At 44.9% G+C, this 72,089-nt stretch overlaps 1 pseudogene; it reads left to right on the forward strand.

The window, feature by feature from the left end:
- The first annotated feature begins 3,181 nt into the window (after positions 1 to 3,181).
- LOC147708884 (transmembrane protein 201-like) lies at positions 3,182 to 53,346 on the forward strand (annotated as a pseudogene).
- The last annotated feature ends 18,743 nt before the right edge of the window (positions 53,347 to 72,089 follow it).

Consider the following 72,089-nt stretch of genomic DNA (forward strand, 5'->3'; position numbering starts at 1 on the left):
AGACTTGTCCTCAGACAAAATAGAATGGGCAACACTTAGCTCCACATTCTGAAAGCATCACAGTAGGATTCCCACAGATCTGTATTCATTTTGATGAGATCTTTCTCCAACCAAAGCAGTGCTCTTGCATCATTGCTCAATTCTTGGAAGCTAGATTGTAACTGTTAGAAATGGGATTTCTGTTTGGCTAAGGTTTGCACCAAAGCCAGGCAGAAACCACCACTCTAGTCAAGATAAGGAAGTTACACTCATAAAATAACCCCTGCTCACCCCCTTGGTAGCTTGGCACGAGCAGTCAGGCTTATCTCAGAGGCAGTGTGTAAAGCATTTGCACATAACCAACAGTAATACAGTGTAAGCACTACAAAGGATACCACACCAGTTTAGAAAAATATCCAACATTTTTATATACTCAAGACAAGACCAAATACGATAAAAATCCACAATACAGTACTTTAAAAAAATAGTTAATTCACCATATGAGACCGGACTGAGGTCACACTGGCTCCAGTATCTCTGAGAGCCTCTACCCTTTTCCCATTGATTGTCACCCAGGTGCTGTATTTATTTATGTTAGGGGCACCCGGATTCCTAGGACCATCTCACTATCCCCTAGTGAGACAAGGGTCATTTCTGCAGGATCCCCACCCTCTTTTGGGTAGCCCTCCTCCCCAAGCGCTACACTAGCCAACACCTTGGACTGCCCACCGGTGGGTGGCTGTGTCCTCTTTGGGCACCTGGGGTCCCCCCTCAAGTGGCCCACCTGGTCACATGCAAAACACTTGCGGGGGCCGGTCTCAGCAGGCTTTCTTGTAGAGACCCCTTTCTTCGTATCACTTGGGGGCTGAGAACCTTTACCCTGGGTACTAGTTTGTGACCCTTTAGAGAACTCCTGTGCTTTATCCTTGTCCCCCCCCCCCACTTTTCTGCTGGGGACCCTGCCCACTTTTGGCTGAGTCTCCCCCAAACACTTTTTTGTGGACTCCTGTACTCACCCAGCAGTCCGCCTCCATAGCAAGCTTCCTATGGTCAGTCAGCTTACTATCAACTAGGTGCTGGCGCAGATCTGCAAAACATAGTCTAGACAAGTGCTCCCATGCAATCAAATTATAAAGCCCCTGAAAATCTTTTACATTACTGCCCTTCACCCAGCCATCCAGTGACCTACAAAGCATATATACACATTCCAACCAAGTGTTGGCCTCAGACTTTTTACTGGACCTAAACTGATCCCTGTACTTTTCAGGAGTGAGTCCATACCTAGTGAGGAGACCGTCCTTCATGTCAGGATAGGTGAGGTCCTGCCCCTTACCCAAAGCTATCAGAGTGTCCCGAGCTTCTTCGGTAAAGAGAGGCCACAACCCTGCCCCCCAGTTCCTCTCAGGGACCCCATTCATATGAACAGACGACTCGTACCCTTGAAACCACCTTTGTATGTCAACCCCCTTCTTGTACTCCTTACCCACATTCTTGGGGATGTGTACAATCCTGTCTGTGTGTGCTGAAGAGTTGCTACCACCATCTGAGCCGGTTCCACTCTTTAGCTCCAGCTCCTTGATAATTTTCTCATGATCCAATATCATCTTCCTTTCCTCCATGGCTATTCTTTTGTCTTCCCTCTCACTTTCTATTCTGAGATTCTCCAACTCAAACTTCTTTGCTTCACGCCTGTCCTCCAGCTACTCTGGGGACAAGCCACTGCTGCCTTGCCTGGAGGGATCCCCCCTCCCAAAAGCACATCCACCCAGGCACAGGCTCATCTGCCTCTCCACTGAGATCACCAGATTGCCCACTGGCATGTCTGGCTGCTACCCTGGCCCTCAGCGTCTTTTGTAGCTCCTCCTTCCTGGTGAGGCCTCTGACCTGGACTTTCAGGTTCTTGCAAATGGTTTTCAATTCCTTTACATTGTAGGATTCCAACCTACCCTCCTCAAAGGCAATTTCCATTGATGCAATTGATGATGCTCTAGATTCAGGCATGTTCAATTAGCAAGTTCAAACTGGCAATATAAAAAAATAGGCCAAAAAGAAAAGAGAACAGTATGTGGTACATAATGGTCTGTGATATGGTAGTAGTGCACACCAATCACTATAAGTCAAGGGCAAACACAAGTCCTATCCCACCGCTGACAACCAATGTTAGAAATGGGATTTCTGGTTGGCTACGGTTTACACCAAAACCAGGCAGAAACCACCACTCTAGTCAGGATAAGGGAGTTTGACTCCTAAAATAATCTTTGCTCACCCCTTTGGTAGCTTAACTCGAGCAGTCATGCTTATCTCAGAGGCAGTGTGCAAAGTATTTGCACATGACCAACAGTAATACAGTGTAAGCACTACAAAAGGACACCACACCAGTTTAGAAAAATATCCAATATTTTTATATACTCAAGACAAGACCAAATACGATAAAAATTCACAATACAGTACTTTAAAAATTGTTAATTCACCAGATGTCTTTAAACGGCAAAAATACGCTGGAAACACAGTTCGTACAAGTGGGTAGCCTGGTACGAGCCTACCGCAATGCTGAAAAAAATAGAGTCTCGCAGTTCCAGCTGACTGCGTCGGTACGGGCCTGCATTAGCGTGAACCGACTCGTTAACAGTGCCTTTCTTAGTGCGGCTCATACGGCATGCAAGTCGATCTTGGCATCTGTTGCGGTTGCAAAGTGGAAGCGGTGCACGGTGTGCTGTCCGCTCGATGCGGTGTGAGCAGCGGCTCGGTGACAATCGACCAGACAGTGTTGGTGAGACCAAGGCTTGCGGTGCAGGGCAATACGGTGCTCGGTGCAGTGCTGCAGGTTGCGGTGCAAGTGACAGAACCGTGACGCCCGTTGAGGTTACGGTGCAAACTGGAAGCGGTGCAGGGTGTGGTGTCCTATCGATGCGGTGCAGGCAGCGGCTCGGTGACGTTCGTGCAGACGGTGTCGGTGAGACCAAGGCATGCGGTGCAGGGCGAGACGGTACTCGATGTGGGGCTGGCAGGCTGCGATGCAATCGACAGAGTCGGTTGGCAGGAATTGGTGCTGGCTGAGCCGGACAGCTGTGCGTGACGAGGCGGTCACAGGTATAGAGCCAACGGCTACCATGTTGGTGAGACCAGGCCAGCGAAGCGAGGCAGTGCGGCTTGCAGTACCTCTCGATGCGGTGCAGGCAGTGGCTCAGTGACGATCGTGCAGATGGCGTCGGTGACAACAAGGCTGGCAGTGCAGGGCGAGACAGTGCGGTGCGGCCTGCAGTGCCTTCAGGACACAAGGCCAGTGGCGGATTCGGATGACAGAGTCGGTCCCAGTTCCCTCTTCTCTGTGGCATCTGAAACAGCAGTACCAGGAGCAGTACCTAGAGGCTGGTGAAGTCTTTGCAGTCCCTGAGACTTCTTAACAGGAGGCCAGCTCAATTTCAGGCCCTTGGAGATACTCAGCACAAGTAGGGAAAGTTCAGTCCAGTCCTTTCACTGCCCAAGGCAGAATCAGCAGCTGCAGGCCAACCCAAAAAAGCAACAACACAACAAATGGCCAGTACTCCTCCTGGCAGCTCATCCACCTCTTCTTCTTGCCAGGTTCCTTGATTCCAGTGAGTTCTAAAGTTTTGGGGCCTGGTCCCCAATATTTATACCAGCAATTCCTTTGTCCTCTGAAGGCAGAGGGGCCTAGACCTAAGTCAAACCAGTTTGGGGTGCATTCTGCCAGTGTGCGCCTTCTTCTTTTGTCAGTGTGGGCCAGGGTCCTCAAACGCACCCCAGGAGGTGGAGCCAGGATTGTGGAAGGCAAGCCCAGCCCTATTCAGACCCAGGTGCTACTCCTCCCACCCATCCATGTGTAGAGATGCCTATTCAGCCTGTGCTGAGTCACCCTGTCTCCTGGAGTCTCCCCAGCCCCTGTCACTTACAGACCAGACAGACAATACAGAAAATAGCAGAGGCAGGCAGGATGATTAGGTCAGAAAATACCCATTTTCTAAAAGGAGTATTTTCAAACACAAAATGTTAAAACCAACTTCACCGAAAAATGCATTTTATCATTCTGAGTTCAGGCATACTAAACTCTAATTTCTACCATGTTCCCTGAGTCAGTTAGGATTCTAGGATGTTATAATCAAACTGCCCACTCTGGCCTATGGGGAACAGGTAGCCTTGCAATAGTGAAAAACAAAGTAGGCTGTAATTCGCTATCAATACATGCCACACACACCATGGCATGTCCTACCTTTCACATGCAATGCACCCTGCCCGTGGGGTTACCTTGGCCCTACCTTAGGGGTGACTCACATGTAAAAAAGGGAAGGTTTAGGGACTTGCAAGTGTGTGAACTTGTCAAGTCGACATGGCAGCCGCAGGCTGCACAGGCTCTGCAATGGCAGGTCACAGTTACACTTTAAGGGCTGTTTGCGTGGGTGATACAATCCAGTGCTGCAGGCCACCAACAGCAGTTGATTGATAGGCCCTGGCACTCACAGTGTACTTTACTAGGGACTGACACATAAATCTAATAAGCCAATCATGGAAATACCAATCCATAACACATTTTATACAGGACCACTTGCACTTTACCACTGATCAGCAGTGAGGAAAGTGCGCAGAATCATCACACCAGCAAAAACAGAGTCAAAACCGTGAGGCCAGAAAGCAAAAACTCAGGGGAAACACGCCAAAAGAAGCCAAGTAAACACACTAAAAGACGCCAAGTCCAACAGTAACGCACTGCCATAAAGAGCCTGTGCGCATTTCTACAGTTATGAAATCCACAGAACCAGGTTGAGCAGAGCTTTCACCTCAGTGGGGATAATTGAAGGGCACTCAGCACTCTCTTCCTACAAGGTATAGTAGTGGCTGAAGCCTTTGCACAGTTGGCCATGTGTAAATGCAAGAGATCTGTTCCAGTATTTGTTTTCCTCAGCCACATGCAGGAGATAAAAAAGTCAGAAGAGAAGGTATACTTGGGATTGTGCTGTGCAAGCTATTTCTTTGTGGGCAGCAGCCACTACCACCGTGCCCTCACTATTTCACGAAACCAACACTTACAATCAGTTAAGGGTAATCGTAATATCAGTAGAACAAAAGGTGTCTGTGCAATATCTTTTGTGTGCCATGTTTTAATATAATATCACTAGTGCAGCAAACAGGTACATACAAATTACACATTTTAATAATATAAAAATAAATACAAAGATTCCTAATTAGACATCGGTCCTGTGTCCAGCTACTGCACCTCCAAGACACTCTATTGCTGCCATCATCCAGGTCTGGACAAATGGGTTCATGGGAGAACATTCCCTTGGGAACAAATTAGTGAGTCCATTGGTTGATCACTCCATTCTCTGGAAACATCCTGGTTGTCTGTGAGGAGCAACATGTCTGCATTTTGAGGTGTCCACCAGGACCATAAAAAGTGCCAAAGTGGGAATTATTCAGGGGAGCATTACAACAGCTCATTACTGTCAACATGCCTTTGTACAAACCCCCTGCCATCCGAAGGACTCAAGAGGCATCACCGTCTCAACCTCTCACTAGAGGCCAGAAGGTAGCTGAAAGATGCACCACAAGTGATCACAAGAACTCCAGAGTTCTGTCTGGTAAGCACACTCACTACCTGTGATAACTTTTAATGGCTTTCTCTGTCCTAACATTTTCTTTGCTTGAGGCTGCTAGGCTCCCAGCTGATCTGCATGCTGGTCTGCTCAAGAATGTCCTGAGTGATACCTCTGGATGCATTTCTCATGTGTGCTCACACACAGTTTGTCCCCATATGTCATGTAATGGTCTGCCCCATTAATTAACAGTGCTGGTCTCCAGCAAAGTTGATGCATTGAGACTGAATCTGTAGGATGTCAGGTGTGAGATATTAAGATATTTAAGCATAGGCCATGACTTACCCTAAACCAGAAGATAAGTATATATTTTGGTTCACCTAATTTCTCTTCCCGAACTCTGATACATTTTCTGTTCAATTTGCAGAGAGTCTTTAGTGCTGAATCATTTCTTGACATGTATTTTTGTAAAGTAGATTTCCATGTGAATTCCAGCAAAGATTCTTCAAGAGTCATTATAAAAAGACACCTATAAGGGTATATACATGCTCACTATTCTTTACTAAATTATGGATTTTCACAAAGGGAATACCTTTGGTGACTATCCACAAACTGCATTTGAGAGAACATTTAGTCATATTACAATAGTGCTACTAATGTACTATAAAATACCATTCACTAACCAACTTCCATAGTTCTATGCCTTCGCCTTGACTGTTTTTTTATGTGTGCAGATCTCGGATACAAATGCAGAGATCTCCGCACACCTATGTATACGTTTTATTATACATTGTGGGAAAAATAGAGGGAAGTAGCTGGATAATGAAGAGTACTCTTGACTATAAGGGAGTAAGGAGGAGTTTAGGGGAAGGTAAGGAGGTGTTTAGGGAGGACCATGTGAACATCCACAGAATATTAACCCCACTGCTATTCACAAACTGCACTGCTATAGTTACTACTGCCAAAAAGGGCCCAAAACAGCAGTAAATGTTCTCCTGTTCAGAGCTGAAGCACCTCCAGCACCACACATGACCCTCCATTGGTACTACAACATCCTCCCTTAGAAATGGACTAAAAATAAAATTCCATAGGAACTGATGCTAAAAGAAATTACATTATTAAAACTATTTAAATATATAAATATATGTTATTTCCTGTTAAAACATTTCCTATATTTGAAAACAAAATTATTAATCGATATTAAAATACTGTATTAACCTTTTCGAAAATGTAATAAATAACACAACATCAATATTTAATAAAAAAAATTAATTACTTTCAATTAATTCCATGCATAACTTTTAATTATGTAATGCATAATAAAAAAAGTATATTTTTGACATTAGGTGTTTTTTTTAAATGTATACTTCAGAAATATCATTTTACTTTACTTGAATATATACAAAATAATTGCATTTTCATTTAAAATTAAGGTCAACTGCATTGCTCCTCATAAATGAAGTGTGGAAAAAAAGGAGAACAAGATGGTACTGTATTAAAAACTCACTGGTGTCTTGATGAGCTGACAAAAGTATTTATAAAACTCAAAATAAATCCAGAAATTTGGACTCTGAAGCCCTCTAGAGCAACGAACATCCACACCAGTCCTTCTAGGATCCTACTCTTCTAACTCTTTCTGCCAGTGCTGGAGTTTGAATAAGTGGTAGATGTCTCAGATTCCAGAGAGGACTCTACCAATGACACCGGCTCTACAAACAGAAATCAACAGGTGGCAATTCCCACTAAGACTATGAGAATCAGATAAGTGGCAGCTGCAGTGGTACTCATTCTCAAAGAGCAAATGCTTATGTTTTCAAAGGGAATATGGCGCATTATTCTATCACTGTGCAAGGGGGCCTGCTTTGTAAGGAGGATTGCTTTTGTGCAGGAAGGAGCACCTCTCTGCACAAAAACAATACAACTAAGGCTTTTTCCTCTTTCTGCAGCGCACAGAGAAAGATGAAAACTCTTGGAGAAATAAACATATTTCTCCTCATTATGCCTCACCTGGCGAGGCATATGTTTTTAGCACATTCCCAGGTCTATCACTCGCTGTAAATCTGGTAATGCATCAAAATCCATTGATGTTGCTTAATGAACATCCACGCAATGCCCATGGACAAGCTTTCTTGATGCAGAGTAATTCTACACAGTGATTTGTGCTGAGTTGTATTACTTGAGATTTATAAAACCACTCAGGGCCATGCAGGGTGGCCTAGCGTGGCTTCAAAAAATCTCATTTTGAAATTGTGTTGCTCTTGCACCATGCTGCTTGCCATCTCTTGAACACCTTGTGCTCCTGAGATCTAGGAGGAGCAGGTACAATAAATACATTACGAGCGCTAAAGCGATCTTCTTCAGAAGTCAATTGATAAAGCCAGAAACAGTCTAAAAAAGCTTTTTGAAATAATTGAACTCCAATCCAACAATCTTCCCATTCTTTTGCCAACGGCCTCCGTTATACAGCCAAATTGTGATGATTTCTGTTACTTTTTCCTTGGAAAGATGGATAAGATTAAAACTGACCTCCAGATATCAATGAACCAGCTGACAGACCCTTTCCCTCCCTCCCCCCAGTCACCCCCTGCTCTGAGGTACACTCCCAAAAATAGAGCCTCCTTGAGCCTTTTCACACCCTTTGACGAAATCTCTATAAATAGCACACTTACTACACTTAAACCCTCTAACCACTTCAATGACCCGCTACCACCCAGGTTCTTCAATGAAATGAAGAGGTCTCTAGGTCCATTCTTGACCAAGATTGTAAATGCCTCCTTACAGCAAGTTGTGATTCCTGACTGTCTAAAGGCTGGCCATGTTATGCCCATTCTTAAAATACTCTCTGCTGAGCAAGACAACCGTAATAACTTCAACCCAATCACTACCATTCCTACGCTATCGAAGCTGCAAGAGAATTGTGTCCATGTCCAACTCTGTAGCCACATTAATCAATACCAGCTTCTTGATCAATTCCAATCGGGCTTTTGCAAGGGTCATTGTACCGAAATGGCCATTACCCACATAATTGCTGATGCTCTAAAAATGCTGGACCGAAATGAAGCTTGCTTTCTAATCCTCCTTGACCTCTCGTCGGCTTTTGATACTGTCAAACATGACAACCTCCTGGAAATACTGGAACGGAGGATGGGTCTCTCAGGATCAGTTCTGAATTAGTTTACCTCATTTCTTCATAACAGATGGCAAAGAATTAAAGTCAATCACTCCCTCTCCAGTTCTTCTCCGATCACTCTCGGGGTCCCTCAAGGGTCCTCACTCTCACCCACGCTCTTCAACTTGTTCATGGAGCCCTTAGTGCGAATGCTCAAATCATCCAATATACTGTATCACATGTACGCGGACGATACTCAATTGTACTTGAAAATCTCCTCCCCCAAAGACATCAATTCACTCGATTCGACCCTACTCAAAACCCAACACTGGTTGACTTCCAATCATCTCAATCCATTAAAACGGAATTCCTCCATATTTCTCCTCCCAAAGAGACCTTGACTATTACTGAATATATGAGGCAGCTTACGGCTCTCAACTGTGTTCCACACATCATTGACTCTACCAAATTTCTTGGAATAATACTTGATGAGGCCCTGAGCATGCAGGAACACATCAGCGCTGCCACCAAAGGAGCGAACTTCCAAATGAGCATACTTTGATGAGAAAGTTAAAACCCTTCCTTCCTCCGGAAGACTTGAAGTCTGCTGTGCAAGCATTAGTCATCTCCAGATTGGAGTATGGGAGCTCAACTCTCTCTGGGCTTCCACGCTACAAGTTGGCTCAGCTGAGGGCCTCTCTGAACTCAGCGGCTAGGCTCATCTCTGGATCCAAAAGAAATAGCCACATCACGCCGGATTTGAAATCTCTAAACTGGCTTCCTATTGAGGCTAGGATTCATCTTAAAATTGCTTGCATGGCTCAGAAAGCCCTTCACCTTAACACTCCTCTGTACCTCGCCTAGAAACTGAAACTTTCGTGAGGTTGCAGATCTTTGAGGAGCTCTAGAACTTTACTGCTGAAACCACAAAATGTGCAAAGAAAGAAAACCTAAACCGAGCCTTTTCCCGTATCGCCCCAAAAATCTGGAACGCCCAACCTCCGGAAATCAGACTGAATCCCTCAACGTCCTCCTTCAAAAAAGAAGTCAAAGCACTTCTTATGCATACGTTCTGAACCTGTATTGTAACTACTCCCCCGGAAACAACGCGCTGAGACCACCTCCTCACACATCTGCTAATTTACTGTATTTACTGTATTTATGTCTTGTTCTATTATCGCAGAACTCTTGTTTACCCAATTACCCTGCTCTGTCAGATTTTTTTTCCGTAATTATGTGAAGCGTTCTGATACCCACTTGGGTCACGTTTGCGCTATAAAAAACATTATAAATAAAAAAATAAAGAGTGATGCAAAGGGGATTGTAAATATGACCTTAAGTTTTTTTAGGGAAAGACAGAAGTTTTTCTATTATTCCCCAATCCAACAGTAGGAAATAGGTAGGATGTGCTTGCAGTGCTGCATTTGTTTGGGCTCAAAAAGCCAGACATTAATTTTCCTCAGCCTTCCTTGAGACCCAATGCAGTTCCATCCATTCGGAAAAATATTGCTTCAGAGTGATGCTTGCAAGAGGAACACAGTTGTATTTTTTCACCCATGTGTAGAATGCTTTGGGCCTCACTCACAAAGGGAGCAGTAAATCTGAAGATGTCAGTCTACGACTTGGCAAGGGTGCAGATGCTTGACTTTCAGAAATTCATAACGCTTTCCCGAAGGTATGTGGCAAGGGTGATAGTCACTTACCTCGAGACCAAAATCTGCAAAATCTTTGTGAACTCTTGTGTGGGACAATGTGGAGTCATTTCCACTAGCACAATTATACATGTTGTACAATAATGCATGGTGAAATACCATTGCCTTTGCACAAGGACACAATTATACATGTTGTACAATACTGCATGGTGAAATAAAATTGCCTATGCGCAAGGTCACAATTTTAAAATAATTTCCCTCCAAATCAATCCCTTTCCATTCATTAACACACATGTTACAGGTGCTTGGAAAGAGATTTACTCCTTGCCTACAGGAGTAGCCCCTGTCCATGTTCACGGTCGAAGAGGTGAGAACATCTGCAACTCTTAACTTTGTATCTATTCCCATAGTTTTCCAGGGAAATCTAACTCCATACACCCATTGTCCATTTACTAGGATTTACTCACGCACAATATAATTCGGTATGAGTAAAATATTTTCAGCTGGAAGATCACCTTTTGAAAATACTTTGGAGCCATTTTCTTTTGTATGTTTGAATATCTTTATTCGGCAATTTATCACCATAAAAGAATACATATACATGACATTTCAAATACCAATAAAAGATTATAAAATACAGTAGAAGCATGGACACCTCATTCGTCAATTTCCTGGCAATAAAATCGTCCTCAACTAATGGAACCTCCAAATTGTAGTTTCAGTAAGCGGGAACGTGTCATCCACGCACTTCCCAAAAATGTAGCCACCCCACAGATCATGCTGGCAGATGAAGAATCTGTAGAGAGGACACGTAGTGCCTGGCTATGGCACCTCAGCCCTAATTCCCTACAGACGGGTTTCAACCAGAATTTCCGCGCCCCTTTATAAGCTGGGCAGGCGTATGTCCGTATTGCACGTGAAAAAGGCTCTGTGAATGTGGCTCTTCGTGCTGTGTTCATGTGGTAACACATAAAATACGTGTTTTCGATTTTGCTTTGATGCATTCTAGCAAAGGGTAAACAGAGATACAAATAGAGTGAGGGTGAGAGGGATTTTGGGCTGCGCGCCGTGTTGCCTTGTAATCTATTGGTAGTTGCAAGGCAAAACACTAAAGGTCTCGAATCTTCCACAAACTCATTTTTACAAAGGGCGCATCCCTTTCTTTCCCAGAGCAAGTCAATTATATATTTTGTTCAAGGCACATGAGTAATTTTCCTCTGTGTTCCTGGATGTCTCAATTGCTTGAGGGCAAATGCCATTTTCAATTCAGTGTATTTCTTACTTTCTTTATGTCTGGCAAACTCCTGGGGAACCATTAGACATGATTAACTTCTTCTGTTTCAGTAATATTGCACATGAGTTGATTGTTAAGATTTCTGCCCAGAGTGCCCAAGGATCCAATCTGCCCTCATAGAATGTGCAATGTATTTTAATTTACTGTCACAGATTATTTATGAGATGACTGACAATGTAAAATGCAGTTCCAGGCTCTGCCGTACGTGCAGCTCATACTTCGCTTAGCAGCTTCATGTCTTTCACTCCACCTGCACACCAGAAGTGCGGCACGCTAACATAAACTAATTAACCTCTATAAACACAGGCACTGGCAAAACCGATAGGACTGGCTTTAATATGCTAACCCATCAAGCATAGCCATTCACACATCTGTTTACATGCGCTGCGGGCACAAATGATGGGTGGCACTTTAAAGCCAACCCTATCGGCATTGTCAGTGATGGGGAAAAAGTAAAGTAACCAAAAGCATCTTGCATTTGCATTGATTATTTTTTTAATGCGATTTAATATAGCGCAAACTTTACCCGAAGGTGTCAGAGCGCTTTATATGAGAACCAGTTGCAAAACATAAGGATTTAGGATTACATGCGTTACATAAAAGATACACACAAAAAAAAAATCAAATGTACAAGATGTAAAGTCACACAAAAAAGAGACTGGTGATTATAGTTATCTCTATATACATAGGGAAGGGATATGAATGGATATACTCTAAGCGTCACATAGGAATGGTAGACAGTACAAGGGTCTACTGCATATACTAGTGATTATCTCTATATACATAGGGAAGGGATACAAATGGATATACTCTAAGAGTCACAAAGGAATGGTAGAGAGTACAAAGGTCTACTACATATACTAGTGATTAGAGTTATCTCTATATACATAGAGAAGAGATACAAATAGATATACTCTAAGAGGCCCTCCAGAATCTTGCCCGTAAGTGGTTGTGTTGCCAAATGTCCCTGGTTTGGCCCCCAGAGCTACAGAGTCTATGTCTGAATTGAAGAACAAGGTGACACAATGGATCCATTATAATGCTAAGTGTGGAACTAATTTGTTCAAGGATGTTCTTTTTGATAGGAGGGTTAGAGGAGTAGGCCTTCCTCCTGCCCCAGGGTCTGCAAAATTGTAAGGTTTTGTCACCCTAAAGTTGATGGAGAAATCTTGGCTCAAGCGAGAGAAGGTAACATTCAGGCCGGGGCACTAAGGATGCTGCCTCTGGATGTAATCTATAAACATTTGAACCAGTAAATTCAAGTCTTGGGAACAGACAACTCTCTCTTCAGCCTTTGTATCCCGCAGATCAATTCCTGTCTATTAATAGATTCTTAGCTTTATCCGGTTTCAAGGACAATGATTGACAAAAGGTTGCGGGCAGCATGTTACCTTTGGCCCTGGGCCTTCTGAGTCTTCTTCCTTTGAGACCTCTAGTTTGTGTCCTAAAAATGTATTACCCCAACAATGTAGGCCTCCCAACTGGGCAGAGCTGCATAGGCCGGCAACTTGACCTCCCCATTGTCTTCCCTGGTCCGATAGGTGTGCAGATACTTCATGGGGGACTAAAAAGCTCTGTTGAGGTAAAATATAAAGCGGTCCAAGGCAATGGGGTCCCCGGGGCCAAAATTGGTCTGAGGAGGGGGCCACACGGCCCCCTCCCATTAAAAAAAATATATATACATGCCTGGCCCCGGGGGGTGGGGTCCGGGGCTGTATTTAGCCATTGAGGGAGGTCACGGGCCCCTCCTGTTTTTTTAATAAAAAATAAGGGTCACACCCCAGGGGATGGGGTGCCTGGGGGCCAAAATGGTCCAGGAAAGTGTGTTCATGAAGCCCCCCTCCCTAAAAACAAAACAAAAGAAAAAAAAAACAGCAACTCGCAGGAGGCCCGCCCCTTTCTTCACTACTCTGCAAATGCGCCTCCTGGTGTGTTCTTGGTTTGATTATGTAGTCCCCTTGGCTGTTGAGGGTCTGTAGGGGCCAAAAAGGTATTCTGTTACCTCCAGTAAGCCCTACACAATGGGATTGCTGAGAGGTGGTCTTAAGCCATGCCCCATTTCTTCACCACTAAGCAAATGCACCTTTCGGAGCACTGCTGGTGTGGGATGAGGTCACCTTGTCTCCCGAGGTCCTCAGGACTAAAGTAGACTTCTCCCCCCAACAAGTAGTGTGCCACCAAAAAACTCTTAGTAAACCCATTATGTGGGACTCGCTGGAGGTAACCAAAGAGTTAGTTGACCCCCAAGGACCCTCAATTGCCAAGTGGATTTTATCCCCTACTAGTAGTGTGTCAGGAGATGAGTTTGCAGAGTGGTGGAGAAAGGGGGCGAGGCCTGCTTTCAGGTCTCAGCAGTCCTGCTGATTGGGACTCACTGGAGGTAATACGAAGGGTAGTTGCCCCCCAAGGACAACCTTTAGAGTCTCATTATACTTATGTCCAGCTGGAATACTCACAGCAGCGGCAGCATGGACAAATTAAATTCATGCGTCTGGTTTAAAAAAAGTTTCTCAATCAATGCTTGGATCCCACGGCTCCACTGCTCAGCCTAAGCCTTCTTTGCGGTGCCCGTCTCCAAGTCTGAGTAGTATTCCTAGGGTGGGAGCCCGGCTGATAGTGGACGATCCAAAGTCCCCACCAAAGGAATCACTGCTCCTAGAGCTGAACTTTACTCCACCGTTGCCTCTCTCTCGTCTCCATCGTCTTGCTCCAAACTTTGGGGCACACCTGCCTTATACTTCAAAGAAAAATGCGGCAATGCTGGTGTGATACCTAATCACTGGTGGTGCTCAGAAGCAGCGCTGCAGCCAGCACAAAAATTTCAAAAGCATATTCCAAACTCCATTATGAGAATGAAAACCAACACTCGTGCTCAAGGTAAACAAGCCTGTTTATTGGGTCAAGTTACCCCAGATGCAGGAACACAGAGATACGCTTTTCAGCAGTGAAACTGCCTTTTTCAATCTGCAATCCACCCGCTTGATGCTCCATTTAAAGTTAAAAACGAATAGACATAGACCATATACTAAACCAATAGTAGCAGCTTTAAAAGGAATGTGTGTTGGTGTGCGACCTTTATAGTTTCTATAGCACATTCCATTTGCTTCTCAGAATACTACTGAACTGAACATAGAACTCGTAAATGAGTCATTTCAAAAGAAAACAATTACAACGTTCAATTGTTGTTACTGAGAGCAGTTCCCATGGTGAGTATTGGTGTACCGTCACAAAGCATAATATTGCATTAAAAATCTGGACTGGAATTTATTTCAAGTCCTCTTCTACTCTGCAAATTGAGCATTCAAAACATATTCTGTTCAACCAGAAATGCTGTGTTGTATTTGTTAAGAGATTCATTATTATACACTAATAGGAGTAATGCCCCTCCTGTCCAGATGACCTATATATATATATATTAAGATAATCAGTCATATCATGACATAGTTACTTACACATTCAGTGGCACTCTCAGAGACAGTCTGATATAGTTATTTAGATATCTACTCAAGTACCGAAACTCTAAGTCACCTATACAAACAAGTAGCCATTTAAGCATGTTTTGGGCCTTCTACTGCACAGGCTGTGTGTACAGTTTTAATGCCAGGTTGAGTAGCCATTTAAGATTGCTTGCCAAGTCTTAAACTACCTTTTTTATACATAAAAGTCACTGATAGTGTAGGTTGTAGGTAGACATACACTGACGCGCACACTGACACACCCATGCACACTCAAATGTAAACAGAATCCACCCAGGAAAACACTGATGCATACACTAACATACTCAAGCACACACTTATGTGTACACTAACACACCCAGGCATAGAATCATGCTTACAGGAAGATAACCAGACATACACTGATGCATCCACTGAAACATCCAGGCACATACTAAATCATACATTTACACACCCAGGCACACACTCACGCATACACTAATACACCCAGATACACACTTGCATGCACTGACACACCCGAGCACACACTGATGCATGCATGGACACACCCAGGCAAATACTCATTAATACCCTCACATATCCATATACTCACTTATGCATGCACTAACACTTTTGTATTTGTTTATTAACCGATCAATTAATTAAAATTATTACAGTAAAAAAAGGATGACATATAAAAACTAAAAACATAATACTAAAAGCAACTGTTTATCTTACGTAAAATTGAGGCAGCACCCCTGTGCCAGCATGATTGTCCCTCCACGGGGGTTATAGTCAATGCCAGGTTCCCTTGCACAATTTCATGAAGTCCTCTTTTTAAGCCTCACTGGGTAAACAGCTGTATGGAATAAAGGACATCAACTCTTACAATCCTTTTGGCCCTCGCTAATGTTGACGTGGTCATGGACTGGCAGGCTAGGGGTGTTTTAGGTCCACTGAGCCTGCTTCTTCCAGGTTTGTAGTACCCTTCACCAGATTTTTGTAGCTTTCATTAGCTGCTTTTAGAGCGATCCTGATTTGATGAGTACATTTTGCCAATCTTGCTAGTGTTGTGTTGGTAATGGAAAGGCACAAGGCTGACGCTCCACTGCAAGACTTTATTCCATTCGCAATACAGATTGGACGCAGGAATCACCAATGATCTTAGTTAAAATTCGGGCAGCAACATAGGAGATGCAGCCAGGATTCCCTCGTGTAGGGGCATAGTCTGCAGTTTGTAGATTCCCCCTTACGGGCCCATACGGCTTTGAAGTCAGCAATTCCTAGTATTGTTAGCCTCATATAGAGTATTTTACTTTGGGCAGTAGAGTGAGAGCCACACTTAGGTAAGGTTGTGCTTTGCCTACTTTGTAGGAGTTATTCAGAGGGTCTAGGTGGGCTCTTGAGTGGAGATATTTGATATCCAGATCAAAGGAGGTTTTTCGGACTTGCTGGTTTATGGATCTTTTCCAAGCATTTAGAGGATGTCCGTCTGTGGAATGCTGTCTTCCTTGATCCTCAGTGTTGTAAGTGCTTTTCATAGGCTGATGCGCCAGGCGGTGCCTGACCCTTCGAAGATTGTTCTCAGGTGGTGTTTAAAAGAGTGGATCGGGGCCTTTAGTATCCTTAAGTATAACTTTATAATCTCCCCCTGGCATGTCATGTGTGGCCTAGCTAAGCCTAGCTCCAGTCTTAGCCTTGCGTTCCTGGCTGACCTTGGGATGTAGAGCACAGTTTTGTATGCCTTTACTTGGGCTGAGTATAGGGCAGCATCCAGTAGATCGGGAACGGCCTGTTGGCCGTAGCTAATAGCTGGAGATAGTTTGGCTTTTAGGACAGTTAATATTGGGCCAGCAGACGGCCAGTCAAGTGGTGGCTTAATTGTTTTAATAGGTGTGTGACCTTGCTGGCCTTTGAGCTCAATTGTTTCAGATGGGCCTTCTCCTTGGCCCGCTCTGTCAGCCAAACTCCTAAGTAATTGTATGAATCCACCGTGTTGATTTGTAGATTGCCCATTAGCCATTGTGTGTTCATCTTCCGATGGTATGTCCCGAAAATGACTACCTTGGTCTTTCCTTGGTTGACAGTCAGGTTGTTGGTGTTGTTAAAGCTGCTTAAAGCATTTAGGGCTCTTTGTAGGCCCACCCTTGTATGATCCAGTATAGCTGTATCGTCAGCGTATTGTAGCACCGGCAACCTCATGCTTACTTGTTTTGGAGCTACAAGACTAGCTACTTTTAGGCCTCCCCCAGATCTGCTGTGTAGAGGTTGAAGAGGATGGGGGCCAGCACGCATTCTTGCCTCAACCCATTCACCGTGTATATTTTGGGGGACACTGTGCGGCCGCTCGTTTTGAGGTAAATTCATAGAGAGATCTGATTGCCTTCAATAAGTTTGGTGGGATGCCCCAGTTTTCTAACTAACACCATAGTCATTTCCGGACCACTTTATCGAAGGCTGTACTATAGTCCACAAAACAGCAGAAAAGCGGTGGGTGATTCTTCAGGGTTGCCTGGGATCATAAGTAAGTCAATGCCAATATGTTGTCCGAAGTTGATGACTGTGACCTGAAGCTGGTCTGGTAGTAGGGTATTATGCTTTTTTCTTCGGCCCACTTCTCCAAGTCCTTCAGTTGTAGTTGAGCATATGCCTTTGCTTCCAGGTCAAGCAAGGCTATTAGCCTGTAGTTTGATGGCTTGAGTCAATCCCCTTTTTTGAAAATCGGTATCAAAATTGAACCCTTCCAAGAATCAGGAGTTATGGCTGTCAAGAAGGTGTTATTATAGAGCAGAGTTAGGATTTCTGCCCAGATGTCGGAGGCCATTTAAAGACCGGTGCTGGGTCCTTAATAGTCTTGATGACCATTTGCAGGTTTGTCCATTCGGCTCGAATGCCTTGCGCTGCCGCCTGGGTACCAATAACCATTGGCAATTTGCCTGGGCTGTGGGTCGTGTCACCTGGGTTAGCATTTGCTGGCCCAGGTCGTCCTTCTCTGCTGCTGGACCCCTCTCTGCTGGCTGTGTTAGTTGGTGTGAGTACGTATAGCTGCTTCACGTATGTCATCCAATCTTTTTTGGCTATGCTATTTTCTCTCTGGGCCCCTTGATTGCTCAGCTGGTTTATGTGTCTCCATAATCCTGCGAGGATCTTTTCCTTGAGCAGGGAAAAGACTCTGAGCAATTCCCTTTCTGTATGAGCATTTTTATGTACCCATATCTTTTTCCTTAGGGCTGCCCTCAATGACGCCACGGATGGGCCCTCTGATTGATTGCCCTGTCTTTTCTTTGTTGCGAGTGCCTTACGGAGTAGCCATTTACTTTCTTGTATGCCTTTATTTGACCAGCTGCAGCCTGATCTTGTTTGCCCATTAGCCCTGGTGCAGTGGGGCTGGGGGTTCCTGAACTTTGCTAGTAATTCCTTAACAATGTTCTCCCAGTTTTTTATGGGAGAACATGTAGGGGACAGGCGTTCTTCATGTTTTTGTTCCATCCATGTTTGGAGAGTATGCTCTGGGAGGTTGATGGCTGACGGGACTTCCAACTAAAACACTGCTCTCAGTGGCCTGTGATCTCTGTCCATTTGATCTTCAACTACAAAGTCTTTCAATTTGGCCGCTAGCCCTTCACTGGCCATGATGTAGTCGATCCTTTAAAAATTCTGAAAAGTGGGCAAGGGTTCCCAGGTGTTTAAACAGGCTTTTTTCCATGTCTAAGTTGAGATCAGTTTGTGATTATTGAGAAGGTATTGGAGGGCTGCTGCCCTGCCTTGGCCTTGAGGAGGGGAGCCAGCTTTGTCGAGGTCCCTCGGATAGAAGTCCCCAGCTAGGATAACCTGATTTGATGGATGCTTGAATAGTAGGTCATCTATTTTCCATGTTAATATTCCCAGCTGATGCTTCATGGTGGTCTGTGTGGGATCGATATAACAATAAATTATCAACAAGTGCGTTGGGTGTGAACTCTGGACCAGGCCTTAAATCTGTAGAGTTTGCAGCCCTGATGAGTACAGGTTAATATCTGTAGCTTCAAGGGCGCATTCGTGTTTAATGAAAACAGAAAGGTCGCCCGCCGGTCTGCCGAAGAGGTTTCTTTTTATAGCTGGTACAAAGTGCACTAACACACCCAGGGCCACAGTGATGCACAGAGGAACACATGTCATGTAGTTACACATTGATCCAAGAGTGAGGGCCCGATTATGTCTTTGGTGGTGCAGCGCCAGGTCTGCCCTGCCGCTGCACCCCCAACGCTGTGGACAGATTAGGAGTATCCTCCTGTCTGGCAGCCAGACTTTTGGCCTTCCCACAGCAGTGCTTCAGAAAATGGGCACAGCAGTGGGAATGCCAAAAACAGTTCCTGCACAGCATGGACTCTAAAGTCCATGCCATGCAGGAACTGGGTTGCATGCACACAGGGGGCCCCCTTTATTTCTTCTCTGCCACAGTGTTCATGGAGAAGGAACCACAATGACACCTCTGGAAGAGAGGAAACTCGCAATATGCTTGGCGAGACTGCAACAATCTCACCAAGCATATTATGGCCTCCTGACTGCCGCAACAGCACCTGGAATTGGTGGTTCCCTGACGGTTGCGGTGGTGCAATGGCAGCCCAACCACCCTAAATATAATAGGGCAGTCGAGAGACCGCCACCGTGCCTCCAAAAGTCTGGCGGTCTATGGACTGCCAAACTCATAATCGGTCTCTAAGAGACCCAGGCACATACTAATCCATACTCTGACACACCCAGGCAGACAGGAATGCATGCGCTGACATACCCATACACAGTGAGACACATACAGTAGCACACCCAGGCACACACACTGATATATATTCACTAACACATCCAAGCAGACACTGACGGATACATTGACACACCCAGGTGCACACTCATATATAGTATAACATACCTAATGACACACTTATGCCTACACTGACACACCAAGTCACACACTGATCAATGCACTAACATACCCATACAGATACTGATACATAGTGTGTTACAACCAGGCATACACTGATCCATATGTTGACACACCCAGACACACATTGATTTAAGCCTGAAAAGTAACAGACTAATGCCCAGATGCATCAACCTTTTTAGGAAGTGCAAACGGTGCGATTCGCATAAATCGGCCTTTTGCACTTCCTAAATTGGTTACTGGGATGCATCAAGCATTTTTTGGAAATCGCTTTTTTTTGCGAGTTCCAAAAAATGCGATTGCTGTTAAGGAATCGCAAATTTGCGATTCCTTAACAGCAATGCATCATCCTCAAAACATTTGCGATTTTAAAAATTGCAAATGCAAATTACCACGAAGTTGAACTTCGTGGTAATTTGCAAAAATGTTTAAAAACGCATAAAAATGCATTTTTTAAACGTGTACGTTACAGGCACACATGTCCTTAGGACATGTGTGTATGTAACTCACATGTAAAAGTGCATTTCATGGGTGCAGGGGGGGTCCTTTGGACCCCCCTCTCCACCCTTGAAAGGCTTTGATGCATTCCGATTTGAAATTGCGAATTCGCAATTCCCATTCATTCCTATGGGCATTTCAGCCCATAGGAATGAATGGGAATATCGGAATCGCTATTTGGAACTCGCAATTTTATTGGAATTCGGTAAAAATTGCGATTTTTACCGAATTTCAATAAAATAGCGAAATTAATGATGCATTACCATTTGCGATTCCTTAATTGCGATTCCTTATTTTTCGCAATTAAGGAATCGCAAATGACAACGTTGATGCATCTAGGGGTTAAAGTGGCTATAGCAACATAACATACCTGTTTATGTAGGTACTTAAATGGTCAAATTATGTATTGTAATAGTATATAATGAAAAGCATAATTGTATTTATTTCTTTTTTTCTCACCAGCCATCTAGGTATACTTAAAAAAGATAGTTATAATGCTAAAAAAACAGACAAAAGGAAGAAGCAGATGAAAGGATACAATCTCCTTACAACTAAGAGTGAAAGGGGACATAATGCAGAGAATGTGTTTAATGAGAAAAAAGTTGCTGTAAGAAAACTAAAGTTTATTAAAATAGTATGTGGAAAAATGCAAAGTGAGCAAAACCAGACAAATAAAAAGTAAAGTTATAAATCAGCTAAGAAAGGAGAAAAACTAAGTGACAGCAACATTAATAAATCATATAAGAAAGGATATAGTTTACCAAGAAGACAACAGCAATTTGAAGAAATAGGAATCAGGGTCATATTATGAAGATGCAGCGATAATTATTGCTGAACGCGCTTAGCGTTTTTTTTGCTATCACTGGATTATATCGCCATGATAGCATTGTATTAACAACGCTTAGCACATTGGTGATATAAAATCCAGCGATAGTGGGAAAAGATTGTCGGTAGAACTGTGAAAATCAATGCAAAACAGAGAAAAGCTTGTTGATACGACCATGTGGCCTTAACCATATAATCCACCTCCCATGTTAAATATGCCTTAGTCAGGAATTTAGCAGACATTAGATTCCTGCGTTAATGGTGAGATAGTGCAATTATTTTAATCGCTACGATGGTCTGGCCTTGTTATAAATATCGCGAAGCTGCGTTAGTGCTATTTTCCCGTGAAGTTTTGTGAGACACGTCTACTTTGCATCTCATTAACGATGCGATGCGAGGCATGAGTAAAACGGGTGCGAAAACAGGGAAACACGCGCTAGCTTGTCCTTGATAACAATGCGATGAAATTATTGCCGCTTTTCGTCCGAAAACGGATGCTAAAGTAGCAATAATTTTATCGCCCCCTCTTGATAATATGCCCCAGAATGTTTCTTAGTAGGATAATTCAGAATTTGGTACAAACCATGAGGCAGTTTAAAAGGAGAAGAGAAGGAGTCAAACAAACATAACATGTTGAGGCTATAGTTAGTAAAGCATTTGCCCTGAAGAGGAAGCTGTTTGTTTTGATTATGAACAAGATGAGAACACTGGATAAAACAGGGTTGTCTATGAAGAGAAAAAGCCCCAAAAAACCTTGTAAATTGAACACATTTTTATAAAATTTTCGAAGGTGATTGGAAGCATACTTCCAGTACTGAGCGTTTCTTTAATGAAGAAAGCTACTTGCAAGAGAACACATTACCACATGCAGTTGAAACAAGTGATCAATATTATGAAGTGAAAGATGGTACTCCCATTCTAAAACAGGAGATAGTTCCTAGGAATGTAGAGGAAGTGATAGCTGAAGAGGCACAATGAAGGTATAGACAGACTCCTGTTTATAAATGGAACTTTAGTATGTGCACAGTTCATCAGGAATCATTGATATCTATTTTGAGAAGTTTCCTACTAACTTTACGTGTAAAAAGTCCAAAATAGAAAGTTGGCATTTTGCAAGGATTAGATCCACGCAAAGTAAAGAAGTATACTAATGTACAGTGACATTCACTGGCATATCTCTCAAAGAAAATGTGCAGTAGCATCTTTCACCACTTCAGAATATTAGCTGTTAATAATTCTAAAATGCAAGCTTTTGGTATGAGGCTTTACTATGTGAAAAGCCCTGCCTTCTGTTTAAAAGCTCTATTGCATGGTAGAGTAGCAGAGTAGAGGTAGAAACAGTTTGTGAAGAAGTTTAGTTTTGTTTCTTTGGTCCTGAACAGGATTCTATGGGAAGAGTTGGTTACTGGAGGTGTAGAGGAACAAGACACATGAATTAGTACTGATAACTTTACACAAGAGATTGAAAAGATTGATACAGTTTCTTCAGAGAAACTACACTGTGTTTGCATATGTTTTAGACATACTCCCTATAAAAGCCAAACTCGCACTGTAGTTGTATTCTCAAAAACTGAAGAGAAGAACAGAGATACTTGGCAAGAATTTGCTGTTTACTTACTCATAGTGCAATGCTTTGAGTTGTCCACACCGCAGATTATACATAAGAACTGCTATGATAAGTTAGAGGATAGCAAAATGCCACCCAGAGCAGTACAAGTTACAAATTAGTAACAATTGCAGAAGATCTTTGAGAATTAAATGTTTATGAATCAGTTCTTGTACAGTATACACACCCATTTCATGCCACCAACTGAGCTTCAGAAGGAATTTCCTACTTACCTTTAGATTTAAAAAAAAATATTCAAACTGTTGATGTACATAGAGATGTTAATAAACCATGATTTCCATATCAAGAACAAAAAAATCTGGCACGAGTTAGTGGATGTTAATAATGTAAAAAAAGCAACATTATACCAATACAAAATAATATTTATTATAAAAATGTTGATGTTGTTTAACATATAACATATAAACAGGATGAAACATTACTATCAAGTGGCAGAATAAAAAGGTGCATTGATCCAGATCAGAAGAAATGTAGCAACACTACAGCATCCATCCCCTGCATTCTAAAGAAGTAACCGGTGAGCCTATTTATCTTTTTCAAATGAAACAAGTAAAAGGAACCCCATGAGTGTGTGGGAGAAAATTTTAGAGGCTTGCTGTTTTCCACAACTGTTTCCAACTGGAGCAGGTGGCCACTATGATGACCACCCTGTACAGATGCCAGCAGCTGAATACCAGTCAACCAGATTTTATTCAGAGGATCCAAGATTTCGTCAGTGCATTCCATACATTCCCCATCTTATGTTTGAGAGTGACTTGTTTCAACTTTCTTATGCTGAAAGCCACATACTAAAGAAAGGAGCCAATCTTCAAAGTCTCTCTGCCCAGAAATTCATTGACAAAGTTCATAGAACAGATGAAAAGTTAGAATACAACTTGATTAATTTGATGGCGTGCCAACGTTGCCCCAATGAGTATTGGTATTGTTGCCATGAAAAACTCAAATGTTTGTGGAGAAACCTGGGTGCACCTACTTGGTTTCTGACACTCTGTTGGGCTGAGCACCCGTGGGATGACCTGTTTGAATTTATGAGAGAAGTGAACTCAAACTTTAAGGGCATCAATGTCAAGACAGCAGGAGAACTTTGCTCATTGGATCCTGCTAATATTTCTAGATATTTTAATCACAGGTTCCAAGCCATGCTGTATTTCATCTGCAACAAAACACATCCTCCTCTTTATGAGGTAGCTGCTTTTTTTGGTCTTTTGGCATAAATAGCACCAAGTAAGAGGTGGTCATCATATTCACATGCTGTTATGGATAAAAGATGCACTGATATTTGGAGCCGACAACAATGAGTTTGTACTCTCTTTCATAGAACAGTATGTGACATGTGCCATCCCGAAAGAGAAAGACAGTAGTGAAAAAGGTCTAGGACAACAAGTTCTACTTTTTCAAGCACATAGATGAAGTACTGCTATTGGAAATACAAATGCAAAGGAACATTTTACAAATGATGTCAATTTGGATTCCCATGACCTGTCACTTCCCAAGGTTGAACAGCTTTTTTTCTGCAGTCAGACATACACTGGCATGAAAATCACTTAAAAGCACATTGAAGCAGAGAAGAACTGAGGCCTTCAAGTATATTAATGACTATAACCCTGTGATTGTCAAAAAGAAGAATGCAAATATTGATATACAATTTGTTGAATCGGAGACCAGATAAGGGAGATGTGGGAGGAGATTGCTGAAGAAAAGACTAACTAAAAAATTGTACAGTTTCAGTTTGAAAATGCTTTCCATTGACAGATGGGGTTTTATGAGTGCTATGACCGGTTGAGCTCGGGCAGTTTGTTCTCGAAGTCAAGCGGAATTGTTTTGGTAAGTAAGTATAGGCCTAGCATTTAAGAGAAATAGAGTACTAAAGTCTTTCCCAGAAATTCAGTATCTTGCAGGGTTCAACCCGGAAGGTACAGATATTGTAAAATCAAACTTGTTGGATATGTACTGTCTAAGGAGTCGATATCTAGAAAACATCTGCCTTTAATAAGTACTAGCAGCCCGTCCCGACGTATGAATTGCTGCCGGCCAGTAGTATATTGTTTTGTAGGATTTCATTTTGATAGCATTTCTTATCTGTGACAGGCCTGTGAAACGCTCCGATTCACAGTGCACTGCTGATGCACTTAAGAGTGCGCGTCCAGTAGTGTTTGAATTTGAGTTTCCCTACTTTATTTTTCCTTGCAATATTATATAGCGCAAACTCGACAACATGGCATGAGCACAATTTGCATTACAGAAGAACACATTCATTTGTGGTCGGCACGGGGAGACAAAGCAATATGCCTGGAATCACAGGATGTTGAGCCGATGCCGAAATTCGAACGTAGCTCCCCAGCTCTAAAGTTCGCAATTCTAGAACTTGTGGCGGGAGGTGTGTCTAAAAGTGTATGTCGGTGCTGGCCATCAATGAGAGAGACCTGTGCATTTTTCCAATATGAGTATGTTGCTGGAGATGTGGGCCGCTGTGCCACCAATGTACTTACCGGGGAAGGATAAACACCCATTATTCCGCAACTTTCTTTCCGCATACCATCACTCCGCATGCTTTCATTGCGAAAGTACCATGACTCCGCAATGCGATTATAACTCATGGCATTACATTTTATATGCTTTTACCACGCATACATTTACAACGAAATTCATTTTAAATGCATGAATGTTAAAAGCATGGTTTTTTAGGGCTCGGCCTACATCCCACGAAGTGGGTGTGGCTTCAGAGCCGTCTTGAGAGAGACTTCGGCAAGCTAACCCAGACATTCCAGAGAAGCGCGTGAATTGTGTTCGTTATTTATGGGAGCTGCATGGGAATTGGCCATCGCATGGCTGTCTTTTTACAAGGCAGCAAGCAATAGGCCATAGTTTGTGGAGTTTCTCCACTTCCTGCATATTCTGTTCGGAGACGCGCACCAGAAGGCTATAAATTATCAATTACCAGCTGTCAAGGGCCCGTAATTGAATCCAGATGCTGGGCGCGCGTGCACCATTCTTTGCTGTCTGCTCTCGGAAGCCTTGGAACTGTATTTGGCATTCCTAGAGCGTGTGCATTTAGTGTCAGGACTGGATGATGCTGGGCGCGCGTGCACTCCAGCCTCTCCTCCTGGGCCTCGGCTCGGCAGAGGTGCGTGCTTCGAAGGCTGCTCGGGAGTCTGCCGGGACAGGCACAATATGTTTTTTGTTGAAATCTGCAAGTTATGCAACAGGTTGCGGTTTGCGCGCAAGTACATTAACGGAAAGCGCCACTGGCGTGGAAGCAGAAAACAATGATGTGTCCATGAACATAAGTGAAAACAGAGCGGTAAATAATGAGGCCGTGACGTGGTTGCTAGAAAGCTAAATCACTTGTTAGCAGTGTTTAATTTGTGCCATAATAAGTGCCAGGGCCCAAGATATTTCCGAGGAGGCCACTGCTGTTGCCCTACTTCAGGCCACTGCCAGTGATGACAAATACGAGAACCAAAGGCACCTACTATCAAGTGTAGGACTTAAAAAAACAAGTGTGTATACCCAGTTATGCATCTGCTCGGAGTGTGAGTGCAGAGTAGTGAGTGCAGAGTGTGAGTGCAGAGTAGTGAGTGCAGAGTAGTGAGTGCAGAGTAGTGAGTGCAGAGTAGTGTGTGCAGAGTCGTGAGTGCAGAGTAGTGAGTGCAGAGTGTGAGTGCAGAGTAGTGAGTGCAGAGTATTGAGTGCAGAGTAGTGAGTGCAGAGTGTGAGTGCAGAGTAGTGAGTGCAGAGTATTGAGTGCAGAGTAGTGAGTGCAGAGTGCAGAGTAGTGAATGCAGAGTAGTGAGTGCAGAGTAGTGAGTGCAGAGTGCAGAGTAGTGAGTGCAGAGTAGTGAGTGCAGAGTAGTGAGTACAGAGAGCAGAGTAGTGAGTGCAGAGTAGTGAGTGCAGAGTAGTGACTGCAGAGTGCACAAGTGTGTATACCGAGTCATGCATCTGCTCAGAGTGTGAGTGCAGAGTAGTGAGTGCAGAGTAGTGAGTGCAGAGTGTGAGTGCAGAGTAGTGAGTGCAGAGTCTTGAGTGCAGAGTCATGAGTGCAGAGTAGTGAGTGCAGAGTGTGAGTGCAGAGTAGTGAGTGCAGAGTAGTGAGTGCAGAGTAGTGAGCGCAGAGTAGTGAGTGCAGAGTAGTGAGTGCAGAGTGCAGAGTAGTGAGTTCAGAGTAGTGAGTGCAGAGTGCAGAGTAGTGAGTGCAGAGTAGTGAGTGCAGAGTGCAGAGTAGTGAGTGTAGAGTGCGGAGTAGTGAGTGCAGAGTAGTGAGTGCAGAGTGCAGAGTAGTGAGTGCAGAGTGCAGAGTAGTGAGTGCGGAGTGCGGAGTGCAGAGTAGTGAGTGCAGAGTAGTGAGTGCAGAGTAGTGAGTGCAGAGTGCAGAGTATTGAGTGCAGAGTAGTGAGTGCAGAGTGCAGAGTAGTGAGTGCAAAGTAGTGAGTGCAGAGTGCAGAGTAGTGAGTCCAGAGTAGTGAGTGCAGAGTAGTGAGTGCAGAGTGCAGAGTTGTGAGTGCAGAGTAGTGAGTGCAGAGTAGTGAGTGCAGAGTAGTGAGTGCAGAGTAGTGAGTGCAGAGCAGTGAGTGCAGAGAGTGTGTGCAGAGTAGTGAGTGCAGAGTAGTGAGTGCAGAGTAGTGAATGCAGAGTAGTGAGTGCAGAGTAGTGAGTGCAGAGTGTGAGTGCAGAGTAGTGAGTGCAGAGTAGTGAGTGCTGAGTAGTGAGTGCAGAGTGTGAGTGCATAGTAGTGAGTGCAGAGTAGTGAGTGCAGAGTAGTGAGTGCAGATTTGTGAGTGCAGAGTGTGAGTGCAGAGTGTGAGTGCAGAGTGTGAGTGCAGAGAGTGAGTGCAGAGTAGTGAGTGCAGAGTTGTGAGTGCAGAGTAGTGAGTGCAGAGGAGTGAGTGCAGAGTAGTGAGTGCAGAGTAGTGAGTGCAGAGTGTGAGTGCAGAGTAGTGAGTGCAGAGTACTGAGTAGTGAGTGCAGAGTAGTGAGTGCAGAGTAGTGAGTGCAGAGCAGTGAGTACAGAGTAGTGAGTGCAGAGTAGTGGGTGCGAAGTGCAGAGCAGTGAGTGCAGAGTAGTGAGTGCAGAGTGCAGAGTAGTAAGTGCAGAGTAGTGAGTGCAGAGTAGTGAGAGCAGAGTGCAGAGTAGTGAGCGCAGAGTGCAGAGTGCAGAGTAGTGAGTGCAGAGTAGTGAGTGCAGAGTGAAGAGTAGTGAGTGCAGAGTAGTGAGTGCAGAGTGCAGAGTAGTGAGTGCAGAGTGCAGAGTAGTGAGTGCAGAGTAGTGAGTGCAGAGTAGTGAGTGCAGAGTGCAGAGTAGTGAGTGCAGAGTGCAGAGTAGTGAGTGCAGAGTAGTGAGTGCAGAGTAGTGAGTGCAGAGTAGTGAGTGCAGAGTAGTGAGTGAAGAGTAGTGAGTGCAGAGAGTGAGTGCAGAGTAGTGAGTGCAGAGTAGTGAGTGCAGACTAGTGAGTGCAGAGTAGTGAATGCAGAGTAGTGAGTGCAGAGTAGTGAGTGCAGAGTGTGAGTGCAGAGTAGTGAGTGCAGAGTAGTGAGTGCAGAGTAGTGAGTGCAGAGTGTGAGTGCATAGTAGTGAGTGCAGAGTAGTGAGTGCAGAGTAGTGAGTGCAGATTTGTGAGTGCAGAGTGTGAGTGCAGAGTGTGAGTGCAGAGTGTGAGTGCAGAGTGTGAGTGCAGAGAGTGAGTGCAGAGTAGTGAGTGCAGAGTTGTGAGTGCAGAGGAGTGAGTGCAGTGGAGTGAGTGCAGAGTAGTGAGTGCAGAGTAGTGAGTGCAGAGTGTGAGTGCAGAGTAGTGAGTGCAGAGTACTGAGTAGTGAGTGCAGAGTAGTGAGTGCAGAGTAGTGAGTGCAGAGCAGTGAGTGCAGAGTAGTGAGTGCAGAGTAGTGAGTGCAGAGTGCAGAGTAGTGAGTGCAGAGTAGTGAGTGCAGAGTGCAGAGTAGTGAGTGCAGAGTGCAGAGTAGTGAGTGCAGAGTAGTGAGTGCAGAGTGCAGAGTAGTGAGTGCAGAGTAGTGAGTGCAGATTAGTGAGTGCAGAGTGTGAGTGCAGAGTGCAGAGTAGTGAGTGCAGAGTAGTGAGTGCAGAGTGCAGAGTAGTGAGTGCAGAGTGCAGAGTAGTGAGTGCAGAGTAGTGAGTGCAGAGTGCAGAGTAGTGAGTGCAGAGTAGTGAGTGCAGAGTGCAGAGTAGTGAGTGCAGAGTGCAGAGTGTGAGTGCAGAGTGCAGAGTGCAGAGTAGTGAGTGCAGAGTGCAGAGTAGTGAGTGCAGAGTGCAGAGTAGTGAGTGCAGAGTAGTGAGTGCAGAGTGCAGAGTAGTGAGTGCAGAGTAGTGAGTGCAGAGTAGTGAATGCAGAGTAGTGAGTGCAGAGTAGTGAGGGCAGAGTGTGAGTGCAGAGTAGTGAGTGCAGAGTAGTAAGTGCAGAGTAATGAGTGCAGAGTGTGAGTGCAGAGTAGTGAGTGCAGAGTAGTGAGTGCAGAGTAGTGAGTGCAGATTTGTGAGTGCAGAGTGTGAGTGCAGAGAGTGAGTGCAGAGTAGTGAGTGCAGAGTTGTGAGTGCAGAGTTGTGAGTGCAGAGGAGTGAGTGCAGAGTAGTGAGTGCAGAGTAGTGAGTGCAGAGTGTGAGTGCAGAGTAGTGAATGCAGAGTACTGAGTGCAGAGTATTGAGTGCAGAGTAGTGAGTGCAGAGTAGTGAGTGCAGAGCAGTGAGTGCAGAGTAGTGAGTGCAGAGTAGTGGGTGCGAAGTGCAGAGCAGTGAGTGCAGAGTAGTGAGTGCAGAGTGCAGAGTAGTAAGTGCAGAGTAGTGAGTGCAGAGTGCAGAGTAGTGAGTGCAGAGTAGTGAGTGCAGAGCAGTGAGTGCAGAGTAGTGGGTGCGAAGTGCAGAGCAGTGAGTGCAGAGTAGTGAGTGCAGAGTGCAGAGTAGTGAGTGCAGAGTAGTGAGTGCAGAGTGCAGAGTAGTGAGTGCAGAGTAGTGGGTGCGAAGTGCAGAGCAGTGAGTGCAGAGTAGTGAGTGCAGAGTGCAGAGTAGTAAGTGCAGAGTAGTGAGTGCAGAGTTGTGAGTGCAGAGGAGTAAGTGCAGAGTAGTGAGTGCAGAGTAGTGAGTGCAGAGTGTGAGTGCAGAGTAGTGAGTGCAGAGTACTGAGTAGTGAGTGCAGAGTATTGAGTGCAGAGTAGTGAGTGCAGAGTACTGAGTGCAGAGCAGTGAGTGCAGAGTAGTGAGTGCAGAGTAGTGGGTGTGAAGTGCAGAGCAGTGAGTGCAGAGTAGTGAGTGCCGAGTGCAGAGTAGTAAGTGCAGAGTAGTGAGTGCAGAGTAGTGAGAGCAGAGTGCAGAGTAGTGAGCGCAGAGTGCAGAGTGCAGAGTAGTGAGTGCAGAGTAGTGAGTGCAGAGTGCAGAGTAGTGAGTGCAGAGTAGTGAGTGCAGAGTGCAGAGTAGTGAGTGCAGAGTGCAGCCTAGTGAGTGCAGAGTAGTGAGTGCAGAGTGCAGAGTAGTGAGTGCAGAGTAGTGAGTGCAGAGTAGTGAGTGCAGAGTGTGAGTGCAGAGTGCAGAGTGCAGAGTAGTGAGTGCAGAGTAGTGAGTGCAGAGTGCAGAGTAGTGAGTGCAGAGTAGTGAGTGCAGAGTGCAGAGTGTGAGTGCAGAGTAGTGAGTGCAGAGTAGTGAGTGCAGAGTAATGAGTGCAGAGTGTGAGTGCAGAGTAGTGAGTGCAGAGTAGTGAGTGCAGAGTAGTGAATGCAGAGTGCAGAGTAGTGAGTGCAGAGTAGTGAGTGCAGAGTAGTGAGTGCAGAGTGTGAGTGCAGAGTGCAGAGTGCAGAGTAGTGAGTGCAGAGTGCAGAGTAGTGAGTGCAGAGTGCAGAGTAGTGAGTGCAGAGTAGTGAGTGCAGAGTGCAGAGTAGTGAGTGCAGAGTAGTGAGTGCAGAGTAGTGAATGCAGAGTAGTGAGTGCAGAGTAGTGAGTGCAGAGTGTGAGTGCAGAGTAGTGAGTGCAGAGTAGTGAGTGCAGAGTAATGAGTGCAGAGTGTGAGTGCAGAGTAGTGAGTGCAGAGTAGTGAGTGCAGAGGAGTGAGTGCAGAGTAGTGAGTGCAGAGTAGTGAGTGCAGAGTGTGAGTGCAGAGTAGTGAATGCAGAGTACTGAGTAGTGAGTGCAGAGTATTGAGTGCAGAGTAGTGAGTGCAGAGTAGTGAGTGCAGAGCAGTGAGTGCAGAGTAGTGAGTGCAGAGTAGTGGGTGCGAAGTGCAGAGCAGTGAGTGCAGAGTAGTGAGTGCAGAGTGCAGAGTAGTAAGTGCAGAGTAGTGAGTGCAGAGTAGTGAGTGCAGAGTGCAGAGTAGTGAGTGCAGAGTAGTGAGTGCAGAGTAGTGAGTGCAGAGCAGTGAGTGCAGAGTAGTGGGTGCGAAGTGCAGAGCAGTGAGTGCAGAGTAGTGAGTGCAGAGTGCAGAGTAGTAAGTGCAGAGTAGTGAGTGCAGAGTAGTGAGTGCAGAGTGCAGAGTAGTGAGTGCAGAGTAGTGGGTGCGAAGTGCAGAGCAGTGAGTGCAGAGTAGTGAGTGCAGAGTGCAGAGTAGTAAGTGCAGAGTAGTGAGTGCAGAGTTGTGAGTGCAGAGGAGTGAGTGCAGAGGAGTGAGTGCAGAGTAGTGAGTGCAGAGTAGTGAGTGCAGAGTGTGAGTGCAGAGTAGTGAGTGCAGAGTACTGAGTAGTGAGTGCAGAGTATTGAGTGCAGAGTAGTGAGTGCAGAGTACTGAGTGCAGAGCAGTGAGTGCAGAGTAGTGAGTGCAGAGTAGTGGGTGTGAAGTGCAGAGCAGTGAGTGCAGAGTAGTGAGTGCAGAGTGCAGAGTAGTAAGTGCAGAGTAGTGAGTGCAGAGTAGTGAGAGCAGAGTGCAGAGTAGTGAGCGCAGAGTGCAGAGTGCAGAGTAGTGAGTGCAGAGTAGTGAGTGCAGAGTGCAGAGTAGTGAGTGCAGAGTAGTGAGTGCAGAGTGCAGAGTAGTGAGTAATGAGTGCAGAGTGTGAGTGCAGAGTAGTGAGTGCAGAGTAGTGAGTGCAGAGTAGTGAGTGCAGATTTGTGAGTGCAGAGTGTGAGTGCAGAGAGTGAGTGCAGAGTAGTGAGTGCAGAGTTGTGAGTGCAGAGTTGTGAGTGCAGAGGAGTGAGTGCAGAGTAGTGAGTGCAGAGTAGTGAGTGCAGAGTGTGAGTGCAGAGTAGTGAATGCAGAGTACTGAGTAGTGAGTGCAGAGTATTGAGTGCAGAGTAGTGAGTGCAGAGTAGTGAGTGCAGAGCAGTGAGTGCAGAGTAGTGAGTGCAGAGTAGTGGGTGCGAAGTGCAGAGCAGTGAGTGCAGAGTAGTGAGTGCAGAGTGCAGAGTAGTAAGTGCAGAGTAGTGAGTGCAGAGTAGTGAGTGCAGAGTGCAGAGTAGTGAGCGCAGAGTGCAGAGTAGTGAGTGCAGAGTAGTGAGTGCAGAGTAGTGAGTGCAGAGTGCAGAGTAGTGAGTGCAGAGTGTGAGTGCAGAGTGTGAGTGCAGAGTGTGAGTGCAGAGTAGTGAGTGCAGAGTACTGAGTAGTGAGTGCAGAGTAGTGAGTGCAGAGTAGTGAGTGCAGAGCAGTGAGTGCAGAGTAGTGAGTGCAGAGTAGTGGGTGCGAAGTGCAGAGCAGTGAGTGCAGAGTAGTGAGTGCAGAGTGCAGAGTAGTAAGTGCAGAGTAGTGAGTGCAGAGTAGTGAGAGCGGAGTGCAGAGTAGTGAGCGCAGAGTGCAGAGTGCAGAGTAGTGAGTGCAGAGTAGTGAGTGCAGAGTGCAGAGTAGTGAGTGCAGAGTAGTGAGTGCAGAGTGCAGAGTAGTGAGTGCAGAGTGCAGAGTAGTGAGTGCAGAGTGCAGAGTAGTGAGTGCAGAGTAGTGAGTGCAGAGTAGTGAGTGCAGAGTGTGAGTGCAGAGTGCAGAGTGCAGAGTAGTGAGTGCAGAGTGCAGAGTAGTGAGTGCAGAGTGCAGAGTAGTGAGTGCAGAGTAGTGAGTGCAGAGTGCAGAGTAGTGAGTGCAGAGTAGTGAGTGCAGAGTAGTGAATGCAGAGTAGTGAGTGCAGAGTAGTGAGTGCAGAGTGTGAGTGCAGAGTAGTGAGTGCAGAGTAGTGAGTGCAGAGTAATGAGTGCAGAGTGTGAGTGCAGAGTAGTGAGTGCAGAGTAGTGAGTGCAGAGTAGTGAGTGCAGATTTGTGAGTGCAGAGTGTGAGTGCAGAGAGTGAGTGCAGAGTAGTGAGTGCAGAGTTGTGAGTGCAGAGTTGTGAGTGCAGAGGAGTGAGTGCAGAGTAGTGAGTGCAGAGTAGTGAGTGCAGAGTGTGAGTGCAGAGTAGTGAATGCAGAGTACTGAGTAGTGAGTGCAGAGTATTGAGTGCAGAGTAGTGAGTGCAGAGTAGTGAGTGCAGAGCAGTGAGTGCAGAGTAGTGAGTGCAGAGTAGTGGGTGCAAAGTGCAGAGCAGTGAGTGCAGAGTAGTGAGTGCAGAGTGCAGAGTAGTAAGTGCAGAGTAGTGAGTGCAGAGTAGTGAGTGCAGAGTGCAGAGTAGTGAGTGCAGAGTAGTGAGTGCAGAGTAGTGAGTGCAGAGCAGTGAGTGCAGAGTAGTGGGTGCGAAGTGCAGAGCAGTGAGTGCAGAGTAGTGAGTGCAGAGTGCAGAGTAGTAAGTGCAGAGTAGTGAGTGCAGAGTAGTGAGTGCAGAGTAGTGAGTGCAGAGTAGTGGGTGCGAAGTGCAGAGCAGTGAGTGCAGAGTAGTGAGTGCAGAGTGCAGAGTAGTAAGTGCAGAGTAGTGAGTGCAGAGTTGTGAGTGCAGAGGAGTGAGTGCAGAGGAGTGAGTGCAGAGTAGTGAGTGCAGAGTAGTGAGTGCAGAGTGTGAGTGCAGAGTAGTGAGTGCAGAGTACTGAGTAGTGAGTGCAGAGTATTGAGTGCAGAGTAGTGAGTGCAGAGTACTGAGTGCAGAGCAGTGAGTGCAGAGTAGTGAGTGCAGAGTAGTGGGTGTGAAGTGCAGAGCAGTGAGTGCAGAGTAGTGAGTGCAGAGTGCAGAATAGTAAGTGCAGAGTAGTGAGTGCAGAGTAGTGAGAGCAGAGTGCAGAGTAGTGAGCGCAGAGTGCAGAGTGCAGAGTAGTGAGTGCAGAGTAGTGAGTGCAGAGTGCAGAGTAGTGAGTGCAGAGTAGTGAGTGCAGAGTGCAGAGTAGTGAGTGCAGAGTGCAGCGTAGTGAGTGCAGAGTAGTGAGTGCAGAGTGCAGAGTAGTGAGTGCAGAGTAGTGAGTGCAGAGTAGTGAGTGCAGAGTGTGAGTGCAGAGTGCAGAGTGCAGAGTAGTGAGTGCAGAGTAGTGAGTGCAGAGTGCAGAGTAGTGAGTGCAGAGTAGTGAGTGCAGAGTGCAGAGTGTGAGTGCAGAGTAGTGAGTGCAGAGTAGTGAGTGCAGAGTAATGAGTGCAGAGTGTGAGTGCAGAGTAGTGAGTGCAGAGTAGTGAGTGCAGAGTAGTGAGTGCAGATTTGTGAGTGCAGAGTGTGAGTGCAGAGAGTGAGTGCAGAGTAGTGAGTGCAGAGTTGTGAGTGCAGAGTTGTGAGTGCAGAGGAGTGAGTGCAGAGTAGTGAGTGCAGAGTAGTGAGTGCAGAGTGTGAGTGCAGAGTAGTGAATGCAGAGTACTGAGTAGTGAGTGCAGAGTAGTGAGTGCAGAGTAGTGAGTGCAGAGCAGTGAGTGCAGAGTAGTGAGTGCAGAGTAGTGGGTGCGAAGTGCAGAGCAGTGAGTGCAGAGTAGTGAGTGCAGAGTGCAGAGTAGTAAGTGCAGAGTAGTGAGTGCAGAGTAGTGAGTGCAGAGTGCAGAGTAGTGAGTGCAGAGTAGTGAGTGCAGAGTAGTGAGTGCAGAGTGCAGAGTAGTGAGTGCAGAGTAGTGAGTGCAGAGTGCAGAGTAGTGAGTGCAGAGTGCAGAGTAGTGAGTGCAGAGTAGTGAGTGCAGAGTAGTGAGTGCAAAGTGTGAGTGCAGTGTAGTGAGTGCAGAGTTGTGAGTGCTGAGTGTGAGTGCAGAGTAGTGAGTGCAGAGTGCAGAGTAGTGAGTGCAGAGTAGTGAGTGCAGAGTAGTGAGTGCAGAGTGTGAGTGCAGAGTGCAGAGTGCAGAGTAGTGAGTGCAGAGTGCAGAGTAGTGAGCGCAGAGTGCAGAGTAGTGAGTGCAGAGTAGTGAGTGCAGAGTAGTGAGTGCAGAGTGCAGAGTAGTGAGTGCAGAGTGTGAGTGCAGAGTGTGAGTGCAGAGTGTCAGTGCAGAGTGTGAGTGCAGAGAGTGAGTGCAGAGTAGTGAGTGCAGAGTTGTGAGTGCAGAGGAGTGAGTGCAGAGGAGTGAGTGCAGAGTAGTGAGTGCAGAGTGTGAGTGCAGAGTAGTGAGTGCAGAGTACTGAGTAGTGAGTGCAGAGTAGTGAGTGCAGAGTAGTGAGTGCAGAGCAGTGAGTGCAGAGTAGTGAGTGCAGAGTAGTGGGTGCGAAGTGCAGAGCAGTGAGTGCAGAGTAGTGAGTGCAGAGTGCAGAGTAGTGAGTGCAGAGTAGTGAGTGCAGAGTGCAGAGTAGTGAGTGCAGAGTGCAGCGTAGTGAGTGCAGAGTAGTGAGTGCAGAGTGCAGAGTAGTGAGTGCAGAGTAGTGAGTGCAGAGTAGTGAGTGCAGAGTGTGAGTGCAGAGTGCAGAGTGCAGAGTAGTGAGTGCAGAGTAGTGAGTGCAGAGTGCAGAGTAGTGAGTGCAGAGTAGTGAGTGCAGAGTGCAGAGTGTGAGTGCAGAGTAGTGAGTGCAGAGTAGTGAGTGCAGAGTAATGAGTGCAGAGTGTGAGTGCAGAGTAGTGAGTGCAGAGTAGTGAGTGCAGAGTAGTGAGTGCAGATTTGTGAGTGCAGAGTGTGAGTGCAGAGAGTGAGTGCAGAGTAGTGAGTGCAGAGTTGTGAGTGCAGAGTTGTGAGTGCAGAGGAGTGAGTGCAGAGTAGTGAGTGCAGAGTAGTGAGTGCAGAGTGTGAGTGCAGAGTAGTGAATGCAGAGTACTGAGTAGTGAGTGCAGAGTAGTGAGTGCAGAGTAGTGAGTGCAGAGCAGTGAGTGCAGAGTAGTGAGTGCAGAGTAGTGGGTGCGAAGTGCAGAGCAGTGAGTGCAGAGTAGTGAGTGCAGAGTGCAGAGTAGTAAGTGCAGAGTAGTGAGTGCAGAGTAGTGAGTGCAGAGTGCAGAGTAGTGAGTGCAGAGTAGTGAGTGCAGAGTAGTGAGTGCAGAGTGCAGAGTAGTGAGTGCAGAGTAGTGAGTGCAGAGTGCAGAGTAGTGAGTGCAGAGTGCAGAGTAGTGAGTGCAGAGTAGTGAGTGCAGAGTAGTGAGTGCAAAGTGTGAGTGCAGTGTAGTGAGTGCAGAGTTGTGAGTGCTGAGTGTGAGTGCAGAGTAGTGAGTGCAGAGTAGTGAGTGCAGAGTAGTGAGTGCAGAGTAGTGAGTGCAGAGTGGTGAGTGCAGAGTGGTGAGTGCCGAGTGCCTGTTCCAGAGAGAGCAGGGTATGCTTGTGCGCTTACATGGTGCACTGACACACAGGAGCTAAAACAAAGAACAGCTGAACACGTGGGAGCTTCATTGAGGCAGCCGGCCCTCTGTGAAGGGAGCAGCAAGGAGGGAATGCCTCAACCAATCAAGCGCAGCTACTCACATCCTACTGTACGATTACAACACAGGCCGAAGGGCAGAGCTAGGTCTTTTCGAATAACGCAGGGTGAGCAGTGTGTGAGTGTGTAAGGTGAGCAGTGTGTGAGCGTGCAGGGTGCACCTCCACAAAACTCACGCGATATACGGCTGAAAAATTGCACTAGACGATGATAATTAAATTCAACAGTACTGCGAAAGCATGGCTTACATTACAAACAAAGTCTTGCAGTTGCCCATTGTAAATGACAATGACATTTATTTATGATTTAAAGAAATGTCATGAGCAATGCCAATAGCTCTACCTTTAATGATGCCGAGACCATTGCATTGTAAATGCTTGTTTATAATGTTTGGATAAGGTAAGTATGGTTATAGGAGTATATGTTTTCGGGTACTGATGTATATGTTTTGGGGTGTTTGGGTATTTTAAGGGTTCAGATATAGTTTTGGGATATGGGGTACATGGGTACTTTTAGGGTTTAGGGATAGGTATGGGTTTTGGGGTACAGGGGTATTTTTAGGGTTCAGGGCTAGGTTTGGGTTTTGGGGTATTGGGGTATTTTTAGGGTTCAGGGGTAGGTTTGGGTTTTGGGGTACAGGGGTGTTTTAAGGGTTCAGGGCTAGGTTTGGGTTTTGGGGTACAGGGGTATTTTTAGGGTTCAGGGCTAGGTTTGGGTTTTGGGGTATATGGGTATTTTAGGGTTCTGGGGTAGGTTTGGGTTTTGGGGTACAGTTCTATTTTTAGGGTTCTGGGCTAGGTTTGGGTTTTGGGGTACAGGGGTATTTTTAGGGTTCAGGGGTAGGTTTGGGTTTTGGGGTACAGGGGTATTTTAAGGGTTCAGGGCTAGGTTTGGGATTTGGGGTACAGGGGTATTTTTAGGGTTCAGGGGTAGGTTTGGGTTTTGAGGTACAGGGGTATTTATAGGGTTTCAGGGCTAGGTTTGGGTTTTGGGGTACAGGGGTATTTTTATGGTTTAGGGATAGGTTTGGGTTTTGGGGTACAGAGTATATTTATAGGGTTAAGATGGGTTAGTGTTTAAGGGTGTTGGGGTATTTTAAGGAGTAAGGGTGGGTTATGATTATGGGGTGCAGGGGTATATAAAGGGAGCAGGGTGGGATTAGCACACAATATGAGACATGGCATGAAGGGCAGAATGAAAGCACTAAAGTACCTCTAGTCAGACCTATATTTTTTTTTTCAGTGATAATCTTCACAACATATTTCACAAAGGATGCTGTATATATGAAAAAGACATTTAATTTATTCAAACATATTATTTTTATTTTTTCATTTTTTCATTTGTTCTGTTTTTCTTATAATAAATACATAACAATTTATTTGCATACAGAGAATTAAGCAACACTTTCTATAAATCAATCTAAGTAATACATAGTTAAACAAAGAAAAGAAGAACCCCATAAACTCATCATAAACTCATACCATTCATTCCATCATGCATACTACTACATTCACTACCCAATCTAAAAAGGACTGAATTAACATATGAAACAAAAATCAGTAGACATACAAAAAGAATTTTTGTACAAGAAGTTGTTATTGAGAAACCCCTATAGGTTTACTTAAGACACAAGTTCTGAGATTTTTTCACTTTCTAGTTTATACATTTTCTATTTTCTACGAGTCTTTTCTTCTTTCTCTTTATATATAAGTGGTGACTTTCAAAATAGGGGTCTCAGATGCGTACGGCCTATGTACGTTTCGGTGATTGCTGGTATTTGATTCACCTTCTTCAGGGCCAAAAGAAACTAAACAACAAACAAATACATACACTCTATGCTAAAACCAGGGGGTTCTTGGGTCTCTGAAAAGAGAACATATCATAGTCAAAATTAATTATATTCCTTTTAGTGCACCCATGAAACAGATCATACTATTTAATAGACATGGGGCATATTACCAAGCAATAGCGATAATTATCGCTATTGCTTGGTTAGAGACAAAAATGTACCGCTGAGCTGCAGCGATTTTTATCGCAAATTATCGCAAATGCGATAAAAATCGTCCGCAATGCATGAATATCGCTGAAAAGTCAGCGATATTCATGCATTACCGAGCTAATGCTCCTAGCCATGTTATCCACCTCCCATTGGATAACAGGGCTAAGAACTGCTCAGGGCAGGTGTTAGCTTTTGGAGATATTCGCGCTAAGAGTGAATATCTCCAAAAGTTGGTAATAGGAGATAGCGATCTTAGCGACTGTTTCCAGTCGCTAACATCTTGGCACGCCCACTTTGCATGTCATTAGTGATAAATATCACTGACATGCAAAGTGGGGCCCAAGATGGTCGCTATCTCCTACTAGCTGTCGCTAACTGGTGTTAGCGATAGCTAGGTAATAGGGAGATAATTTTATCTCCGCTTTCTTGGCTTTTAAAGCCAAAAAAGCAGAGATAAACCCCCTTGATAATATGCCCCATCATTTTTTGTTATTTTGCATGCTATAGTATTGAAAATGGGTTAAAACCTATTCCTAGGACTTATTCTAATAGCTAGCCAGTGGTGAGAATTAAGAACACCCAGTGTCTGCTAAGATGTTATAAGTGTAATGTGAAAGAAAAGAAAGAAAATGAAGTAAAGCTTTAAATTTTTTTAATTTTCATCCAGAATGGTGAAATTGGAGGCATAGTAGTTTGAAACATCCCCTCACCATGTGTTTAACATTCGTGTAGCATTTAAGTTTGGATTTGCTGATCCTATTGCTGTTTTTTAAGACGTTAACAACTTGATTTTGGGAAAGTACCTTTGATTCAAATCAGAGAAAGAAACAATCCACAGCTACTTTGTGTGTTGATGGGCTTGATTGCACAATGACCATATAGATTCTGCGGCAAAAAAACAATGACAGACGTAAGAAATTGTGTTTGCCACCAGCAGTGCAAATATATATAGCCTATAGGGGTATTACCTGTTTAAAAGGTAGATCCTGCATATAGCTGGTTTTCTTACTGCAATGGGAAAGCCTGTTCCTTATGAGTGTTTCATGTTTTTTCAGATGATCCGTATGGGTCAACCTAAGGACATGCAACAGAGCATATATCTTAAAAGCTCATATTTAGAGGGACTACAATCCTAGTCGGCCAAAATTTATAATTTTGGCATTACCTGATGCTTCTTTCTCGTTTTGAAGATGTATAGATTTAGGTTGATTCAAGCTGCAGTTTCTTGTCTTGTTTTATTAAATACCAGGATCGGTGTCTCACATCACGATCTTTAAAGATAAACCCAGGTTTTCTTTGTGTTATCAAAAATAGCTTTTTTTGACAGTAGCACTAGCATATTATCAGGACTTCTAGGGACAAAGCTCCCTTTTGAGATAGATTGTGTATATTTATATATTCAACTCACTATTGTAATTAAATGTAATCCAGAGAACTGATATATTCCTTTAACTATCTGTTTCCATTTGTGACTGTCCACAGGTATACCATATGCCTATTCGAAATCTACACGTTGTGCCATATAAACAGGTAGTCTATTCTGCTAAGATTTTTTAACTTTATAATCAACGGGAACCTCTCTCTCATCCGTAAATAATACCGCTTAGATGTTCCTGCTCATGTGTACTTGAGCCGCTAGTTGTTAATTAAATTCTGTTTCCGGGAAAGTAAGACGGAAAACTAAGGGTGAGTTTAAATTCTATTTCCGGGAAAGTAAGACGGAAAACTAAGGGCGAGTTTAAAAACAAGGAGAGACGCTTGTCTCACGGAATCAGAAGCTTGTTCTATCGTTTATCGCCAAACTTCCTGACTAGTTTGTTTGTTTAAGGCTTAATACAATGCTTCTAAATGGGAACACAGGTTCGTATGGCGTAGCTAAAAATAACCATCTATTTAGATGTCTTACCTTGTCTGGCATGTAGCTACACGTCTATGGGGAAGGGCGGAATGTACCACACGCCCCCAGCGTTTGTCACACCCCAAGCACACGCCCACAGCACAACGCAGACACGCCCACAAGGGACTACTTTGCTGGCACGGTTCTTTTACCTTTTAAATGTATATTGTGGGCGTCTGCATAGACTATGCCCTTCTGCTGCAACTGCCCTTTCCAACGCTGTATTGGGTGTTGTGATTGGTGCTGTGGTTCCTGAGATTACCCGCCTCAAAGGCTTGGGCGCTCTCTTTAATATATTAGTATGGATTTCAACATTACAGATACAGAAACAATGTAACTGAAAAAATAGAAGAATGGAAATATGCAGAAGTTGGATGTGACAGTTGTTTGGTCAGACATGCAAAAGGAAATCTAATTAACTACAGAAATCTTAGAGGCTCAGAAAACACACCCTCAGATACAGATCTCTCCCAGTACTTTTCCACAATTCAAAAACACATTAATCCCCAACTGGATTTAACATCACTGGAATCTGACCTCACACAAACAGAATTATTTAATGCTTTAAAAACCCTTAAAAAAGACAAAGCCACTGGCCCTGATGGTTTTACAGTGGAATTTTATTTACACTTTGCTCATTTACTATTCTCACACTTATATACTCTTGTTTCTTCCTTTATCACCTCCTGTAAATCTATTGGATCTTTTTCCGAAGCTCTGATCTGTCTAATACCGAAAGCCGATAAGGACCCACTCTTTTGTAAAAACTATAGACCCATCTCCTTAGTTAACGTGGATTATAAAATCTTCTCCAAAGCTTTAGCTCTAAGACTGGAACCACATCTTCCCCTATTATTAGGTAAGGAACAATCAGGTTTTGTCAAAGGTCGTAATATCACAGATAACACACGTTTATTTTTTGATATTATCTCCAAATCATCACACTATTCCGATTCCCTAGCAGCAATTGCGTTAGACGCAGAAAAAGCCTTTGATCGGGTTTACTGGCCATTTATATTCCACGCTCTTAAGTGGTTTGGTTTTGGACCAAAAATCACGTCCTTAATTGCCTTACTTTACTCAGAACCCAAAGCTGCAATCTCTGCTAACTGTCTTATTTCTCCTTACTGTAATCTCAAACGAGGAGTTTGTCAAGGTTGTCCCTTATCACCTTTTCTTTTTAATTTAGCTTTAGAACCATTCCTGTCAAAAATGTGTCAAAATCAATCTATCATAGGCTTTGTCTCAGGCCCTCAACAAATAGCTAGCCCTAGTGCTACATGTGCCTCTCTACATTCCTTGTTAAACCAATGTCCGGCTTTCTGGTTTATAGCCTTTTTAATCTTGCCCTGCTTAATAAAGTAAGTACGCAAAAGTGCAAAACATGTGTTATGGACATAGATGGAATGCTCGGGAGCCAATATATTTGCTGCACTGGCCTCAAGCTCAGTTATGACACAATCCATATCCTCATTGATACTAGCTAGGAGTTCAGGCATCTCTAGAATTTTCACCCATTTTAAGTGCCTCATATCATTAGTGGGGACAATATCACATGAGGACACTTCATTTCCTAACTGAGCCTTATGTCTTGTTATTTCCAAGTTCACACACAGGGGGTTATGATCACTTTCAAGCCGGTCGCTGACAATCATGTCTCTAAAGGTGTCACATAGTTTCAAGCTAATTAGTATATAATATATTCGACTGGCACTATGCCCATTGTCTAATGTGTTAGCCCAGAGTCTATCTCAAGGAGATCTTTCATTTGCTTATTTCTCAAAAAAGAGGGACAGTAGGGCTTTTTAAAGAGGTCCAGCAAAAGTGCCCTGTCCGATCCTTCAAGCAAAAGTGAATGCTGTTACTCTAATTGTGGTGCCTAGTAAACCTAGGTAAGTGGGTCAACCACCAGCAAGTAGGTGGTGCTGGTGGAAAAGTATAGGAGGAGGGATATGGGGATCCCGCTCTTGCAGAACTAGAGTCCTCACACAACCAATGGGCACCCGCTAAAGAGCTCTTTAGCAGAGATCTTTAGTTCCTTAGCCGTATGATGAAGTGGGGGTGCGTGGCCCGTGAAGGTGTAGATCCAGTGAAGTGCAGTGAGTGCGTTAAAACGGTTAGATATTCCAAATAATATTTTTATTCCAGTTAGTAATCACCCTCATTAACAACGTGTAAAGTGGCAGCTCCCCTGACGTGGGGGTTTAGTTGAAACTATGCTCATCTCTTGGGGTCAGCATGTTTCTTGTCTAATGGTTGCTTAATACCGTGGCAATTCTTCAGGTCCTACTATGTGAAAGTTGAATAGATCTACACTAAATGGTGTAGCTAATTGCTAACTACCAGAGGAAAACACTACATCCAGTCGCTCCAGAATGTGCTATTTAAAGACCTCCCTGTTGCGGGATAATTGCTTCTGCGGGTACAGTGAGTAAATCGGACACCTCCGAGTATGGTGTTGTGCCCAGTGGGGAGACCACAGTGGATCACCTACCCTCTTCACCCATACCATCAAGCTTCACATCAGAGTAAGACTTAGCATGTAAGCACTTAGAAGGGTAGGGCAGTACAAGACGCTTAAGATCAGAATGTTCTGCACAGCCAGACCCTCAGAATAGGGAGCGATTAATACGGTCAGTTAATCAGTACCTTAAAGTCCGGAGTCCGGAAAGGGTCCATGTAACAGATTGACTGCAAGGCAGCGGGCGAAAGAGGGGTGGCCCTGCCCTGCCTCTTCCTGACAAGGACTAGCAAGGACGGGCACGCCCTTGACCTGGGCTTCGCCCACACAGTGGGAAGCCCGTGCTGATTATAAGCCCTCTGTGCACTTGAAGAGTGATGCAGGCGCCTCCCTGGCGTGGTGCTTCCTGGGGGATGGAGCCCCCCTGGTGGTGTCAGGCAAGTGTGTGGTGGCAAGTTGCGGGCTCCCACGCAGCATGAAGCCCATGCTGATTATAAGAGCCCCGGGAACTTGAAGAGTGACGCGGGCGCCTCCCTGTTGCAGTGCTTCCTGGGGGTTGGAGTGCCCCCCGGTGGTGTCAGGCAAGTCTGTGCTGGCAAGTTGCGGGCTGCCACTGTACATCTTCCACAGAGCCGCCATCACCACTGCACCCCAGCTACGATGCACCATCAATGCCACCTTTAAATCCGGCACTTTCCCTGATGACTGGAAATGTGCAGAAGTCAAGCCCCTCCTCGAGAAACCCTCCGAAGACTCAACGGACCTGAAGAACTACTGACCCATCTCTCTCCTTCCCTTCACAGCCAAAGTCACCGAAAGGTTCGTCAATGCCCAGCTAACAAACTTCATCAAAGAGAACTCCATCCTCGACCCCTCCCAATCCTGATTCTGCAGCAGCCACAGCACTGATACTACCCTCCTCGCCGCCACAGATGACATTTGCACGCTCCTCGACCAAGGCTACACTGCAGCCGTCATCCTACTCAACCTCTCTGCAGCCTTCGACACCGTCTCCCACCGCACCTTCGCAGCCACACTCCATGATGCCAGAATACAAGGAACCACGCTCGACTGGCTCCGCTCCTTGATCGCTGGCTGATCCCAAAGGATCAGACTCCTGCCTTTCCTCTCCAAAACCACCGAGATCAGCTGCCGAGTACCACAAGGATCATTGCTCAGTCCCACAATCTTCAACATCTACATGCCCCCTCATCGCCATAATCAGACAACATGGATTCAGCATTGTATCCTACACCGACGACACCCAGCTCATCCTTTCCCTCCTGAAGGACCCCAAAACCACCTTACTCAGCTTCCAAGAAGGAATGAAAAACATTGCAGCTTGGAAGAGCAGCAGCTGTCTGAAACTCAATGCAGAGAAGACAGAAGTCCTAGTCCTCGGACTCTCCCCCTCTGCATGGGACAACTCCTGGTGGCCCTCTTCCCTCTGCACCCCACCCACCCCCACGCCCAGAACCTCAGCATCATACTCAACGCCTCCCTCACCAGGAACCAACAGATCAACACTGTTGCCTCCACCTGTTTCAACACCCTCCACATCGTCCGCAAGACCTTCCAGTGGATCCCTCCTGAAGCCAGACCTTCACCCATGCACTCATAACTAGCAGACTGGACTATGGAAACACGCTCTACGCTGGAATCAACAAATGGCTGCTACACAAACTCCAGACCAATCAGAACACTACGGTCAGACTTGTCCTCTGCATCCCACAACATGAGCACATCACCCAATACCTGTGAGACCTCCACTGGCTCCCCTTCGTGAAGTGAGTACCCTTCAAGCGACTCACTCACGCCTACATTTCCCTCACGTCAGACCCAAATACCTCAACAAAAGAGTCTCCTTCCACGAACCCAAAAGGAACCTCGGCTCAGCTGACCTCGCCCTGGCAGAAACCCTGTGCATCTGCAGAACCAGAGCAGGTAGGAGAGCCTTCTCCTACACCGTGGCAAAAGACTGGAAAGAGCTCCCAGTCAACATCAGACGCTTCCCTACCCTGCACATCTTCAGGAAGAGCCTCAAGACCTGGCTCTTTGGCTGAACCGGAGCTGCACCCCCCCAGTGCCTTGAGACCCTCACGGGTGAGTAGCACTCTTTAAACCCCCTGATTGATTGATTGATATGATTTTTCCTGTATACTCTTCAGATGTTTCCAAATCGAGGATATCCCATGGCTGTATCTCTTGTTTGCCACCTTCTTTTCGCCAGAAGGAATAACAAAGAACTTCGATACCTCCCTTTCTTTCACGGGAGGTAGTGCATCATGTTCATGTTGTCAACTTTAGACTAAACCCTGACTTAATGGAGTCTCATAATGCATATCTTTCAGACCACTCGACTGTCGTCGTAACACCCTTCTTGTATTTTCAAGCGCGAAACCATTGATTACATCTTTTCCCGTTTTTCTATAACGCAACCCAGCATGTAATTAGACATCTCTTGCAGAATTATAATAAAAGACACCCTTTCATTTTAGGCTCAAAATTAGTCCTTCGAGGCTCCCTCTCCACCAGTTTGGGTATATACCAAGGAACGCCCTATGCTCCTAGTAACTCGGGTAAGCTGATTGCGGAGGCTGGTGTAGTAGTGCAATGTAGTGTTCTTGCTGTGTCTTTTGGTTTTATTTATTTTTCCCAACACTTCCTCTGTAACATTGCTTTTTGTATATTTTTCATTTTTTCTCACAGATATGTCGAGGCCCTGAGGAGAATCCCTCATGAATGATATGGGATTTGAAACCCGTAGGCCCATTCCTAGCTGGTCTGCTTGAGTATCTGGGTGTTTAAATAATTTAACCTGGAGCTCCATGTTGTACATTACCTTATTGTGACTCATTGTATTGGTTGTCATCAAACATGATAGATACATAGGAATTTACTATTTTAAAGTGACTTTTCACTTTTTAGTTTGAAAACAGAAGGAGACCAAGGTCCTTTTTACTGTGGCTTAGTAGTCTCTCCAACGTGTGTGAATATTTCTGTACGAGTGTGTTGATTTGTTTGACTGTGATATGCCTGAGTTTTTGAATGGATGTTTTTAAGTGATGGTATTGTGCTGTGTCCTATAAATTTTTCAATGTCCCTTGTTTACTATGTAATGAATTTAGAAATGAGTGTTTTGTATTAACATTGAAATAAACTGCTATTAAATAGCGATTCCCATTCTTGAATTGCTTTTCCTGATTTGGACGACCAGTTGTGATTTGAATTATTGATATCAGTATTGGCAACTTGTTCTTGTTATTCGATAATCCGGCTCAGCCTTACTGATTAGAGCCAGCCCTTGTTTGTTTTGCAGTTCAGTCAATGGTAGAAAAGTATAAACGACCTTCCTGGATTTCAGCGCTGCCAGGGTTGTTTTCTTCTGGGTCAGGTTGCTGCTGTGAAGTGGGGGACCCTGATGAAAGGATCCACGTGGGAGATTTAAGGGAAAAAAGGAAATGGGTGAGTTTGCACGTAATGTCTTTCAATTCTGCCGGCTCGAAGCTGGTGGTCTTCCTGCCCTGGTCGAATCAGCGGTAAGGCACTTGGTAATCCTTGTCTGTACCACCCCTGACAACTGCTCTTCCCCCTGCTGCCATTGAGGCAGTCTGTAAATATCTGGAGGGGACGGCGGGACTTCAGCAGTCTTTTCCCATCAAACTTTCAACATCATAATACAAAATAGGGTATACTGGAAAGGATTTGTGACAATACAAATTTTCTGGTGTTATCTCTTTCGCAGGCTGGCTGAAGCCCTGTTTATCATTTTTCTAGTCCTTTACTTTGTGACTAGGTTTTACTCTTACTATATTACTATACTATATTAGACATTTTGGACTTGGTGAATTAGCCATGCATGTAGCCTCTGATAATGTTGATAAATGGACCTCAGCTGATTCTTATTCTGTGTGATCAACCGAGCACAGCAGTTGGAGATTGTACCCCTCATGCAAGGTCAGGGCCGGACTGGGAACTGAAAGCAGCCCTGGCAAATTTATCCAGACCAGCCCTTGTCCGGCCCGTAGCAAGTGAGCGCAGTGAGCGAGCCCGACTGCTACTAGGGGGGTTTTGGGGGGTTCTCCTCCCAATAAAATTTTGGAAAAAGACAGACCAAAATGGTGAATTTTGCAGCACATTTTTCATTACATATTCAATTGTATCCACTTTCAAAGGAAAGTAAATAGTAGATAATGACCTTAAAGAGCACCAGGTTACCCAACAAGTCATATGTACCCATAGACCTTCTTTCAGAGAGCACCAAAAATAGACACAAGTAGTGAATCAGAGAGAACAAAGTAAAAGTGAGACCAGCCCCAACATGGTGTGTCGCGAGCAAGCGCAGTGAGCAACCACTTTTAGGGGGAGTTTGGGGGGTTGTCCCCCAAGAAAATTTGAGACAGAAAGGCCAAAGAAAGCATGTTTCAATACATTTTTCATTACATATTAGATTGTATTAACTTTTAAAGCACAGTAAATGATTATCTTATGGAGCACCAGGATACCCAGTGATTAATCACAGACATTCCTACAGAGAACACTAAAAAATGAAATGTCGAGCACGAAACATGAATTTAAATATAACCAATTTATTCTTCATATAAAATAGGATAAAGTCATTTAAAAACGCACTTAGCTTTAAACAATTGTGCAAAGGTTTGTAGAAAAAAGTGTGCAAGGCAATTTGTACTTCAACCCTTGTGGTGCCAACACTTTTGCAAAGAGCTTCTACTCTTTATTGTGACCGCAAGTAACACTTCTAAAGAGGACTGATTTCCTTTCTTGGTGCAGCCAGTCACTGCCAGGGTGTAATAACTGTTATAGGTCAGTGACTGCACTTCTGAGGTGAATGCAGCAATATGGGACAGTGAGCATCCACTTTATTTATTTTAAACATTTGCTAACCCGATTGCAGCATTGCTGTGTGTGGGTTGAGGCATTTTTTGTTTGCTTTTTATACAGAATAACTGATCTTTGTAGCGGTCTGGTGCTGTAGTGTAGTTCCTAGTTTCCCACTAGGCCCTGCGCATTGGAATAACATAAACAGTAGTATCGACGTGGAACTGCTTATATTCCAGGCCTCCACTGACTATGCTAAACTTAATTGGGTTGTGTTACCAACTAGCTCAGAGGTCACTGGAAACTTTCTTCTCTGCATAGGAAGTGATCAGCTTCCTTGGCACAGACAAGAAGGGATTCAGTTTTCCAACAACCGTGCAACATGACAACTTTGCTCCTCAGATCAAGAGTCGATCTCTAGGGTCGTGTGAAACAATAGACACAGATTTCACTCAGTCAGTCTAGTGCAGTTTACTTTCACAGTATGTAGAGAATAGAGAGACGGGCGTGTATCAATAAAGGTTAACATTTATTGAACAGTCTTTCTTCTCATACAAGAGAAATGTATTGCCACAATTGCAATAACTGTTATTATAAAAAGTACGTACAGTAAGATAAGTATTGCGAAATAGAACTGTAAAAGCATTGATATGGTTTCTTAGCCATACAATGGTTTAAAAGTAATAAAACATATATACAGTCATATATACATTAGGCTAACATACTCAACTGGTGCTTCTAACTAAGCCTACCCCAGTGTGCCTGACCTAAGCCTAACACGTGAGAAGGGGGAGTAAGTAAGTAGCTTAAGTTAAGTTGGTTTTGCCAAGGTTTGTTTCAAGAATTCTCGTCTAAGGGTTTAGTCAACACCATACCTCTGAATAGAATGATGGAGGATTGGTATCTCCTTCAGGGGTCTCTCTCGATATCCCAGTCACCTGCGAGGGTAAACTGGAAGCGCCGGGACTGGATTTCTCTGCACGAGAAATGCAGCGGCTTCTCTCAGCGCGTCGAGGAAGGAGGGGTGACAGCGTCTGCGGGCAGCTGGGCTGGATGTCTTCGCAGAGGACGGCTGCACGGCTCCTCAAGCGTACTGCACCATAGGTCGCGCTGTAGCGGCGATAATGGTAATCAGTAGCTTCACCACCACAGGATAGCAGGCTGCAGCGACAGAGTGCTAGTTTTTACCAACACGGGGTCATGCAGGCAGCTGGCATCAGCAACATGTTCGCTCATTGCTTAAGGCAACGTTGGTAATATTTATACCTGACAGGTGCCGGCTTTGACGCAAGTTTGCTGGACATAAGACGTCAATTAAAGATGTCACTAGGAAGTGACAGTTATCAGTTGCTCATTAGAGTTCCATTACTAATCAAAACATAGCAAGCGGGGATTTCCAGGTTTGCTAAGTTTTTATCTTGTTGAAGAACTCGGAGTGTTATCTAGGAATATCAGATAGTGACTGCTGCTCTGTCATTGCACTAATTGGTCGCAAAGGAAGTAGCAGAGAGTCATGCTGGAATGTGGCTCTGTGGTTCTGCTCGTGTGAGGCCAGAGATGACTTTACAGAAAATCGCACTTGAACGGTTATGCCAATATAGGGAACAAATGGATTTATAGCCGAATAGGGGCATAAGGTCACAGTATCGATCAGGAACCTAGATAAGCACATGACAGTGCAACTGCAAGATTTGGGTGCCCTTTGGGGTGAGTTGTTCTGCCATAAGGTTGCACTCACTGAATAGTTCTTGAAAAGGAAAGTGTCTGAATTTCTCAGTTCATTGAGGAATAAAAGGCCCATAATAATAATAATAATAATAATAATAAAAAAAAGTAACAGAAGACCAGTTAGGTTTCCCCTGAGTGAGGCAATGTACGTTTTGCCAATTCGTTTTGTTGTGTATGTATTCTTTAATGAATTCTGGAAAAGGCCCCAGTGATGCTTTAGCCAAAATATAGTGAAGGCTCTCCGCCTCCTCCTGCCCCCTGCTCACCACATGCCCTCGAGGTCCTCCTGAATTGCAGGTTGATGCATGTAGCATGTTTTGACCTCTGAGGAGTGGTGATGGCTTATGGCTGGCTAAGTTGCATGGTGAATTGGGGTCTGGGATATCTGTTCCCCGAGTCATCAATCAGAGCCTGCCTGTCTTAGAACCGGAGGCCAGCCACCACCTCGCTCCGCCCCTGCTCACAAAAAACAAAACCACTATGCTGCGGAACCGGGTTGTGGCCTAGCCATGCTGCCCCTTGCCCCTTTAGGCCTCTTTTGCTCCTTTTTGCTTTTAATTAATTTCTCTGGCCCTGCTGCGACGCCCCCATACAGTGCTACCCAGTGCCCACCACCCAGTGGTCGAAGTGAGGAAAAAAAGAGGATGGAAACAGTGGGCGTAGAATCAGAGGGCGGGAATAACCCATGGATTGGGTCAGTGGTTGGAGTCAGAGGTAGTGTCAGAAAGAGCAAAATATCCCAGTTTTTTGTATTTGTTTCCAATTTTACTAACCGGTTACAGCTTATTACATTATTTATTTAATCAATGGATTCACATGTTTATTTAAGGTTTAATATTATTTATTGACATTAAAATACATTCACAAAGTGGGATTTTGTTTCCAATAATAGAATGTCCCAAATATCCTTAAAAGTGGCATTGCAAGCCTTTTGTCTCCCAGCTATGGTTTTTCTGTCATCAGCATGTCTCCTCCCTTTTCCACAAGAGCAGTTCAAACATGAATGACAAAATATCCTAGTTTGCAAATGTTTTCCACATAATTATGGCTCTGTCATGTTTGCCACAGAATACATCATCTGCTGTATAATTGGACGATTTTAACTAATAAATTGTTTATACCTCAAACGTATCAAAAGTTACTAAGAAATGTGACTTGTGCTGCTGTGAAGTGGAGGGCCCCATGAAAAGATTGACTGGTCACCTGGTCTCACTGCTGCAGATGTATGTTTCACTGGTACAAATAAGTAAAAATATTTGCAGAGGCTGTTAGCATGTGTAAAAATGTCAAAATCAGCACCACTAATACCCATGTAGGTTGGCAGAGCACTTTACATCACACATATTACACAGAGACAATCAATCATACGTGTGTAAATCACTGTATATGAAATGTTACATACGAAAAAGGACTACAAGGTGTAGGAGTCACATGACAACCATACTGGTAAACAGCATAGCTTAATAGTGATTGGTCTGGAGAAACACAAACTCAGAATTTAAAACTTAAAACCATGGTTGGGATTCTCTTTAATAATCAGAATTGATTTCTACCCAAATGAACCCTTTTTTGTAACATTGGGATAATCAAAGACTGAGAAAAAACCATAACACTCTAATTTATTCCTTGCAATTTGCATGCAGCTCTTACATGACAGTTAATAGCTCACTGTTCTATGTTAGGATTTTAACTTATTAACTGCAAGTAACAATAGGGCCTCACTTGCAAAAGCAGGAACCTACTGACCTATTGACATTATACAAAAACAACAATTGATGGACAGAATGCAGAACAATGTCATGCATTCACCCTAGCATGGGAAAATGCTCCCTCAGGAGAGTGGTCGGTGGACTGTTTATGAAGGATGAACCTGGTTCTCCAGTTCCAAATTCAGCAGCTTTGACCATAGTGCCCCCTTCTCCCCCCACTGAACACCATACTACCCCACAGAGAGAAACTTGCACTGCACTGACCCGCTATAAACACCTGGATGTGACTCAATTCAAATCACGCACTAGACAAGAGCAATGAAAAAAAAAATTAACAACATTCTAGAAAAAGCACACACTCAGTGAATACAAGATTAAGTAAAGCATGTGAAAAGTAAGCAGGAAACAACATGGTTACCTTTTTCTTTTTACACTCATTATTCAGAAATGAGTGCGTTTTTTGCCTGAAAAGTTAAGGCCATGACTACAGGGCATAGAAGGGACCCGTTTCAATGCCCATTGCTTATATCCTTCCAAAACATAAGCAGTATGGTTTAAAAAGACCACGTTTGTGAACACAAAGCCGCTGTACATATTTTGTTTTCCAATTCACCCATCAAGCAGGTATTTCAGTATCTCCAGAAATAGGGCACTTTCCCTCCCAGGTTAAGCAATGTTGTGAGATGAGAAAACAAAAATATTGCTTCATTGGCATACAATGTAAAGTGGCGCTTATGGGTTTAGGTGTGAATAAATCAATCTGGCCACCTTGCAACCACCCTGTCTTGCTTTAGTTTGTTAGTTAGTTATTTTTCATATTCTGAATGTTTTATTTCTCTCCACCCCTAGGCTGCACACTTAGAAATTGCGTACCTGAAGAATGCTTGGAACTACGGACGGAGCCATCAGCTGGGCATTACATGCTTCGGACTGCCTGTCTCCTAGCCATGGGATTGACTGGGCGAATAAGGTTGCGCCGGATCGATGCCTTTGCCTTTTTCCTCCGGGTCCTTGTGGCAGCCTGCACCTGACTGAACACTACCTGCAAGCCAATACTATTCCTGGATGGACACCTCCAAATTGGGCGCCATGTCTGTTTGCTGTTTGGTCAGTTGTGCCGCAGCTGTTGCCACCCAGAAGCCCACAGGACAGAGGAGGGGCCGGCCACGAAGGTTTCTCTCTGGTGATTCCTTGATCCCATTTCAAATACTGGTCCAGTGGATTCCTCTGATCCATTGCAGTTCCTGCTGACTCCCCAAGCATGCTCCAGATGATGAACCAGAATGCTTACCGAACCTCACAGCAATCCTCCCCTTCCTCTCTTGGTGGACGCCCGAATAGGGCGCTTTCCCTTAGCACCATCCCATCTCTGGCCAGAGCAGATTCAGGTTACCTGTTCAGTGGGAGTCGACCTTCATTCCAAATCTTGCACTCTAGGGAGTCCTCTGGATCTGATTATTTCTCGCTCCTGTCTGGCAGCTGCCCCTCATCTCCTATTCCCTCGCCATCTCCTTCCATTGTAGGATAAGTCACGTCCAGCTCTGGTTCCTTTCTCTTTCGTCGCCCCCTAATCATTCCTGCACGCCTCAACCTGAAGGGGCAGAAATTACGTTTGTTCCCTTCCCATTACAAAGCACCAGAGACTCCGACTGGCTCGGACGAGACTCTCCTCCCCTACAGCAGCGGATTTTTATCTGAGCTCCTCTCATTCCCTATTCAGCGTGTTGGGCATGTAAACACATTTGTCAATGGGCAGAGCGTATACAGTGAGATATCCAGAAGTAAAGAAGACAGTTTTTCTCATTCGTCCAACTGCCAGGTGGGCTCCACGACCAAGGGATGGATACCTTGAAGAGGCTGGAGGTTGGCGAGGATTTTTTGGGAACACCTTCATTCATGTGATGCTTGCAGTGAGCCTGGCTGTAAATGCCACATTCAGGGCCGGACTGGGAACCAAAACTGGCCTCGGCAAAGTGCTTGGCCGGCCCCCCTGGGGGAGGGTGGGGGTGCGACCGAGCTCTTTGCCTGGCCGGTTTTCGGTCGATTTTGTTACAGGGCCGATTTTGCAGCTATGCTGCAAAATACGGCCCTGTAACAAAAACGGCCCCAGGGGCCCAAAACCGGTCCCCACCCTTGCGGCGCACCGGGGGATTGCCCGGTGCCCGCAACAGTCAGTCCGGGCCTGGCCACATTCACGTCTGCCTACCTCTACCAGGCCCTGCGCGGAGGGACTCCAGCCAGCTGGCCTCCTCGGACTATCTGACATAACTTGCTGTCCTGCAGCATATACATGCACTGCCTTAGTTCTGGCCTGGAGCCACATCACCACTAGGACCTGCTGCTGTGTGAAGTGAATGCTGCTGTTTGCAGGGTATTAAAAAAACATTAGGAGAGAGTCACTAGGGCACCGTTTTCTTGAACTTTGCAGATTTGGCAATGTCCAACATACTGGACCTCTCATTACTCCCTTCCATGTGTCTCTTCCATATAGATAGAGTAAGGAAAAGTTAAATAAATCTTTTCGCTGGGTGTCTAAAAAAAAGAGACGTTTCCAGAAAACTTGTTTTTCGTTTTTGGATCCATTTCACAGGGAAGCAAATAAACAAAAGGAGGAAAGAGAAGGTAATGCCTGTCTGTTCTTAATATATTGACTGTCTCTGACTCACGCGGGGGTCGGTTCTAAACGGCCAAATCGGCCCCAGCAACAGAACTGACCCCTGTCAGAAAACCAGCCCCCACCCCCTCCAGCTTACCGGGGGATTGCCCGGTGCCCGGACTTACCAGTCCTGCCCTGTGCAAGGTTTAACTCAAGGCTTTAGTCTCGTCACTGTGATATTCAGTTTATGCTGTGAACCTCATGGAAATCTGGTAGGTGAATAGGGCATTTCAAATCACCTGTAGGCTAGAAATGTTCAGCTGTAGCTAAGCATTTCCTCAGAAGATTATCACACACATCTCACTCAGTCAATAGGACAAATGACCCCTGGATGACACAATGACACAACATACTGTCAAACAAAACCCACAGAAAACTAAACTGAGTTTGAGGACAACTCTCAACTCGCTTGTGTAATCCCCCCGTCTGATCTTGGCTATAATGCCTCACCACTTTGAATAACAAATCTTCATTATAGAGAGCTTCAAATCCCTTGGGATCCTTTTAAATAAGAGGCTTAGGGCCACATGTACAAAGCTTTTTTGGGGGGTCACATATGGTCCGATACGCAGGATCAGGCTGTTTCGGACTGAAAAAAAGGTTTTTACAATGTACAAAAGGCAAATGGTGATTCAGTAACTTGCTACCGAATCGCAATTTAAATTTTCTACCAAATACGAATTTGGTATCTGGAAGTGGTGTCCCTTCCAAATACAGAATCAGAATGGTATGTATTAATGTTTTGGGACCAAATTCCGGTCGCAAACATTAATACTTTTTCACCAGTTTAAAACTGGTGGTAACCCATTCACAAAAAGAAAGGGGTCCAAAATGGGGTGGTGTGGTGAGCAAACAAATTAGATTAAACCCAGATCTTTGGGACAGCGGGTGAATGGTTGCATTATTCAGCATTGTGTCCATATTTTTTTCTTTTTAACTTTCTAATAGTGGCATTTTCAAAATAGTAATTTAAATCTAACTTAACCATTAGATTGGATTTGTTACTGTTAATTTGAGTTCTTGAACCATGGTCCTAGTTATTACCAGACTGAAGTTATGCTGGGTGGGGTTTTATAATGTAACCAGGAGCTTTTCTATGGATGAGTTAACCTTGACACAGTGAAAATTACTTAGGAGATTTTTCCCTACAAGGACATGTAAAACTTAAGCACAGATTTCCTACCTTTTACATACCCTGCCTCTGCCCTATGGGCTTTTAGGTCCTACCTTAGGGTTGACTAATAGGTATTAAAAAGGAAAGTTTATGTCTGGCAAAGGTGTTACTTTGCCAGATTTTATTTGTGGTTTTAGAACTGCTCAATTAGACTGCAGGAGCAGGCCATGTTGGTGATGGTACAGTAGGTGTGGCAGTCCGCTAGTTATACTTAACATACAGGCTCTGGATTCCCTGCATACCATATAGTAGGTACTTATAGGTAGGTTAAACATGGCAATCAGGCGTTTGCTAATTCTACATGTTTTTAGGGCTCAGACCACATACAGTGGGCTCTGGACAGCAGCAGCCTAGTGTTTAGAGTCCATACATCAGCAATAAAACCCAAAATAAATTGGAAGCGGGGTGATCATGCAAAAAGGTTATTTCCTTCCAGCCACATTTGTATTTTGTATGTGTGCTGCAGATTTAAGTTTCTGTTGTTACTGGAATTTTTCCCAAAAATTTTTCCGGCATTTTTGTGCCACTGTGCTTCCACCGAAGACTTTAATTATGTATGCTCAGGACCATTTGTTTGAAACTTCAAATGGTTTCTCCATGGTCACATCTGCACTCTTGTTTTAATAAAACCGCTCCAAAAAAAATCTATCCAAGATCCGACGACCTTATCAAATCTTCGACCTATTTCACTTCTTCCAGCACTCTGTAAACTCACAGAGTCATGCGTTAACAAACAGCTCACCGCATATCTAGAGAACAATAATCTTCTTCACCCTAACCAAGCGGGCTTCCGCTCTCACCACTCCACTGAGTCTGCCCTTATCTTCTCAATGGAAACAATCAGGACCGCATTGGATCAGGGAAAAAGAGCTGTCCTGATCCTACTGGATTTATCTGCGGCGTTCGACACGGTGTCCCACGATATCCTACTCCATCGCCTGAGTAGTACAGGCATAGGGGGCACCGTGTTGAAATGGTTCACCAACTTCCTAAGACATAGGAAACAAACCATCTTCCTAGGGCCATACCACTCTGAGGCAAGGGAAGTACATTCTGGGGTACCTCAGGGCTCCAGCTTAAGTCCTATATTATTTAACTTGTACATGGTCCCATTAATGAAACTCATTTGCTCCTTTGCCATCAGCTCAATAGCCTACGCCGATGACACTCAACTAGTGTTAATCCTAGATGAGGATGCGGCAATGGCTGAACGTTCCCTTAGGGACTGTTTAGAAGCAACCTTTGAGTGGATGAACACAAACCATCTTAGATGTAATACCGCAAAGACCGAAATTTTACCCTTCGGGAAAAATAATTTGTTCTCCCCCCAATCCTGCTGGCCACCCAAAGCCGAAGCCCCGCCAAGCACAATAAAGAGTGCCCGAAACCTAGGAATTAAATTTGACGAGGCACTATCATTCAGGCAACAGACCAGTGAAGTGGCTGGCTCATGTTTCAATGTCATCAAGAGCCTTCGGAATTTTTTTGACTTCCTCCCCCTATCAGCCAGGAAAACTGTAGCGGTGGCATTGATCACATCTAGGCTGGATTATTGTAATGGTCTATATGTAGGTGCCAATAAAGCCTTCCTACATAAATTACAAATGATACAAAACGCCGCAGCAAGACTGGTGCTAAACTTGCCAAGAAGGACATCAGCATCTGCAGCACTGGATATCCTCCATTGGCTACCCATTCAAAAGAGGATATTATTCAAATTACTGATTATCTCCTTCAGGGCATTCCACAAAATAGGCCCAACTTACTTGTCCAGTAAATTCAATCGCTACTATCCAGGACGTCACCTGAGATCTGCCTCGGCCAACCTCATGACCATTCCCAGGTTCCGATTGGCCACTAGAGGTGGAAAATCTCTGGTGGTAAAAGGATCTAGAGCATGGAACAAACTCCCCCCTCATATCCGGGAAATCACATGTGAGAGTAAATTCAAGAAAGCCATCAAAACCTGGATCTACAACCAAACAGCCACTTTCTGCAAAACCCCGGTCTAAATTGTTTTACTAATTCATTTTCAGGGGCTGTTCCATCTTTTGCCCCTCCGTTTGGGCTTACACAATTCACATCTAGCGCCAAGATGCTCCCTGGAGTGATAGAGCGCTATACAAAACCCATATCAAATATCAAATATCAAATAAGCAGTCACAGTTGCTTTGACTTTAACGGAGAAAAGCTCTCATTTTTGGGGCATTAACCCCACTTTCAGCATATTAATTAGAGATGTACCATGTCTGATTACAGAGATTTTCCAATAAAATGTTGCAGCATATTAACTGTGTCGTCCTCTTCTAATTAGGTCGCGCCTTAGTGCGCATGCACTGCTCCAAGGAGAGGGCCTTTAGGAGCTGACCAGCACTTCGCGCACGAGAGAGCAAGCTCGTGCTCGAAGTCCTGATATTCCATTGGCCTTTGCGTGCGTCTTTATAAAAATACAGTACACAATTGGCCAAAGGTGTCTTTTTTCCCACCTCTTTGTCCCAATGGTGACGCCCACTGCCTAATGCTTGCGGTTACGCGCAAGGCCCACATCTGTCTCCAATTACCGTAATTGGAAACAGATGGCCTGCTGCTAGGTCTTGCGCGTACCACTCGTGGGCTTGTTTAAAAAGAGTTCCTAAACCTAAGGCTGTGTGAAAACCTGTTTCACTACTTCTAGGAAGGCGGCTTAGGATAATTATTTCAGCTGTATATAGGACAGATTAGTTGAAGTCTGGAGGCTGCGTTTTAATACGCGTTGTACATGCAACCACAATGCCGCCATTGTTTGCTACTGTGTGTGGATCCATTCAGAGTGCACACTTTTCAACACCAGGAAAAGTCCCCTCTAAATATACACAGTGTGGCTGGAAAGGCGCTCCATACCTGTGCAAATGTCTGCAGATCACACCTCCACAGCCACAGAAACCCGACAAAGGGCTGCCGGCTCGAGCTACTGATTAAGTCTGCTTACAAGCAACATACCTCCTGGCAAAAATAGTTGCTGGACAGCTAAGTCAAGCGGGCAGTCAGACTGTGTAGGGCACGTGTGTGTGTGTGTCTGACCATTTGTGTGGTTGGTTGTTTAGGGTTTGCATGTGGATGTATGTATGTTTGTCTCCATGTGTTTATGTTTATCGGCATACTTATGTTAGGGGCTTGTGTGTCTGTCAGCGTGTCTGTTGGCGTGTTTGTGTGTGCCTACATTTCTGCGTCTGTACTTTTCGGTTTATCAGCATACTTATGTTAGGGGCTTGTGTGTCTATCGGCGTGTCGGTGTGTGCCTACATTTCTGCATCTGTACATTTTGGTATGTGTGTGCATCTGTGTGTGTGGGTGGTGGATGTGTGTGCCTGATTTGTTGATGTGTAGATGTGTGCGTATTTGTGGATACCAGTGTGTGGCTGTGTGTTTGTATGTTTCTGTATGTTTGTGTATCTGTGTGAGTGTAAGCTTGTGTGTGCATATGTGCGTGAGTGTGTGTGTCCTTGTGTGTGCCTGTGTGGGTTTCCCTCTGTGTGCGTGTGTCCCTGTGTCTGTGGGTGGTGCGAGTCCCTGAATGTGTATGTGTGTGTTATGCGTACTGTGTGTGATGGAAAGATGTCATGCTAGGGTGTTTATAGAGAAGGTTTCATTTGTGACGTGTTCCCGTGCTTGCTAGCCACACTTCGTTCACATGTAACTATTTGCATGCTATAAAGCCTTTGCCTCAGCTACAAACATCAAAGCCCGAATCTAAGACGCAAGTCGTTGAACACCAAGACATTGTAACTGGCTGCACATAAGCAACAAAAACAACTTCAGCAGCAGTGGCTAAAACAAACAAAAAGTATAACTTTAGCTGAACTAAAAGCGAGAGCTTGGGCGCAAGGAGAGGGGTTGGCGCAGCCGGAGCTGCCGCTAATAGACACACTACTAGCTGACAGAGCTGGAAAGAGACAGCAGGCTAAGATCAACAATGTCAGCCCCACTGGTGACCAAAAAAGGCATGGGCGGCGCGGGTCACCTGTCGGGTCTCAGTGAACGCAGCGCTGGTAACGCTGCGCAATACAAACGGGACCCGGGACACTCATTTGGCTCTCCGCATGGTCCCGACTCATTCCGTGACCACGCCTCCTATATTTTATAGCACGCGCGGACGTGACGTACCACGTCCGCGCTAGCGCACGTCTGAGTGCGCAAACACTAGACTGCAACACCGCAGTCTTAAACATTACACTCCTTTCAACCTTTATTAAAATAAAACAAAAGCATTTAATAGTCTGTGGTGGGTCGATTAGCTTCATCTGGATGGGTGAAAGGAAAACACAACAAAATGGCCGGCAGGCCTGTTACCAGTCTGACGATCAGGTATCACAGTCCGCCAGCTGCGAAGAGGGCGCGGGGTTTCTTCTCAAACCATAGCCTGCAGCTTCCCCTCAGAACAGGACTCTCCGAGGAGTGTCTTGTCGGGCTGGGATTGGTGACAGCCCGTCGCCGGAGGAGTGGAGGCTTTCTGCATCTGACCTCCCAGAATCCGGAGAGTTCGCCGCCGCTCTTTCCTCGGGGCTCCCTTGCACACTCACTGGGGAATTGGTGCTGGATGTCGTGGGGCTTGAGATGGCTCTGTCGTGGTCTTGATCCGGTTGTTCTCCAGATAGGGTGAACGCTTGCTTGAAGAAGGATACATTTCGGGTGACGCTCTTGCCGTCGCGCTGGGCAGTTACCATCGTGCCAGACCGGGGAGTGACAGTCCACGGACGGGGCTCAAACGGGAGCCTGAACTTGCTCCCGGGGAAACGGTCTCTCACGTAGACCCAGTCTCTTTCCTCTATGGGCGATTCCCTGCCCCGGCGCCTGAAACTGGCATACTCATTCGAGCGTCTTCTGTGGCGCAGGGTTTGCTGAGGGTCAGCCTCCTTTGGGGTCCAGGTGCGATGATGAGGAATGGTGTCTCGGACAATTCTGCCCATTGCGGAGGGTCCCGGGGCGGCAGTAGTTTTGCAATGCGGCGTTAGCCTGTATTCCCTCAGGAATGTGTACAGGGCCCTCTCGACTGGTGTCCCTTCTGCCTGAGCGATCCGGATGACTTTGTTGAGGGTCCTCATGAACCGCTCAACCTCACCGTTGGCTTGGGGCCATCTGGGGGTGATCTTCCTGTGTTGAATCCCCATTCCTGGAGGTAGTCAGCAAACTCTTGGCTTTGAAACGGTGGCCCGTTGTCCGTCTTCATTTGTTCAAAAATGCCATGGGTGGCGATTATCTTCTCCAGTTTGGCAGTCACTTCCTTGGCGGTCAAGGATGTTATTATTTCTACTTCGGGATATCTCGTCAAATTGTCGATGACGACGAGCATGTAGCGGCCATCCGGAAGGTGTCCGAAGTCGGCACTTACTCGTTTCCATGGCCTCGCCGGATCGTCCTCAGTGATTACCTGGGTCGGAGGCTCGGGTGGACCTGCCCCTTGGCACCAGTGGCATCCTTTGACCAGCTGTTCGACCTTGTCGTCCATCTCTGGGAACCTTTGCTCTGAGCCTGCTTTTTGTTTTCACGATCCCTTGGTGGCCGCGATGAGCCAGCTTGACGGCCTGTTGTTGTAGACTAGCAGGCATTACAATTCGGGGTCCTCTGAGAAGGCACCCTTGAGTGTCCACCGACAGCTCCTCCTTCACTCTGAGGATCGCTTCTAGGGCCCTCTTTGCCTCGGGAGTTCTCTGACCCAGGGAATTCTGGAGTGACTTCCAGTCGCTGTTTCGTGATGCATCTATTGCAAGCTGGAGGACCTCGTCCCCGCGGCTCGCTTCCACGATCAGGTCGATGCCCATAGGTAGGGGTTGTGAGCGCTCCAGGATGATCCTTACATACTCCTCCGTTTTTTCCGCATCTTCCTGTTCCTGCGTGGTTGCCGCTCGGGGATGCCGAGAGAGGTAGTCGGCCGGGTTATTTGCGCCGGGCTTGAATTCCAGCTTGTAGTCATACTCTTGGAGCTGTAAGATCCACTTTTCGATTCTGGGGGGAGGTTTAGAGACTGATCCACGGAATAGGGGAAGTAGAGGCTTATGATCGGTGGATACAGTGAAGGGATGTCCATAGACGTACACATGGAAGTGCCTGCAGGCCCAGTGGATTGCGATGGCTTCCCTTTCAATTTGAGAGTAGCACTGTTCGGTCTCCGTTAGGGAGCGGCTCGCATAGGCTATTGGCACCCAGTCCTCTCCATTTTGGCTCTGTGTCAGTACCGCCCCCTAGTCCATACGGGCTGGCGTCAACAGCGATGTTGGTTGCTTTGGTGGGGTCGAAGTACGACAGAGTGGTGTTGGCGGACAGGGCGGCTTTAGTGTTCTGGAACGCTAGCTCTTGCTCTTTTCCCCAGTTCAATGGGGTGGTGGACTTCGTAAGTTCCCTTAGTGGTCTCGTGAGGTTGAGAGGTCAGGGATGAACCGCATGCAGAAATTCACCATTCCGAGGAAACTCTGCACTTCTGACGTGTTGGTCGGGGCGGGGGCTGCTTGTACGTCTCTCACTTTTTCAGGGTCTGGCGCTACTCCCTTGTCGGAGAAAGTGTATCCGAAGAAGCTGATAGTGTTCTATAGGAATTGACACTTCTCTCTGTGTAGCGTAAGGCCTGAGTCTTTGATCCTTTGCAGCACGCTCCTGAGCCTCCGGTGGTGCTCTTCTACAGTGTCGGCGTATATCAGCAGGTCGTCGCTGACATTGAGGACTCCTGTTATCCCGCTCAGAACCTCTCAAATTGTATTTTGGAATACTTCCGCTGCACTCGATATCCCAAAGTTGAGCCTTCGATAGTGCCGGAGTCCGACATGAGTGGAGAAAGTGGTGATATATCTGGAGTCCGGGTGCAGAGGCAGTTGGTGATATCCTGACCTCAGGTCCATTTTGGAAAACCACTTGGCTCCATTTAACTCTCCCAGAATGTTGTCTATCGTGGGCGTCAGATGTCTTTCTCTTTTGACTGCGGCGTTGGGCAGGCGCATGTCGACGCAGATGCGCCCTGGCTGCTTGGGTTTTCGCGCCACCACGATTGGCGATACCCAGGGGGTGGGTCCACTGACCTTCTCGATTATTCCCTGCTTTTCGAGGGTCTCCAGCTCTTGTTCCACTTTCTTTCTCAGGTGGAATGCTATCCGTCGATGACGCAGGGCCACCGGCTGGATGGACCGGCCGATGTGTAAGAATACTTCCTTTCCACGGAGACATCCGATGCCTTTGAAAACGTCTTCGAACTCTTCAATGATCGTTTCAAGTTCTTCCTCCAGTACTGCCATTGCGAAAGACATTAGATGAAGTTCTTCGGCTGTTTGGCCGCTGAGTATCATTCCACTGCCTTCTTTGGTGACGTAGATGGTGGATGGTGCTTTCTTGTCCTGGTGCTGTACTTCCGTTTTTTGAGCACCCGATTAGTGGTATGGGTGTCTTTTGGCCGTAAGCAAAAATTCTGATCTTAGCTGGTTTCAGACTCGGCTTGTCTCGCAGTTGAGCGTAAACGTTTGCCGCCATAAGTTCGATGGATGCACCTGTGTTGATGGTTGCTCTCACCTCTTGGTTCTGTATCATTATCCTGCACTTTGGGAGTCGCCGTTTTTTCCTCAGCGGCTGGTCTATGGCAAACACGTAGTGTACCGGGTAGCTGTGTGCATCGTCGTCCATGTCCTCGCTCTCGGGGTCTTCCCGTATGGCGTGAGCGGCTTCGGGTTTGGGCCTGGACGACCTGCATACCGATGCGAAGTGATTCATGCGCCCGCATGACCCACACTTTCTTCCTCGGGCTGGGCATTCTTGTGCTCTGTGTGGCGCACCACTGCAGTATCCACATTCTTTGCGGCGTTCTAGCGGCCTCCCTCTCCCTGCCGGACGTTGTTTGGGCCGCACCACATTGACGTGTTCCGCTACCTGCACCTGTTCCGTTTAAATCGATCTGAAGAGTGCCATCCTCTTGGAGAATTTTCACCCTCAGGTCGGAGGAGTAACAGCCTTGGATGATTTGTCCTCGAATTTCTTCTTGCTCGTCGCGGAATCCGCATGTGCTCGCGAGCTCCTTCAGGCGGCCATGGAAAGCAACGAGGGATTCTTCCGCTTCCTGTCGCGCTTGCCGGAAGATGAACCGCTCATAGTCCTTACTTTGCATCGGCTCAAAATGGGCGTTGAGCGCGTTAAGGAGCGTGACATATGTGTGAGGAGTAGCTTCCGTTAGGGTCTTGTAGATCCGATAAATGTCCTTCCCTCCAAGATGTAGGAGGAGCGCCCTGCGTCTCTCCCTCGCCGTACCTACACCTTCAAAGTAAAATTGCAGCCGTTCAACCCAGTCCTTCCAACGTGGGGCTAAAGAAGCTGGGGCCCCGTCGACTACAAAGGGTTCGATGGGCGGGATGGTCGCCATGATGGTGCAAGAAGACCAGCCGCCGCTTTGCAGGCATGTAGGAGGAGGGGCCGCACAACCTGGACTCCCCCTTTGACCTTTATAACAGATCAGGCAGTTAAAGTAGGGTGGAGCACTCTATAGCTGGGAGTGGGCAGCGTGCTGGTACCTGTGGCGTGCCCTCTTGGATTGCGCAGGACGTCGGGACAGCCTCCGTCTCCAGGGATGGCCTTGCGCCGTCGATCCCCACTTGCCCTCTGCTCCAGGGCTGTGTGCTGATAGCCCACTGGCAGCTTCCCCCCAGCGTGGCCTCTACAGAGGGGCAGGACGCTGTATGGCAGGCGGGCGCCGGTGAGTCAGCGCGGGGGCCGATGATTCAGGCATCTGCAGCCACGTGTGGGGCCTGTGGAGGTCAGGGAGCGTGTGGTCGCTCCAGCAGCGTGGGCGATATGGATGCTTCCTGCACAGCATGGGCACTTTAGGCCCTCATCGTCATTGTCGGGTCTCAGTGAACGCAGCGCCGGTAACGCTGCGCGATACAAACGGGACCCGGGACACTCGTTTGGCTCTCCGCGTGGTCCCGACTCATTCCGTGACCACGCCTCCTTTATTTTATAGTACGCGCGGACGTGACGTACCACGTCCGCGGTAGCGCACGTCTGAGTGCGCAAACACTAGACTGCAACACCGCAGTCTTAAACATTACATCACCAACGGGTTAAACTAAACAGCAGGGAGAAGTGTCCTAAGTCAGCGTCCAATGCAGAGTCCAGGGGCGTTTGCGAGCTCCCAGCGGGGGGAGAACGTTGCCCTCTCCCACTTCAGGGTCTTCAGGTCACACGCAGACACCAGGGTCGCCAGATCCGGGAGGCAGGTTCCAAATGATCTAATTTCTCCTTTCTTCTCCGATACTATTAATGCTCAGATGGGCAGAATGAAGTGAAACTGCATGCAAGTCATGTGTAAACTGCCTCAGCCAGAGGCCTTTATCCCAGCGTGTATATTCCAGTATTGCCCATTTATCTACCCCATGTACACAGCACCACAGACCCCCACCTCCCTGCAGCTCCTTAGCTCTAAGGAGCCTCCTTAAGATGACAACAATATTCCACCCTCTAATTGCTCATCCCATTAAAAACAAGCATTGGCATAGTCAATAGTTCTTGCTTTTGGGACCTTATAAGTATTTGGTTATGCAGCACAATATCCTTGGTGCAACAAAATCAACTGTTGCATGATTAAACACTTATAAGGTCCCAAAGGCGAGACATATTGGCTTTGCCAATGCTTGTTTTTAAAATGATGTCCCCCAGAAATCAACAAGTCAGAGGCTATTCTCTTTTTATGAAAGGTTGGGTCAGATTCCTGCCAGTATATTGGTAATGAAAGTATATCCTTTGCCAGATAATATGTGGCACACATCCACTCTTTGAGTAAACAGCAGGCTGAGTTTCTATTATAGATGCACAGAAGTTGTGTGGTAATCTCCCCTTAGTAAAGATAGGCGAGGTGGAGGTGGAGACATACACTTGTAGGTTTGTGGATTGCATTTTATAGTAAGCAGGTGGAATTACAGTAGCACTGCTTTCAGTCCTACAAAATGCATTTTGTTTTTGAGGGTGCTAGAGTCCTTTTATTGCTCATCTTACAATACTTAGGACTCTTTGCATGGAGGCTTTGCTGTCTTAATATCAATAACTAACATCTGGAACAACCTACAATCTAGATTTAAAAAAATCTCCAATCCTCATTAATTGAGGAAGGGACTTAAAAGGATGGTGCTAATGATGATCCGAAGGGACCATGTTCTATGACTGGTGAATCCTCTATGATACTCTTGTTCATGTGCGTTTCCACAAAAAAATTACAATTGTTAATTTAGTCCATTTGTAAGTGTAAATAAATTCTTAATTCCTACATGTGCATGCAAACCTAGGGGCATACATAAGTCGATTTCTATATAGAGGTTGACAATATTCAGTATGCAACTTCGACTACCTACTTACACATCAGCATCTAGTTTTATGCATAAATGCTTAAAAAAACAACTCATCTGGATGCAGCAAGAGCACATTGAATATTAGAAGAGCCTTCAATGATGTCATTCAGCAATCATCTTTCAAAAACACCCGCTTCAATCCCTTGATGATCAACGTTGGGTCCATCATTATCCTCATCAGTATTGCTGCTGTCAAGTTGCTCAATGTCCCATTCATTGTCATTATAATCTGAAACATAGTGTGGATTGGATGCAAAGCATTCTGAATGTGTAGTGTCTCAGTATGCTCCTTTCAATGAAGATATTGTGTTCATATGTCTTTAAAATGAAATCATATAGAACTCCATCTAGAGAGCATTTACAATTTCAGTCGACAATATATGTGGGACATCAAAATTTTCTGCCTCAACAGATATTGCTGTGAAGAAAAGCAGATATATACAATGTAATGGTAAACCAAAGTACAGGAAGTTAGCCAAAATAGAAGTAATTAGTATGGAAAGTCTCACTATAGACGTACTCTTTTATATACACTTGCATGCCTTTGTGAATGGGCTGTAACATGGACATTCATATTAGTAAAAGTGCAAATCAGGTACTGTCCTTTCTATTGGTACTAATGTATATGAATTTTATGAATATGAGTATGAATATTCTCTGACTATGTAATTTTACTCCGATTTTAAATGTTTTTGCCCAATTCACACAGACATTTACGTTTATGTGAAAGAGTACCACAGGAGTACTACTTCACATAATCCAAAATGTCTTTGTGAATCGACCTCTTTATGTGTACCCCATTTAGGAACAATATAGAAATCTAATTGTGGTGTCATTTCACCCATGCAATGTAATGTGAGGAATGGAAAACTACAAGTTTACTTTGCCACGTCAAATCAGATTACATATAAAAACTCCAGGGACTGTGGTTGAGTAAACTTTAAGGGCCTCATTTATGAAAAGTGTTGCATGGCTGGTGTAAAACAGCGATGCAACACTTATCCCTGTGCCCTCCTTGCTACACCATGGATGCACCGTATTTACTGTACAGTGCTCCATGTTGCACTATTGACAGATATATTAGTTATCCTGACGTATCTGTCTGTGCTGGAATTGTATCGTAAGCATAATGCAACTCCAGCAATGCATGGGGGAGGCCTATACCTATTGCACTGCGTCACCCTTACGCCTGCTATGAGCCAGGCGTAAGGTTTTCATGCAGTGGGATCCTAGAAGTGGAACAGTGCAATCTGATAGATTTCACTGCGCAACCTCTATGAGGCTTTCCTTCCGGGGAACGCCCACACTGCATTCATTATACCTGACGCAGATATATTGTGGAACAGGGGTTTACAAAGTGTCCCATCTACCAATATGCGTCACTTTGTAAATATGGCGCAAAATGGTGGCTTTTTACGCCGCCGCTGCATCACGAAAAGTGAAGCAACAGTGGTGCAAAAGTGTCGCAAGGGGCTCATAAATAGGCCCCAAAGTTTTGACGTGGCTGAAAAAAGTATTTTCATTTAAACTAAATAAGACAAGAGAAGAATGGGAAGATTGCACAAGGTAACCCAGCCTAGGGATAGTAATGGTTAAGGAAATGTGTTGCCGTTGGAAACACATTATAATATAGCTTCAATATCTACTCATGTTGGCACAAATAACTGTTCACACTAGAAAAATTGTCAACAAGGACAGCAATGCCAGCAATTAGCATTTAGATAATTGAATGAAACCCTGTTGTGTCTTGCCAACATATTGGGTTCATTTGTCCCCTTTATCAATAGCAAGGAATACGGTGCCGCAAGCCTATGCTGAAATATAGAACAGTTTAGAATTAATGGTCCTTATGTCATTATATTCCTCCACAAACATGTTTCCCCGACGGACCGTGGCTCAATAGTTATAAATAATATGGGTAATTTTAAGCAAAGTGTTGATGCTCTTTTTAGGACTTCACTTTCCTGAACGATAGCGTTACTTTTTGTCTATTTTCATTTATTTTATTGATAATTTGATTCTTGTGAAGCACGTTATATACATATAGAGAGCCTATATTTTCTTCACAGTTTGCCATTCTTTTGTTTTCCTAATGATGGTGTAAAGTTTACTATGCTTTTGAGTGCTTGTTACAAAATATATTTTGATAAGCAACAGCAAATAATACACTTGACTGCAAAGGAAGTAATGATTAGTCTCCTTCACCGATTCGTGGGGGCCTCGTAATTATATGTAAGAAATATACCAATAAGGTTCACTGCTGTATGTGTACAGGAATATTTACCAATTGCCTTGTTTCCCCATCACAGCCCTTCCCTGTCACAGTGCACCCACAAAACAAGTGGAGTTAAACGATATGTACATGTGAGGATACAAACAAAGCAGCATTCATTCTTTTAGAGAGAGTTCCGGGTCAAATTATCAAGAAAGGGCGAAACTGCCGCTAAAGGGGCGATAATAGGCTTCATAATATGCCCTTGTGAATTCCCACAGAAGCCCAGGTTCTGGTGTTAACCTGATAATATGGCTCTCCCTTCTTCTCTACCCTACAAGAGGGACTATCTCATTTTACAATTCCAGCAAAAGGCAGTGTCCATGAAGGGGAAAAACCATGATTAAGTAAGGGTCTTAATAAATACAATATAGTGGTATAATGCAGATGACCTGTAAGTAATAAAAAAAAATGGGTCTGGTTCTAATCAGTAAGGCTGAACCCTTCAACAGAAAAAAAACACAAGTGCCTATACTGATATTTAATTCTCCCTTACTTAGCAAGGTGAAAAACCATTGAGGGATGTATGACGTTAGCACGCATACTATTACCACGCATACCTTTACAACGCGGTATTTACAACGAATACCGTTACAACGCATAGCGCTTTGAGGTGCTGGATAGTGGTAAGTATAATTTTATATTCTAACTCCAGTCCCCGTGGACACTAGGGAAGGTGTTGGATATAAAATTAAACTTATTCCCTATCCTAGACCGTCCCCCAGCGCAATGCGTTGTAATGGTATGCGTGGTAATGCCTGCGTTGTAATGGCAGTGCGTGGTAAAAAACGCATGCTAAACGTTGTATACCCCATTGAGGAGATATCCACCTATTTGACTTAATAACGTTTTTTATTTATTTTGTACAACTTACTTCTTTTTTCAAAAGAGTGAATAAATTAGCAACACATTTCTCATTCAGTATAAAAAAAATGAAGAGACAAACCGTACGTTCAAATGATTCAAAAAAACATATATACTTTAAAACAGGATAGACCTGTATGCACAAAACCCTACCCAACTTAAAGGGTGTCACAATATTTACACTCAGACTTCACCATTCAAACCTTATTACTCATTCACACTGCACTTCAAACATACACACATATATGGCTCCTTGCTAACAAAAGGAAAAAAACTACTTTTCTCATTCTCTGAGAAACCCAGGGAGCATCAACCAAACAATTTCAAAGTCTAGTGGCACAACTTGAATGTGCAGGTAACAGCTTTTACATGTCAAGAAGTGGCCACAAAGAAATTTCTTAGACTGCACACTCAGCCAGATATATTCCAACATTGCAATTATTTGGTGTCCAACAGAAAAATGGTCCATGCTTTTCGAACCCCCTTAGTTATGCGGTTCTCCTCAGGACCACAGATAACTGAAAAAACAGAAAAGATATGAAAGATTTTTAGAACCCATGTCTAGATACCTCAAGAGCGCTTCCACCGAAGCTAAAAAGCCACCATCGGTTCTTATCTCTTTCATCGAACCCAGCGTGATCAATAAAGTTTCTTTTGTTCAAACACTGACCCAGGTTAGTCTACACAAGCATGAATCTAAACCAAGAAAAGAAAAGAAAAGGGAAGAAAATTGCGGTCAGACTGCTTAGTATATCTGGTATAGTACAAAGGTAGTGTATCTAGGCCGTCTTTTCTCCAGACAGTATGCCAAGGCCTCCAGACCCTCGTCCTGTGGGGTCTGGGTATATAATGAAGTAACATCTAAGAATACCATTATATCTCTGTTGATTTGAAATGAAACATTGTCCAATTTGTTTATAAAATCAGTTGTATCTTGGAGGTACGATTGAACTTCCACCATAAATGGTTTCAAGAAAAAGTCGACATATTTAGAGATCGGTTCGATCAGGGAGTCACATCCAAAGACGATTGGGCGTCCTGGGGGACAAGACTCATTTTTGTGCACCTTTGGTAGCACATAAAACACTGGAATTCGAGGAAATTTATTCTGTAAGAAGACATACTCTTTTTGACCCAAAAAGCCTTCCTCGAATCCAGATTGTAAGAGGGAGAACAGTTGGCATTGGAGTTCCTTTGTTGGATCTTTTGGGATTTGCGTGTAATAGGCTGGATCATTCAGTTGCTTGAGTACTTCTGCAGAGTACCCCAGACTACAATAGAGCCCCCTTTGTCTTCCTGTTTAATAGTCACTGAAGGGTCATCTCTGAGAGAGAGAATAGCATCCCGTTGTGCTTTTGTTATGTTGTGTTTTACATATTTGAATTTCGGTTCCATATTTGAAATTGCAGACAAAATGTTTTTTCGAAGGTCTTAATCTCTTGTAGAGTTTTGTTTGCCGGTGGACAGAAATTAGATTTTTTTCGAAATCCTGTGATTTCCATTGATGTTGGCATTTCATTGTCAGCGAAAAACGTCTTTAGGTGAATCTTTCGGCAGAATTCAATCGCTTCTGTCTTCATCTTTATAAAATCTGTATGTCTCATAGGGACAAACTTAAGGCCCTTTTTGAGTATACTCTTTTCTGCATCTGTGAGCAGCTTTCCAGATAGATTGAAAATCAGTGATGGGGTCAAAATGATTTCCACAACACCATGGTTGAGAATTGTCCAACAAATTCAAATGTTTTTTTAAGCATACATCATCTTACCTGGTCAGCAGTCTTCCCGCAAACATACAGTCAGCAGAAAGGCAGTCATAGCATTAGTTCAGAATGGCTTGTGATGAGTGACGCATGGCAATTATGTCAGAGGTCTGATCTTGCTCAGTCCACCATCAGCTTTCAAGATTATTGAAAACAGAATCCTCATTTCTAGGCTTTATCATGTAGTAGGCGAGGTCCCATAGCTGAAATTGATAAATGGATCAAAAGTGGACTTCTTCTCTGTCTATATTTGTTTGGCAAACACCATCAGACCAGTATGGACAAGCCATTACCAATCAGAAGACAGTACTGTATGACAGATAAGGATACATCACAAGTCATGCAAGGTGTTACTACGATGATACATAATGATTCAAATAATTGAGTGAAGGGCCTGGATATTCTCAATGGTGCTAATTGCTCTATACCCATCTTCATAACATAACATAGCAAACAACCACAAGGATGATCAGAGTTGGGGTGAAAACTAATTTACAAAAGAAAAGCGGATTTTGTGGGAATCATTTAGGCCAACCTAGGAGAAGTAGGCAGTGTTAGGGAGGACCCTTGAAAGCTTCCAAACAGGAAAAAGTTAGACATATCACCTGTAACTCTAATCAATACAGACTGCTTAGAAAACAGTAATATTTGTCACAGTAAAATGCATAGATACAATATATGACATGCATTTGGCAAACGGGAAAGTCCATTCTGACCGAAACATGCCACTTGCAAATCATTCCAAGTCATAATTAGGAGAGGTTGTGTAATGTGTGGCACCTCCTAATTGTGATTCGTAATGAAATTAATTAAAATTGGATTTATTTGCATAAGTTAATTAAAACCATTGCATTACAGTAAGAGCATTAAAAGGAAAAAGACATCATAGTTCATAAATGTTAAAAACTCTGGTAAGGTGCGATAGTTATGTTCTAAAGTTTGACTCAGGGCTTCTTCACATATTTTTGGTTTGCCGCTGTTCCTTGTTCGGTTCCCTATGAAAGTAACAACCGTCTGGCTCCTCAAATCTTCAGGACTACTTTTGTCACCATTCTACACACTGATACTCTTTCTTTTGTATAGTGCTTGTGCTTTGCGACTGTCTTGGAGAGTGTTCTTTTGAGGTCCTGTGTTTAAAATAGTCCAGCATCAGCGCATGGACCTTACGATAGCTGGGATGGGGATTAGTTTTGGGTACATGGCACCACTGATAAAATGTACACATTTTCCCCAGCAGGCCAGGATGTGAGGTTCTTTTTGTTAGAAACATACTGCAGAGGCCTCATGGCAGGTGGTTACTTTTTCTCTCAGGCATAGTTTTCTGAGAGGGATCCTCCTTTCAGTTCATATGTTGTAATGACATGTATCAAAGGTTTGTGATCACCCTTGTGTTTGCAAAGCATTATTTTGATATTGACCATTGGCTGTATTGATCTCTGATTCACAAAGGAGAAGCTACCACCAAGAAAGAGCTTCAACTTTGGGAATTCTGTCCGGGGGTCTGCATTGCCTGCTTCACCGCTGTCTTCCCAAATGGGATTTTTTTTAAATCTGTACCAGTCCCTTTACTATTCACTGGTTAGCAATGCAAAAGCAAGGACTAGGTTTTGCTGTGAACCATCTCTGCGTTCATAGCAAATCACAGGGGATCGCACATAGCAAACTGTTTAAATGTTATTCACTAGCCAGTTGATTTTGTCACCCTCTGCGAATAGGTAATGTGCGATTCCACCTAATCATATATAGGTCAAATCATAAATTGAATCTCTGTTTCCAAACCAGTCATTCTTACACACTTTGGCCTGTGGACAGGGGTTAGTACACCAGAGATCTAATTTTGAAGGAGACCAATTAAGTGGGTAAAAATTACTATTATAACTCCATGCAAATGAACACTTGGGAAAGTGCACAAATAAAGAGGGTGAGAAT

The sequence above is a fragment of the Lissotriton vulgaris genome, chromosome 6 (genome assembly GCF_964263255.1).
Source record: "Lissotriton vulgaris chromosome 6, aLisVul1.2, whole genome shotgun sequence".
Lineage (NCBI taxonomy): Eukaryota > Metazoa > Chordata > Amphibia > Caudata > Salamandridae > Lissotriton > Lissotriton vulgaris.